Genomic DNA, 72,089 nt, shown 5'->3' on the forward strand with positions numbered 1-72,089 from the left:
CAGTCCAATGATAGGGGAGGTCCTCCTCCCCTTTCATCTGACCCTAGTCTGTCAGGTCAGGGTATCAAAACATATGCTGAGACTCGTAGCCAAACGTTGGGCAGAGTGCAGGGAACCTTATGATAGAAGTGGTAGATAGAAAGACCTGGAGGGAACAGGAGCTCCACAAGGAGAGCAACAGAACCAAAAAATCTGGGCACAGGGGTCTTTTGTGAGACTGATACTCCAAACAAGGACCATGCATGGGGGGCTGGAGTGATGGCTCAGTGGTTAAGAGCACGGGCTGCTCTTCCAAAGGACCTGGGTTCAATTCCCAGCACCCACATGGCAGCTCACAACTGTCTATACCTCCCAATTCTAAGGGATCTGACACCTTCACACTAATGCACATAAAATTAAATAAATTATATTAAAAAAAAAAGGACCATGCATGGAAGCCTAGCAGGATTCCAATTACTGGAGAGACAGATGAAGGCGACTTCTGAGACTGAATTGATGCAAATGCGAGAGGTTTATTCAAGCCATCGCTCCATGGGGCTGTCTCTGCACTCAGGGGACAGTCAGCCCCGAGGAATAAAAGCCTCAGGTTTTTAAAGGAAAAAGTGCGGGGAGGTCAGGGGGTTACAGGTCTGGCAACATTGGATTGGATAAAGGGTCTATTTTGGGCACTGTGGCAGCCTATTTAGAGTTAATGACAAATTGGAGTGTGCATCTGAGCAATGGAATTCGGCCTCTTGGCCCTAGCTATAATCTAAAGTTTGTAATCTAAACTGACCCTGGCGATTCTACAGTGATTCTCTGACCCTGAGAAACTCCATGCAACCATAGTAACCAGACAGCAGTTTCTGTGTAACCTTGAGTGAGCTCTCATATGTTTTGGCTAAGTAAAATTGTCTCTACCTTCATGAGAAGCTGCTTGTACTTTTCTGCTATGTTGATTACTTTTGATCAGTATAGGGGAATTCTATGTGACACTTTTCTGAAAAAGAGGGGAGACCAAGAAAATTAGTAAGTGTCCTCCTCACTCTCCTTGACTGCTGAGCACACTTGCTTGAACATACTTGGATGTTTTCATACATGTACATGTATGAATAAGACAGAATGAGCCCAGAAGGGCTTTTTACAAACAAAGTCTTATGAAATCAGCTTCTGGGGGGAAAAACAGTTGGCAAAGAGGAATGCAAGATGGACTAAATGTTCAGGTGACCCGCAGCTTATTACAATACTAGAATGCACACCCTTAACGACTTGAAACTGACTGTTTTTCTGCTTTTAACTGAGATACTATCACATCAAAGTTAGGGGAAAATGGTCATGATATACATAAACTTAAATAGTTTAGGGAAAAGATGCATATGTCTTATGGTGATCAATCTCGATTTAGTCAATCAAGATTGACTTTAAGGTGTTTAGAATTGCTTAGGAGACAAATGTCTGGGTATGTCTGTGAGGGGTTTGCTAGAAAAGCTTCACTGGAGAAGGGAGACCTATCCTGGAAGAGTGCAGCTCCATTTCATGGTCTGGGATCCTGATCTAAATCAGAAGGAAAAAGTGAATGCAGCTTTGATGTTCATTCCTCTCTGCTTCCTGACTGTGGATACCATCGAACCAGCTCCTTCATGCTTCAGCTTCCACAGCTGAGCCGTTCCTGCCACGGTGCCTTCCCCAGTATGATTGACTGTGCCTTCAAACTGCAAACCCAAATAAGTCCTTCTTCCTTTAAGTTGATTTTGTCAAGTATCTTATCAGAGTAAAGGAAAAAGTAACTAATATATATGTGTATGCTTATATATGTCTGTAAATATATAAGCACAAATGCATATCCACATACATGTATACTATATAACATATACACAGAGGAGAAAGAGAGAGAAAAAATTAAAATTAAATAAAGCATTAAAGAATGGGTATTCATGAGAGCAAACTCACAGATTTGAAGATAGGTTATAAAGGTGGATTTTTTGTTGTTGTTACTATTGTTTAGAACTGGCTGTTGAAGTAGCTCCAGCTTTGAATTTATGGAAGCTGAGGCAAGTCTTAAACTTCTGATCATCTTGGCTCCTCCTCCTCCTCCTAAGTGCTGAGATTACAGGTTCGTGTGCTACCATGCCTTGGTATAAGGGCTTTTCTGTATAATTTTCTTAATATTCTTAAAGTTTGACACTGTTTTTAACTCAAAACTTAGAAAGAGGAATTCATGAATGATCTGTCTTGGTTATTTCTCACTGATGAGCCTTTAAAATACTGAGTCCTTATTGACATGTACTGTCTCCTCTGCTTTACCCATATAGGACCCTCTTTTTATAGATTTTTTGGGCTTTCAGAACAAATAATCATCTAAAACTGTACACCCATTAGACTGTCAACCAGAAGAGGACAGATTAGGGTTTTTTGTTTGTTTGTTTGTTTGTTTCAATTTAGTCAAAGTTCAGGCATGGTGGCATGAGTCTGTGATCTCAGCTGTTCAAGAGGTGCAGGCAAAAGAACTATCTATGGACATGTGCCACTTGGATAACATGGGGAGATTCTTCCTCTGTAGACAGAGGAATCTGGGGGCTGGAACAAGAAAAGGAAAGAGGAGGAGGGAAATGAACAAAGTGTCCCAGAGTCATATACTAGCCGTGTTGTCTAATGGCCATAACATGAACTGGGTTGTTCAACAATGGCTATCCGCATGCTGGAAACAACCTATTAGATGCTCAGCCCAGGAGGCTGAACACCTCGGCAGTCCCAGTCTGTTCCTGAAGTCCTAGTCTACTCTTTCTGAAAGGCTGAAGAAGCCTGAGTCAGATATTAGTGGAGGGTGGAGGCAGCATCAAGGAGAATACACACTCACCAGCAAGGAACAATGACAGGCAAGTCAGCATGCACCAGGATTTTGTTGTTGTTGTTTGGACTTTTAAATACTTGGACCACCCACTGGAAGGTTCCAGCCACTCAAGGGAAAGGGTATTTTTATAAGGTTACAGATCTGAGGGGCAAGGTTTCCCCAAAGCAAGTGTTGCAGCTCTGAAGGAAAAGGTATCCTAGTACGTGGGAGCCAAAGAACACCACAGAGTCACGCTGCACAATAATCTTCATGTAAGAGCTTTATTGGGAAAGGCACAAGAAGGTGGCTGCCTCTGCTGCTTTGGGAGGCAGCAGGAAACTGAGCTGGAAGAAGGCTTTGTACAGGGCTTCTTAAGGGCAGTTTCCAAGGGAAGAAATTTCCAGGGTAGGGATTGGTGGGATTTCAAGTCCTGAGCTTGGGTTGAGCTCAATAATTGGTGGAATTTCAAGATCATAGGTTGGTTGGTTTTTGAGCTCAGGAATTGGTAGTTTGTTTGTTTGTTTGTTTCAGCTCAGGAATTGGTGAGTTAACAACTCAGAAGTGAGCTCAGACTTTTTACCCTACACTTTTTCTTTCAGTTTTGTGTTCCTGGAAATGTCCCAGGTATTGGCTCAGCGGGTTAGTTGATTGCAGATCTCATCAAGTTGACCATCAAGATTAACCACCACAAGAAACAAATAGACAAGGACTATAACTAGTTGTGTTGTGACTCTGCCCATCTCTTTCCCTTCTAAAAAGCAGGAGTTCCTCTCTTAGCCTTGCCACCTCTGGCCAAGAGCAGGAACATGGAACGGAAAGACCTTTCTAAAGCAGAAGTTTGCTGACCACACCATCATGCTGGAAACCTTGAGAGATGAACTCCTTAGAAAGCCTAAGCTTCTGATGGTGCTTTGCATGATTTGGTTTCTCTCTCACTTCTAGCTTAGATCCTCCTCTTTACCAAATGCTGCAAGTGTTCTGTACTTGCAATTCCTCAGAAATCACCCTGTGCCTTTTTAGAGCTTTAGTGATTCCTGGAAACCCCTCCTCATCATCACTGATCCAATAAGCTCTTACTCATTTGTTAAGACTCAAAGCAATTGTTCTCCAAATCCAAGATATGTTTCTTAGAAGAGATTCACTTTCCTTAAACATCAACTCTTTCTACCTACTGTGTGACAAAGATGTGCATTGCAGGGCAGGCTTGGATATGAAACAGGGAAGCCTACAATATTTACATTTCTCAATATTTTCTTCAATCTTGGAAAACCATGACAGAGAAGTGGCTTGCCCAAGGCCATTTGACTAGTTACCAGCAAAGCTGAGACTGTAGGTCAAGGATGATTCCTCCTTTTACTGACATCCACTGGGCATCCCCTATATCACAAGAATCTCCTATATTCTCTTAAATCCTAGAACTTTACAGGCCTTGCTGGGATGACAAGATTGGCAGGTTCACTGGCTTCTAGATAAAGTGCCTGAACAGGTACTTTGGTCTCCAGGTTTATACCTAATGCTTGGAATGGTACTAGAAACCCCTAGGAGATTGCATATCAAAGCTTCCATGGCATCAAAGATAAGGCATGAGCTCTGGAGTCAGACAATTCTGGGTTTACGTTCCAAAACTACCATTCATCAATTGTAGAACTCTAGGAAAAGTAAGCTTTTCTTGTGTGAAAAAAAAATGTAGATGCTTTTCTTTAATGGATATTCAGGGAGAAAATGTCACTAAATCCTGCAATACAAGGTCCATCATACAGTTAGGATTTCACTAGTATGTTGTCTTCTCTTGTCCCAGACTGCTACTTTCTTTCTTCCTGGTTCAGGACTTTAACTTGTCTGACTCAAGACAAGATCTCTTAGCTCAAGTCCCTCCAAGTGTGTAATAAGACAGAATTTTGATTACATGGTTTCTATGCCCAATTCCTTGCTTTTAATATTTTTGTTTCAATGGGTCATCCTGATCGTATCAGAGGATTTAGCACAAAACCTTCCCATGGTTGTGATCTGAACAGAGGTCTTGCTCTCAGAGGAAGTAGAGAGAGGTAAAATGCAAATCATGGTGGCTAACTTGGACTTCCCTGGGTCTGATGACTTCCAAGATGCCTCTAATATATAATTCCAGTCATGATGTTTATAGAAGGAGCCAACCTTACCTCCGAAGAATAGATATATTTAACAAACACATTTAGCAATATTCTATGTCAGACATTGTTATATTGGGAAGCATGAAGATAAATAGAAAAAAGGAGATAGAAAAAAAGGAACTTACTCAGGAGTTGGGTACACTGGCTTCAACCCAACAGATCTGGTTTCTGGTCACATCTTTGCAAAAACTGACTTCATGGTAAGTCCCTTAAAGGTGTTAGCCTCTAAGTGTAGCTTTTTTTTCCAGAATGAAGTAAAGAAAGCTAAAAAAGGTGAATTCTAAGATTGTTTTATTTTGGGATTTTGCCTCTAGATTATTCTTCTTCTCCTAAAATTAATCTATATATTCAAATATTTCCTGGAAACATCCTTCTAGATAAACTGTAAATACTTCAACTAAACATATCTCAAGCTAACAACTAACCCTATACTCCTTGCTCCCAATTTTGCTCCCAAGTTTTCCTTACATCTATGCTTCCTTTCCCAAAAGACTAAACTTTGGTGCTAAAGGTCATGGTATTCAGGCTGTTGTCCTTCATGTCCAGCATCCAAACAGACATCAAATCCCGCTGCCAGATCCAAAGGAATCTCCAATTCCCCAGACTTCAAGAGGCAGTTCAAATATACAGAAATCAGGAAGATTTCTGATGGTTAAATAAAAGCCAGAATTCCTCAGGAACTTGTGAAGCTGCTTCCCATCAAGCACAAAGAGTCATTTCCCTTATGCTGACAAAAAGGGCATATGTGGCTCTCCAATTAACATACACCTGTAGCACCTATCATGATATCAAGGTCCACGCTGTCTTCCAGGCTCCCCCATTCCCTACTCACAAGTACTTGCTATATATTTCAAAGCCCCATCACTAGTCCCCTGACCTTTCCCTACATGCAGCTACTAATTTTTATAACCCTGCCATTCACTCTCTGTTTTCTCTACGCCCTCCTGCTTCTCTCACTGTGCTCACTCTATTCTCTTTCCCATTCTCTTCTTCCCTTTCTTGTAGATAGCCTTGGCAATGTCCAGTCTGCTAGCCCTGCTCACTCCTTTTTGTCTCTTCTCTGAACTCTTTTGGATGCCTCTGGATATTTTCTCCCTCTTACATATAATAAAAAGCCTTCATCTTAACCATACCATGGAGTGTCATGTCTACAGTTTCTTTACTGTGCACCCTTGTATACACCTGCCTGTTAGGACTGTGCAGCAAAGTTACAGGAGAAGTTCACAAATCATGCCATGCAACTGGTTCCACGTGGAAGGGTTATTAAGAGAAGGGGGATGGGGTCACAGAGACCATCTCTGGGCACAGTGGGGGGGGGAGAGAGAGAGAGAGGGAGAGAGAGAGGAGATGACACGATTTCTCTTATAAGATGACCCAGAGCCTGTGCAGGTGATTTCAGGTGGTCTGCAGGTGGTCCATAGGTGGTCTCACAGATGCCTGATATCCAATTTGTCAGGTCCCTTGGGGCTGGCCATAGAGATGCCTGCTTACAGATCCCAACATTCTTCCATTTTTGTTTTATTAAAAAGTAAGGAGCTAGCATGGGGGTGATAGTAGGGAGGGCATAGGGGCAACCTGTGCTCTTCAAGCTACTTCCTGCTAATTAGGGGTGTTGTCATTCTCAGAGTACAGCTGGTCCCCACCATCAGAGTTGATTGAAAGGTCATTGTCATCTGGTTCTGTGATCAGAGGCTGATAATCCTGTAAGAGTAGCTGATTAATGTTTGGTTAAAGAATTTTTGCATTTGTTGTTGGAGGAATGCAGAGAAGTTAATAAAGCAGGGTGCAAAAAGCAAAAGCAGAAAGATGAGCAGAAGAGGTTGTGAGAAAGGGCAGAATCCATTTCCATATGAGGTTCTTGAAAGGCCCAAGAGCTAGAGGCCTCAAGCTGTTCCTTTCATTTTTGTAGATTTGTCTGGAGTTGTTGGATTTTGTCTTTTACTATACTCAACTGGTGGACATAAAAACAGCATTCCTCCTGGAGGAAGATGCAAAGGGCATCTTCTGTAGCCATGAGGAGATCTAATCCATGTCGGTTTTGAAGTACTACTGCTGCCAGTGAGTCGATCTATCCATGGAGAGTTAGTATTGTCTGAGCCACTTGCTGGAGATCCTGGATGAACTAAGAAGAAAGCTGGTAATACAAAGTTAGTGAAGTCCTGCTGTCCCAGTAGTGACAGCTGCCATGATTCCTGCAACAGCCAAGAGGGCCAAGACTTGAATTTCCCTCTTAACCTGCAGGGCAGCTAATGAGTCCATGACTGGGGTTGGTAGGGGCTACTTCTTATTTATCACCCCCAGCTTGGGGAAGAGGAGCACCAACATGCAAGCTGCTGAGCAACCAGCAGGCAGACGATGCAGACCTGAGTACCACAAAGAATCAAGATATTATTAGCAGTAGGGCATTGGGGTTGAGATGAGGTATCAAGGATTACAGTTTTATTACAGTCTAAGGAACTTAGCATTCCTACAGAGTGTGTCCCAGACATCTTGAAATAGCTTACCATGCCAAAGAGGGTGATGTGAAAAAGGTAGGGGGTTGTGCACCATCAGAGTCAGGGCAGTTAGTGAATGGTGAAGTAAGGTTACTTGACAGAGTCACTGGAGAAGCTGTCAGCGGTAGTTCTGAGTTGGTCCCAGGTGGGACACACAACCAGCAAGCTTTAAAATGATCCAGTTGGGTCACATTAAGGAACTTGTAGGCTGAGGTCAGAGTCTGAAGTAGGAGACGAAATGACAGGTTTGTATTATTTAAGAGGATGTCAGAGAGGCAATGACCTTAGAGAAGTGTTTAATTAACGTCTCTACTTCTCCCATTCCCAGGGATTGGGTAATATACCCGGTGGGATCCTGTAGCTGAATGACCACAGGAGAATGGTGCCTAGTAACAGAGGGGTTTTGGACATCTCAAACTTGGGAGTCCACTCAAGAGGCTGGTAAAGGAAGTGATATGTCACAACTGGTAGGTAGGGTAGCTAGGATAAGGAGGAGAGAGGACACTGGTGAGCTTAAGGTCAGGCGAATGGGTAGAGTAAAGGAGATAGAGGCTCCCACTTTGGCTAAAAAGTCCCTTCCCAGTAAGGGAACTGGTCAGGTTGGCATCATTTAAAGGAATGAGTCAAGGGAACACCCCTGAAATTGAGTGGTGGAGTCTGGTAAGGTTGGCAAGGATGGTCCCCTATGCTGACAATAGGGGAACTAGAAGGAGAGGTTGGTCCTTGATACTGTCAGGACTGAGTAAGTGGCTCCAGTGTCCAAAAGGAAAGAGTGGGCCACCCCGATACCATGATAATTACCTGTGGCTCCTTGCTACTGATGGCAGTGGTTGGGTCAAGGGAATCCAGGCACCTTCAGTCAACTGTAGTCAGGCCTAGGACATCAGCTGAGGGCAATCTGGGAGTGATGCTGCCATATCATGGGAGAAAAGGTGGCAGTCAACACCCCAATGTCTTTGCGGCATTTTGGACATGGCCCCTGTGCCTTGCAGAGGTTAGGTCAAAACTGAGCCCAGTGACCTCCTTCACCACATTTGAAACAGGAACCACGTGGTCTTTGTGCCTTAGGAGGCAAGGGAGCGTGGGTAGTCTCTGAGGCTGGTCAGATGGCCTTGGCCAGTATTAGGTATTTTTGCTTGCGGACTTTCTCATCTCTCCCACTGTATACCTTAAAAGACCTAACTAAGACTTCTGCCTGTGGAGTCAGAGGTCCTCTCTCCAAGAATTTAAGCTTAGCCCTGATGTTGGAATAACTGGGAGAAAAAATAGGTCATCAGGAGTTGTCTACTCTGTACTTTTGGGGTCTAGATTAATATGTTGTAAGAGGGCCTTTGTAAGGCACTCTAGGAATTGAGACAGGTTTTCATTCTTGTCCTGCATGACCTCCTAGAGCTTCTCACAATTAACTCGCTTAAGAGCAGCCTTGTGGAGACCAGCTAGGAGGCAGGTTGTGAATTGATCGCTAGATAAAATGCCTTCTGGGGTATTATAATCTCATTGTGGATCCTGGTCAGGCACAGCCTCATCTCCAACCAGGTGTGTTGTATTTGTTTGGTGAACCTCATCTGCAATCGTTCTAGCCTGTTCCCAAACTTGCCTGCTCTCCTCAGGTAATAGGTTATTGGTAAGAATCATATATATGTCATGGAAGGTAAGACTATGAGATTGAATGAGATATTGAAATTCTTTAATGAAAGAAGAATTAGAGGTATAGGATCCTAGTCTCTTTTCTACTTGAGAAAGTTCAGTTAATGAGAAGGGAGCATACACCCTAAATAAGCCATCCACACTGGCCACCTCCCACAAGGGAAGAATTGAGGCAGGTTTACACTGAGTAGAAGAAGACGAAGAAGAAGAAGAAGAAGAAGAAGAAGAAGAAGAAGAAGAAGAAGAAGAAGAAGAAGAAGCAGAAGGAGGCTTTGCTACAGAGCAAGAGCGGGTAGCAGGGGTGGCTAATAGCTCTTGGTGGGGTGAAAGTGGCTGTCAAAGTAGGATGACTAGGATGGCCTGTTGCTGGGGAGGGGATTGGAGAGATGGGTGAGGATGCTGGAGAATCCAAAGAAGAAGCAGAGGAGGAAGGAGCAACTGGAGGTCGAGAAGAAGTCGGAGGTTGAGAACAGTGAGTCAGAGGTTCATCCGCGGGGTCAAAGGTAGAGAACTCTTTAGGTTGAGACTTTATAGCTAGAAGAAGTAGCTATAAAGTAGGAGATAATATGAAGGACAGGAAGGAGAACAGGAAGAACAGAGAGAAGGTTTAGAGCAAGAGGAGAGAGAATGCTTGAACATAAGATCCCTCCTTCCATTTACCAGATGGCTGACAGTAATTAAAAAGATCCTGTAAAATTGTGGGATTTAATGTGCCATTAATCAGCCAATTTGAACCATTATCTAAGGAGTATGTAGGCCAAGTTTTATTACAGAGGTGTGTGAGCTTAGAGGTCTTTAACTCAGGCTCCATGAGTAGGGCTTTAAAATTCTCCAGAAGACATCCCAGTGGGGATGCTGGAGGAACGGACAAATGGGCAGTTCCCATTGGGAAGGTAGGAGTCGTCAGTGACCTGCCAGCAGTGTCCCAAAGGCAAGGTTTGGCTCAGTAGAGTAGTATGTCACTACCTGATCCAAGAGCTCATCAGCATTGGCCAGAGACCAAGGGCACAGCTTCCCGTAGCAGACATGGTTTACCTAGCACTAAGATTTTCGTAGACAAGTGAGAGAGACAGGGGGGAAACCATGCCAGTAGAAGGGGAAAAGAAAATCTCACTCAAGGGAAAAAGGAAGTCTTAAGTGGAGGTCAGCAAAAAGGGTCAACTGTGGCCAGTGAAGGCCGTGGTTGGGGGATCCTCCATCTCAAAAGTTTCCAGGATGTCGCCAGACACTCAGCAATCAATCTTCCCCTACCAAGTGAGATGGTCATGCTGACCAATGAGGGGAACTCACCAATCCAGCCAGTGTTGCGTATAAGAGGTAGCAATCTGGTTGCTGGAAAGTGGGTCGTAGGCAGATTTGAAATGAAATAGGTTTCCAGCAGCTCTGGTAGGGTGCTGGCACTGAAAGCAACAACCTCATGGTGTGGCTGCTGAAAGTGTCTGTTCCGGCCAAGTGAACCAATGTTAGGATCGTGCAGCAAAATTACACAGTGGGTTCACAAGTCATTCCATGTAACTGATTCCATGTGGGAGGTTTATTAAGGGAAGGGGGAGGGGGTCACAGAGACCGTCTCTGGGCAGGGTGGGAGTGGGAGAGGGGGGGGGGAGAGAGAGAGAGAGAGAGAAAAGAGGTGCTGCAAGTTCTCTTATAAGGTGACCCAGAGCATGTACAGGTGGTTTCATGTGGTCTGTGGGTGGTCCATAGGTGGCCTCACAGATGCCTGATATCTGGTTTGTCAGGTCCCTTGGGGCTGGCCATAGGGATGCCTGCTTACAGATCCCAACACTGCCAAGTCTACAGCTTTTTATGGACAGCTTCTTCCATCCAATGGCCACTTTTTGAGTAAGATCGTTAATTCTTATAGTGCAGATAATGGGAAAGCATTATTTTTTCCCAGATTTTAGTCTTATGTAAACCCCTTTATCACTGAGGTCCAAGCAATTTTTCTAAAGCAAAGTCAGGTCCAAAAGAAGTTCCACTCCCCCAAATTCAGTTGGTTAGACAAAAGCCAACATTCCTCAGAAATTTGTGAAACTCATTCCCATCTAACAAAGGAACCAGTTCCCTTCCCGCTGATATTGAGGGGATAAATGGCTGTCTGTGGTGCCTATCAGCATACCAAGCACAAGCTGGCCTCCATAAGTACCTAGCTCTTCCCACCTCCTCCCCTACTGTAACCTCTCCTGCTCAGGAACTTTCCTAGCCAACATCTACTCATTGCTTCTTATAAACCTGCTCTTTCAATTATCCTATCTCTTTTGCTCCTCTCTCTGGGTCCTCTTCTCTCTTTGTCTTTCTCTCTCTCTCTCTCTCTCTCAGAAGTAGGATTTTGGAGTCAGTCTCAGCAAAGGCATCAGTTCAGTTCCAGAGGTCTAACTTCTTCATGTCTGCTCCAAATTTAGAGGACTGTACTTCTAGAATGTTTACCCAACAAATGTCTACTTTCTAGATGTGGGTTGATATCAGTAAAGAACTACTTGTGCTGGGAGATAGTGGCACACACCTTTAATTCCAGCACTTGGAAGGCAGAGGACGGTGGATCTTTGTGAGTTCGAGGCCAGCCTGCTCTACAAAGTGAGTTCCAGGACAGCCAAAACTACACACATAAAAACCCTGTCTCAAAAAAATAAAAAATGAGAGAGACAAAAAGAAAGAGAGAGAGAACCACTTGAATGCATCCCTAGAGAAAGATTCATCTGAGAACTGCCAGCCACTAATACTTCAGCATTGAGGAATAATTGCTTTGGTCCTGAGTGGGGTTCTGAGCATCTACTACATGAGATAACATGTGCACCATTTTATCGATAAATAAACACTCTCTAGGGAGGCAGAGGCAGGTGGATCTCTGTGAGTTCGAGGCCAGCCTGGTCTTCAAAGCAAGTCCAGGATAGCCAAGGCTACACAGAGAAACCCTGTCTCCAAAAACAAAAACACACAAAAGAAAGCACTCTTACCATCACTATGACTCACACAAATCCCTGTGCTTCTAATGCATAGTTGTCTGCCTGGTTTATTGGCCACATTTATCTCTAAAATTGAGACTTTAGTAGTGTAAAATTTTCATTATATTGAGCACAAACTTGGACCTTCAGGTGTTTTGAGTAGCAGTGTACATTTTCATATAAATTAATCATCCAAGGAAGAATTAAAGCTATTTCAAAGATGCCAAGTTAGGACTTTGGAAAACAGACTGTGGAGGTGGCAGGGTCTGTGGGTCCTTGACACACAGCCCAAGGCAGAGAGAGCAGGCTTTGTGTATGTCTTAAAATGTCTTTATAAAAGACTGTCAACCGGGCATCAACCCCAAATTTTGGCCAATGGCAAAATATGGCCTAAGAGGTTTTTCAAAGGACTAGGTGAGGCAAAGGGAGAGGTGAGAGACAGCCTAAAGTCAATATTAGGTACTTCCTAAGAAGATAGGAAAGACTAAAAGGAGCCGAGAGTTAAAAGATCCTCAATGCTAAGTAGATTAGGACACGAGGCCCAGAGTTCAGAAAAGGCTATTCTAGAACAAGTGCACAGAGTTAAAGCTATTCTCTTACCCTGGACTCCTTATCAAGTCTTCTCATCCCTAGACATCAAAGACTCTGATAATGCTATTGCTAAGGAGCATGTAGCCTACGCCTCAATTTTCTCTGCTATGCGATGAAGGTGATACGAGTCAGACCTGGTTGCAAGGCTAGGGGAAAAGATAAGCTACGTGACTGCGGAGTTCTCGTTTTTTTTAACCCTATGTCCTGAAAGGATTTAATTCCAACTCACCAGCCAGTCCCAATCAGAGTCATGTAGCCTCCATGGGTATCAGCCAATCTCAACTGGAGTAATGTAACCTCCATGGACACTAGCCAATCCCAGTCAAGGTCACCTAGCCACAGTAGGAATTCCCCTTTCTGGCTTTAAAAGGAGCCTTCACACTCCCCTCGGGGTCATCACTATTTTATATGAGTGACCAAGCCCAACATTCTGGTTTTCTCTGCAGAATAAATACTCTTTGCTTTTGTATACTACTTGAGTCTGGGATCTTTCTTCAGTGATTCTCTGACCTAGCAGTCCTAACACACCCGTGTGAGCAAAGAGCCGGGATTCTTCAATATTCTTATATTTTCAGGACTCCATTAAGCAATGTATCTTAGTTAGGGTTGCCATTGCTGTGGAGAGACAACATGGCCACAGCATTTCTTATAAAGAAAAACATTTAATTGGGGCTGGCATACAGTGCCAGAGGTTTAGTCCATTATCATCATGGCAGAAAACATAGCAGCATATAGGCAGACATGGTGCTGGGGAAGGAGCTGAGAGTTCTATCTTTTGCTCTTTGGGCAGCAGAAGGAGACTGTCTGCCACACTGGGCATAGCTTGAGCATAGGAGACCTCAAAGTCCTCCCCAACAGTGACACACTTCCTCCAACAAGGCCACACCCACAACAAACAAGGCCATACTTCCTAATAGTGCCACTTCCTATCGGCAAAGCATTCAAGCACATGAGTCTTTGGGGGCCATTCCTATTCAAACCATTGCATTCAACTCTCTGGCCCCCAAAGGCTTGTCATACCACAACGCAGAAATACATTCAGTCCAACTTCAAAAGTCCCCATGGTCTTAAAAGTCTCAAGTTTAAAGTCTCTTCTGAGATTTATGCAATCTCTTAAGTCTATAATCAAAATGAAAAAACAAATCACATACTTCTAACATATAATGGCATAGGATACACATTACTGTTCCAATATGGAGCATAGAGAAGAAATACTAAACCAAAGCAAGACTGAAAATGAGCTGGGCAAACTCGAAATTCTGCATCTCCTTGTCTAATGTCAAAATGTTCTTTAGATCACCAACTGCTTTCAGCTTTGTTGACTGCAACATGATTCTTTCTCTTGGGCTGGTTCTATTCCCTGTTAACATCCCCCTTTGGCAGGTATCCCAGGGTGTCGGGAGCCATGACTCCAGCGGCCTGCTTTGATATTTAAATCTCGGTGGAGAGATGGCTTTTAGGAGGCCTTTACTAATGGCAGAGAACTTGCAAGTCCATCTCCTTTTGTTTGTGACAGCAGGTGGGATAGCTTGTGAGGGTCACACCTCTTCCTCAGGCTCCTTGTGCAAATTAACCATTGTTCTGAGATGCTTCTACTCTGGCTTAGAAACTCTACAATAAAAAGACAGGCGGACAGCTACTGCAGAAGAAGGCTGAAGATGATGCTCCAAGCATCCTGTCTCAGCTCTTATGTAAACAGGACACAAATAAAGCAACTAGATACAATGTTGTGCAATGGGAGGAGCTAGAGGACAGGAAAGAGGGGAGGAGCCAGAAGGCAGGAGATGAGTGGGAGGAGAAGGGGCGAGAGCAGAGCAGGAGAAGAGAAGTGAGGAGAGCAGAGCTGGAGGAGGGAGGTTGGGAGCTTGGAGGACGTGGAGCATGAACCAGACCTAAGATTTCACAAAAAGCAAGTATAATGTGGGAAATCTAAATGTTACGAAACAGAGGGCTGGAGGCAGATGAGGAGGCAGAGACTTGAGACTTGCTGCTTGCACTGCTTGCTGCAGCAGCCTGCCTTTTGCTGTGGCTGTGGAGTCTGGACCTTTAAAAATGTTTCCTGTGTGCTGTGTGTTTATTTAAATATTAATCCTCACTCCGACTCAAGAACCCTTCAACTCTGCTGGCTGGCTCCGGCACCAGGGATCAGGTATCTCCAACATTTTGGGGTCTCTAAGGCTTCACCTTCACAGCTTCACACAATGGTCTCTCTGGGTCTCCATGTAGGGACACTCCTGCCACACACCCGGCCTCAGCAGCTTTTACCATAAAGGGAGACTCCAGAACCCATTTCTTCTGTTCTTGACTCTAAAGCCAGAACCATGTGGCTAAAGCTGCCAAGTTCTGCTGCTTGCTCAGAGTGGAACATGAACAAGTTTAATTACATCTTCACCAGCTTTCTGTTTTCAATGATTACCTTCACTTTCTAAGCCTGGATATCCTGAAAATCACTTTGTAGACCAGGCTGTCCTCAAACTCAGAGATCTGCCAGCCTCTGACTTGTGAGTGGTGGGATTAAAGTTGTGCACCACCACACCTGGCCTTAAACTTTTCTTTAATTCCTTTTCACAAGTTGGAAGCTTAGTTGGGTGGGGTGTTGCCCTGAGGTCACCACTCCCTTTGTTCCATTTAATCTGTTTATCTTCTTGAACACAGGACTCAATTCCATTCCATTTTCAGGTGCCCCCTTCTCCTCCAACGTTTTGATTTTTCCTTGCTCAGCTTGCTCTTTTTCATTATGGGTTTGCATAAGAGTTAACACTAATAACCACATGATAGAATCTATACTAGGCTGTTTTGAGACTTCTCCTGTCAATGGAACTAATCTAAAACTCCTCACTTTACCTTTAGGCAGACTTTGGACAAGGAAAAAAGCAGCCACATTCTTCACCAAGATATCACAAAAACAGTTTATAGGCCACATGCTAAAATTATTATCCTCTGAAACCTTTTGAGCGAGGCGTCCACAGTTCAAATCACTCTCAGCACCACTGTCTTCCATGCTTCTACTAGTATGGCCCATTAAGCCATGCTTAAAGCATTCCACTGCTTTTCTAATCCAAAGTACCAAGGTCTACACTTCCCTAAACAAAAATATGATCAGGCTTATCACAGCAATACCTTATTCCCTGGAATACTTCTGTCTTAGGATTTCTATTGCTATGAGAAGACAACATGACCATGGCAATCCTTATAAAGGAAAACATTTAATTGGGGCTGATGCACAGTGTCAGAAGTTTAGTCCATTATCATCATGGCAGGAAACACAGCATATAGGCAGACGTGGTGTTGGAGGAGGAGATGAAACTTCTACATCTTGATCTGCAGGCATCAGAGACCATCTGCCACACTGTGTCAAAGTTATTTTTGTAAAACTGTGTTTGTTTCTCAGTTTCTCTCTTAACCCAGCTATCATACAAATAATTGAGACTCTTTTATATTTGTTTAATAATAAGCTTTACAACACAATGACTGAGCAGTTATTTCTCTATTATTAACCCTCCAAGATAATATGGTCTCCTCCCAGCATACATCCCACAGATAATTGCATTTTGTAGCTTCCTGTTCCAGCTCCTTTGCTGATGTCACCTGGACCTCTCTTCTGACTCAATCCCCTTCTTCCTCCTCTAACTCATCCTTCCCTGGCTGGCAGAAAGTCCAGCCTTATTCTCTCCCCTGCTCAGTTATTGGCTGTATGCTGCTTTATTGGCATATCAGGGGACAATTGGAGAGCAGAGTTTACATAACATTGAGACAGGAGATTCTCAGAACAAGGATTGCAACCAGATATGGGTACTACAGAAATAAGCATTTCAATTACACAACAACTTCATGCCTACAACACTGGGCATAGCTTGAGCATAGGAGACCTCAGTGTCCACCCCCTCAGTGACACACTTCCTCCAACAAGGTCACACCTTCTAATAGTGCCACTCTCTGTGGGTCAAGCATCCAAACGCCTGAGTCTATGGGGCCATTCCTATTCAAACCACCATACAGTGTGACTGCTTGTCTTGTCTTTTTCCCAGACCTCTGTCCCACAGTATGACTGCCCTAGGGTTTGACAGTACCTTCCAGGAGAAGTCAATGATCTGGGATATAGAATGAATATCTGTGCAGAAATCTCCAACTGGAGGGAAAGCCAAAAAGGACAGCTGGCTCCCAAGGTGCCACCTGAGCACATGGCATTTAATACCCCAGACAATGGGTGGGGGGGGGGGGTATGTATAATAGGGCTCAACATTCTAGTGGCCTTTATCTATATTCTATCATCAGACTTGGTGGCAATGAGTCATCCTTCCTAACGACAATAAAACAGAAAAGATTTTTTTTTTCTGACCTGGAAAGAAGGTAATGGTTGAAATGTCTCACTACGTAGCTCTAATCATCTGGAAACTCTCTATGTAGATCAGACTAGTCTAGAACTTGCAATGATTCTCCTGCCTCTGCCCTCCAAATGCTGAGATAGCAGGCATGTGTCATTGTTCTAGGCTTGAGACTTAATTGATTCACTTCTAGAAACACTTCTTGAGATAGGATCTATATCTGAAGACCTTGCTTTTATTATGTTTCTCAATAAGACAAGGCTTAGGAAAGCATTTGAGTATGATCTTTACTTTGTTTTTGACACATATACTGTCTTCTTAAACTTTGTATTTACACAATCTCATGATCTTCATCTACTTTTTCCAGAAAGAAAATGAATATATATATATTTTTCTGACACAGGGTCTCATTAACTCATAATGGCCTTGGTATTTATATATTGAAGAATGACCTTGCACTTTCCATTCTCCTGCCTCCACCTCCAGAGTGCTTAGGATTATAGATGTAGGTGAGCTCCATGGCCCCAAGTTTATATGCTGCTGAGGATCAAACCCAGGGTTTTGTGAATGCTCGGTAAGCATTCCAGTCCTGTGCGTAATACTCTTTTGAGACTTTTTATCATAAAACTAAGCAATGGTATGTAATACATAGTTTATGTGCTAAATAAATGAACATAAAAGTTTATGCATACAAGTTACAAATTGTATAAACTGGCAACATGACAACTCCATGGTATAATTAAGTGGAAGATTTTATTGTAGCTATGAGAGAGAGAATAGCCAGAGGCATTTGGAAGAGTCCAGAGAAGAGAGAGAAAGAAGTAGACTGAACATGGCCAGGGCTGTCTGCAAGAGAGGGGAAAATAGCAGGGGATAGAGAATAAAGAAAACATATACGAAAAGCAGGAGCAAAGCAGAGAGAGAACATAGTGAGAAATAGCAGGGTTATAAGGAGAATGAGTAGCTAGGAGGAGGGAAGCCTGTGAGCTTGAGGGAGTTTAGGACAGGGGAGGTTGGACTGCCTTTTGGAGTTTGGGGAATTGGAGTTTCCTTTGGACCTAACACAAATGTGTTTCTGGAATGAGTAGTACATTGAGGCACACAACCACCACCACCACTACCCCACACACATGCACACGAACACACACACCCATAACACTCCTTAATAAGGAGTAATTCTTGCAGAGCCTTTACTGTGGCACTTGCATCTTGACTACAAATACTATTTAAAGGTAAGCTAGCCACCAGACATCTCCTTATGGTGACACATGTCTTGTCGAGAAGGTACCCCATCCCTGCTCAAAAATAGGGGCCCACTGACTTGGTCCAAAGTTGAGTCTAGGCCCAGATCAACGCACACTGTAGGAGGATTTATGGTGGTTAGATAAAAGCCAGTATTCCTTGTGAAATGTACTTGTGAAATGAGTTTCCTTTTGCTGAAATGCGTCATCTCCCTTACCTCTGGCAAAAAGGAATATGGCTTCATTCACATATACCTGTGGCTGCATACCAAAGCCCACAATAGTCTTCAGGATTCCTTAGTCTACAGTATTTGTTATGTTTCAAAGTTCATACAAGCCTTCGGCCACCCTTCTCTCAGGTACCCCTTTGTTCTCTTGGTAACAATGTTTCCCCCCCCCTCTGTAGCTGCTATTTTCACCATTCTCTTTATTCCCCCATCTCCACCCCTATCCCCTGTCTCCTTCTCTCTGCTCTATTCCTGTATTCTCTTTCTCTTGCTATCTCATGTTTTCTGGCTATTCTCCAGTCTTTTGCAGACAGCCTTGGCTGTGTTCAGTCTGCTTTTTTAAAAATATCTTTGCTGTGGATATTTTCTCTTTCACATTCAATAAAAACCTCCCCTTTACCCATATCATGGAACAGCCATTTCCATTTCCTTAGTTTGCCCTCATATACAATACCCAGAGTGGTTCATTGACTTGAAAGTTCATGGTACTGCAACAGGACGAATTGAAGTGAACCATCCCATTCCACAAAAGAGAATCTTACAGGTGTTTTATAGTTACAATATCATTTCAGGTTTTATCCTTATAATTTTGGTGTTGACTCCATATCCCTCCCCAGGTGAATTTTGTGAAATTAAAGCAAGTATGATCAAAAATTAAGTTCGTATTTCACTGTGCTTTCAATTTTCATCTGTGATTTGTATTTTTCTGTTCCTGTTCTGTATTGATACTTTTCTTTAAGAAATAGGTAGTGTTTTAGATAAGTTTTAATTCTTTATAACAGGAATTTTAAGCACTTAATCCATAAAAAATTATCTCCTATATTCAAGTGTCTTGAGTGTCTTCAGTGTACTGTTGCTTTAGATTTTGCTGCAAATTTCCTGTGCCTTGTCATGGAGAAGCCCAGGAATCTATCTGAAATGTGCCTGAAGCCTTTTGCCACGTCCCTGAGATTGTCCTCTACCTTGATCTCAGGGACGTACTGTAAGACCTGGGGTCTCACAGCTCAGGAGTTCAATCGCGCCCTTCCCAGAAACTCCCCCAGACCAAGACTCGTTGCAAAAGCAAGAGGTTTATTAACCATTGTACAACGGGGTCACCCCTGCTGGTCAGCAAAGAGTGGCACCGGGAGATAAAGGCCTTTAGGTTTTTAAAAGAAAAATTGCGGGAAATTTGAAGTTTTAGTTTTGGCAATTTAGGATTGGATGAGGAAGCTATAAAGTAAGATAATTGGTTAGTCTTAGGTGCTCAAGCTTGGCCAGTCCTGCCAAGTGTGGATGCAGCTGCACTTTAAGGTGGGGGTGGTTAGCTCATCCTTGAAGATTAGGGCTGCGGGCTCTTGGCCAGAGGTCAAAAGCTACTCAGAAGAAGTCTAGGTTCGTTGCTAAGAAACGCTATCTCAAGGACAAGGGTCTGGTCCTTCTTTTGCTGAGTGAAGGTCATTGCTTGCTTGCCCTTTTTTTATATCTGTCCTCACAGATAGGGTCACATTCCTTCACTCTCTGGAAAGGTACTAAGAGGCTTTAGCTTAACCTGGACCTAAAACTCAAAACTATAGGCTTTAGAAGACATATAGGTTACTGAGTTAGTCTAACCCTTTCAGTACTTCCTGCACATTGCTGGTTGCTGCTACTTGGAATTTTCCTTTAATCTCTCATGCCGTCTTCTAGAGAATAACAAATTTAATGAACATCAATGTAAAATGGTTCCTACGTGTCCAACACTACTTCTGACATCTTACTTGCACCAGCATCCTTGGGTTTTCTTAACAGCTCTGTGATATGGGCCTGCACTCTAACCCTGTTGCTCAAGAGGACAGCATGCTTAGAATGATTACACAGTTTTGTAATCTTGGAAGCTGAAAACTCCTATGATCCCAGTCTACAAGATGGTGACACAGCAACACCAATGGTGTAGTTCAGTTCTGACCTAAGAATCAAAGAATCTGATGGTAGAAGTTCAGTCTGAGAGTTTGTAAGGAGAACAAGTATCCCAACTCAAGCAACAGTCAGGAAACCACAGGGCTAACTCCACACCCCTTCCACCTTTTGTCCTCTGTAGGCTTTCAAAGGATGATCGCGGTCACTCTGTGGGCTGACTCTGCAGATCCTAACGCTAATCTCATCCAGCCACACACACAACACAGTCAGGAAAAAAAAAATGTTTAATTCACGTTCCCCATCCCATCAAACTGAGATAAAAATGAAACATCACAGGATGAAACTCTAGTCTTGAAAGCCTTATCTATTGAGATGACTTAGCTTGTAAGAGAACCCAAAGTCAAGGCTGATTAGCTGAACTCGGTTCCTGAAGCCCACATTGTAAATGGAGAGAACCAACTACAGCAAGTTACCCTTTGACCTCCACATGCATGATAACATGTATATACACATACATGCTACCCCACACACACTGCACACCACACACACCATACATACCACACACACACACCATACATACCACACACACCACACACACACACACACATACCACACACACACACACACACATACACACACACACACGCGCACACACACACACACACACACATTTAATGCTGGAGCATGCCAATGATGGAAAGGAGGACGTTCTTGGATTTCTACCATTTCACTTTATCTGTAGTTACCTCCCACAGTTTGTCTTGCTCTCAACAGAGACCCCACTTAGAATTCCTCATCGAAACTTTGTAGACCACAGTTAACTACTGGGGTGCCTAAACTTTCTTCCTTGCCTGGACTCAGGTCAGGTCTGGTCGCCTCATCAGCATGCAGGAGTCCTACTCCAGACTATATCAATGACGTGCAGGCATCTCAGGGGGCCTCTGAATGACCCCACGGGTCATGTGACCACCAATTCCCCTGCTATCTCTCTCAGGAAGTAGCTGGGTGAGTTAAGACCTGAACTTTTCAGAGAGAAAGGAATGAGTTTGGCTCCTCACCGACGTTTGCTGAAAGAGCACTCAGCGAGTTTTGTCAAAGAAAAGGAAATGGAAGTTCGAACTCTGTGTAGAGGGAAGAAAAGGCTGGCAGTTGTCATCCAGGTTTCTAGAGTACTTTGCAGTTAACTCCATGTTCACCACTTGGGTCATAGCTATAGGACTCAGTTTTGGGTGCTCAGAAATGACTAAAGCTGGTGAGTCAGCATCCACTGTCCATGGTTCCTGAATGTCATCCTTTCCTAGAAGGAGTAACATGACAGGCATTTCCCTTTCTCTAAGGACTCTTGCCGGTAACAGGCTGTACTGAAAACTGTGTGGTAAGGAGCAGTAGGAAGCACCGCAACCCTAACAAGAATGATTTTAAAAGTGCCGTGGGGTCAGTCTGTGTGGTAGTGACTCTCAGCCAAGTACTCTTCAGTGAACATTGAGAGGCCAGTCAGTCCAGGCTGTCTCCCAGGGGAGGATCTAGGGGCCACATTGGCCATGGGGTCTCAGTGAAAATGAGAGCTGTCAAGAGAGGAAGTCCCCACATGTCCATGCTCAGAACTGATTCCGAAGCTCTGGGGAAGGCACTGCTGTGAGACACTTTGTGACAAGAAGCTTGGCGTGGGAAACCTCAGCCCTCATAGATGAGGTGAGGGCTGGGTCAAGCTGGGCCTGGATCTGAGCCAGAGCTCATGTCATCCAGTTTCTTACCAGCTCTTTCTTTATCATGACTGCCTCCTCTACACACACACACACACACACACAGAGAGAGAGAGAGAGAGAGAGAGAGAGAGAGAGAGAGCCTAACAAGAAGGCTTTCTGGTTGATTGATCTGCTCAGCCCCTGTATCAGATACCTGCCCCCTCTGCCTCCACCCCTCGAGGGCTTCCTCATCTTACCCAGCAGGGCAGACACGGGTATTTTTTTTCCCAGTGTTTTCCCCAGGCCAGTTTTAGACTCTGCAATTACGTCTCCTAGTTGATGCTCAGAATTTGGGGGAATTTTGTACTTTCATTTTGTTTCTGAGGGATTTTTTTTTTTTGTGTGTGTTCTTCTTATCCAGATAAATGTGCTCATTGTGAGTCCCATGTGACTAGGTGATCTGCCCCACCCCTCAGTGACTCCTTTCTGGCAAGATACCTTGCACAATAGAGGACTTTTAGTTAGAAGATGGTCATTGGCTGGGAAACCAAGATGGTCAGAGGCATCAGCCCCAGATACTGGCAACTTTGCTACTGGTAGCCATGAAGTCTCAAGAGAGAGAAAGGGCAGCACACCTTAGAAGACAGTATACCTTTGCTTTCGAGAGTTGGATATTGAGAAGGTGGCTCAGACAGTAATGTGTTTGCCTCACAAGCTTGAGGGTCTGTGTTAGGATCCCTGACACCCATATAAAAGCCAGGTACAGGGTGCCTGTGACCCCAGTATGGGAAACAGGGGGACAGAGACACGTAGATCCCAGGGGCTTGCCAACCAGCCAATCTAGCTGAAATGATTGGCTCCTGATTCAGTGAGAGATGCTGTCTAAAAATATAAAGCAGACTGCTATAAAGGAAGACACCTAACACCTTGATCTCTGGACTCCATGTGAATATGCATATGTGAGTGTGCCTACACACACATTTACAGCACACACACACACACACACACACACACACACACACATAATTAAAAATAAAGGATCAGAGATGGCCTTATTGCAAAGCCCATTTGAAGTTTGGGAGAGGCTATTCTCAATACAGTCCTTCTCACTCTCAGGGCGGGCACTATGTAGCCAAAGAGAAGGAAGTGGTGCCTTGTCACAGACGATAGAAGCTAGGAATGGGAAACCATACATATCCAGGATTCTCCTGCTGCTCATACTAGCAGGCACACTCTACAGATCATAAGTTATTGGCCATCATGAGCCCAAAGACTGGCAAACATTCTTTCCTTGAAATGCTATGGTGAATAGAGAAAGCATAGATGTAAAGTCAGAAAATCCAGGATCTCTCTCTCTCTTTCTCTCTCTCTGTGTGTGTGTGTGTGTGAGAGAGAGAGAGAGAGAGAGAGAGAGAGAGAGAGAGAGAATTTGTGTGGCAACTCTTATATACCTCCATCTGTTAAATAGGGAAATCATACCAGCTCCTTATTGTTTCAAAGAGTTATAAAATAATGTATATGGAACCCCTGGACCTGCAGGGACTTCAATGAGTGGCATTCCTTCCTTTCCACTTTATGGAGATTTCAAGGAATAATAAATGCCCTCCAGAAAAGGCAAAACACTCTTTATCTAGAGTCTGGATTCCCCGGGTTGGCCTAGACCCATCTTTATACCTCCACTAGCTCCGTCTGCTGCCGAGGCTGCCGTGGGAATAAAATGACATAGTAAATGTGTTGGCTCCAGAAAAATGGCGTTGTGAATACAGGCTTTCTCAACTGTGTGTCTTTCCACATTGGGCTGCTCTGTCAACACCTGCTCTCTGCAAATGAAGAGAGCAGCTCCGCACAGAGCTGTATAAATTCCGAAAACTGAATTAACCACATCACCTGTCTTAGTTTGGATTTCTATTGCTGTGAAGAGACATCCTGATCATGGCAACTCCCTTAAAGGAAAACTCTGAGTTGGTGCTGGTCATAGGTTCAGAGGGTTAGTCCATTGTTGTCATGGCTGGAGACATGGTGGCATGCAGGCAGAGATGGTGCTAGAGAAGGAGCTGAAAGTTCTACATTCAGATTGGCAGAGAGCAGAAAGAGACTGTGAGCCACTGAGCCTGACTTGAGCTCCTGAAACCTCAAAGCCCAAATAATGCCACTCCCTATGAACCTGTGGGGCCCGTTCCATTCCAAACCACCACATTCCACTCTCTGGCCTCCATGGGCTTGTAGCCATATCAGAATGAAAAATGCACATAGTCTCCATAGTTTATCACAGTCTCAACACCATTTAAAGGTCCACAGTTCAAAGTCTGTGAGACTCGTGGGCAATCTTTTAACTATATCCCCAGTAAAATCAAAATGAAAAGCAGATCTCACAAAATACAGTGGCCCAGGATGTACATTACCATTCCAAAAGGGAGAAGCGGGAGCACAGTGAGGAAACACTAGACTGATATTCGATTCACCTATATCTAAACCATCTCTGATTTTAATAATCACCCTGAACAACCAACCCCTTCAGACTAACACCTTAAGTTACCGTGGTATTTGTCTGAAGAGAGGATGATGGGGCAAGACTGAAAACCAGCTGGGCAAACTCCAAATTCTGCATCTCTGATGTCAAAATGCTTCTCAGATCTCCAACTCCTTTCAGCTTTGTTGACTGCACCATCTCTCTCTCTCTGTGTGTGTCTCTTTCTCCCCACTTTCTCTTAGCAGTTTTTCTAATGGCTCTGGCATCTCCAAGGCAATCCAGACTTCACCTTCACAGCTTCACACAATGGCTCTCTAAGCCTCTATGCAGGTAGACCCTGACATACACCTGGCCTCAACAGCTTTTCTTAGCCATAGAGGGAGATTCCATAACCCCTTTCTTTTATCCTCAACTCTAAATCTAGAACTACATGGCTGAAGCTGCCAAGTCCTCAAGTCCTGATGCTTGCTCTGGAGCTGGAATATGGCCCTTATTCAATTATATCTGCCGCAGCTTTTGTTTTTGATGTTTTCCTCCAGCCTAAGTTTGGCTGTCCTGGAACTCAATCTGTAGACCAGGCTGGCCTTGAACTCAGATATCCACCTGCCTCTGCCTCTGAAGTGCTGGAATTAAAGGTCTGTACCACCACCAGGCCCTAAGCTTTACTTTAATTTCTTTTCACTTTCTTTTAAATTCCTCTTTACAAGTAGGAAGCATAGCTGAGTGGGGTCTTGTCCTGAGGTCATTACTCCCTTTACTTTATTTAGCATTAAGCTCTTCCTTAAATTTTTTTTATCTCCATGAGCAGTGGACTTGAGTCCCTTACAATTTCTGTTGCTTCTTTTTTCCTCCAATACATTTTTTTTTATTTTTCCTTTGCTCAGCTTCTTCCTTTTCATTATAGATCTGCAAAAGTATGGCCACTAGTAACCAAGTGACACAGTAAACACTGGGCTATCTGAAAATCTTCTTTGCCAAAGCTGTTAATCTATACTTCTTCAATTTAGCTTTAGGCAGATATTTTGGGCAAGAGTAATAAACAGCCACATTCTCAGCCAAAATATCTCAAGAAAAGTCTCTAGGCCACATATATTGTTCTCCTCTGAAACATCTTGATCTGGAACTCCACAGTTCAAATCACCTTCAGCATCTGTCTCCTATGCTTCTACTATTTGGGCCCATTAAGCCCCACTTAGAACATTCAGCTGCTTTCCTAATCCAAAGTCCCAAAGTCCACTTTCCTCCAAACAAATGCATAATCAGGCCTATAACAACAATACCTCAGTTCCTGGTGCCTTCTATTTTAGTTAAGGTTTCTATTGTTGTGAAGAGATACCATGACCACATCAATTCTTATAAAGAAAAGCATTTAATTGGGGCTGGTTCAGAGGTTTGGTCTCTTATCATGTTGGTAGGGAGGAAGCATGGCAACATTCAATCAGACATCATGCTGGGAAAAGAGCCAAGAGTTCTACTTCCAGATAGGCAAGCAGCAAGAAGACAGAGTGAGCCATTGGGCTTGGCTTGAACTTCTGAAACCTCAAAGCCCACCCCCAATGACTCACTTTCTGCAACAAGGCCACATGTTCTAAATTCTTTCAAATCATGACACTCCCTGTGAGCCTATGGGAGCCATTTTCACTTAAACTACCACATTGCCCAAGACCACATTATCCCTATGGCTGTTGTAACTTATCACAAGATCACAAGTTGAAACAACAGAAACCCATTCTGTCACAATTCTGGAAGACAAAAAAAAAAAGTATGAAACTATAGCATCAAGAAGACCAGGCTCCTCTTAAAAGTTCTCCAAGAGACCCTGTCTTATCTCTTCCAGGTTCCACTGTTCTCATGTGTTCCTAGATGTAGTTACATAAATCCAATTTCTGTTACGTCTTGGCTGGACTTTCCTGGTATATATTATTTTCTTTCTTCTGAAGATGCTCTCATTAAATTTAGAGACCACTTTAACCAAGTTTGTGAGATTTTATATTTTACTCAAAGTCCTTATTGCAAAGAAGACCATATTCTGATATTCTGAGGAGACAAGAATTTGACTTAGGACACTATTCAATTCACCTACATCTAAAGCATCGCTGATTTTAATAATCGCCCTGAACAACTAACCCCTTCACACTAACACCATAAATTACCTTGATATCTGTCTGAAGAGACTCCAGATCTTAGCAGTCTCCCAGATTTCAGCACAATTGACTTTATAATGGAAGTACCAGTCAGGCCACAAAACTCAGCCCATAGTAACACCTGCCAAAAATCAAAACAAAGGCCTAATCCATCACAGTCCACAGTTCTGGAAAAGTCTCTTTTTGGCTTATGTAGTTCCACTTCTGGATGTTTTTGTTAACTGAAGTATGTCAACACAGAACTTGGTTTTTGTGCTTGAAAGCTCACCCTGAGAGAGGCTCAGTGCTACACTGGGATCCTGAATACTTGGTAGAGTCACCGGCCAGCTAATAAAGACTTATTGGCTTAAGCCCATATCTGAGAAGCCCCACAAAAGGGCATGAAGTAAAAAGGCCTCAAGATGAGGCTAGAAATAAAGGAAACATGAATGGAAGTCTTTGGAAGAGAGGGAGGGACTGACATAAGTACACTGGATGGAACATGAAGTTCAATAGTTGTGTGACTCGAGGACATAAATCATTCTTGAAAATTCTGATTTAATGGCCAGATGTGGTGGTGTACACATAGGAAGCACATAGGAAGGAGAGCCAGGTGAGTTTGGGACCACGCTGGTCTACATAGTGAGTTCCAGGCCAGCCAGAACTACATAGTAAGACATTGTCTCGGAAAACAAAAATAAAACAAAAAGGAAAAAGAAAAAAAGAGAAAACTCCGATTTATGCCATTTACCAATTTCTATGATGTTAATTCCATATATGACATATTTCTAGCTCCTACAGTGATCATACTGAGTGCAGAACAGGGAACATACCCTATCAACTCACCATTATGAAGTTGGATACCAGAAGAAGAAGAAGGGAAAACAGGGAGGACAAAGGACCAGCTCTATAACCAGCTCTTTCTACCCTAAGGCCTTCGGGGAGGCCAAGAGTAGAGAGTACCAGTGATTGCAACAATAGGTTCTAAAAGCACTAGCCTGGAGACTGGCAAGATGGCTCCATGGTTAGGGTAATTGCTATACAGGTCTGGCAACTTGAGTTTAATAACTGGATCACCCGTGATGAAAGGAGAGAACTGATTCCCAAGAGTTGTTCTTTGACCTCCACATGCACAACTGTGGCAAGCACACGGCTTCCTCCACACAGAGAAAGAAACCTAGCCACACTTCCCAAAGTCTCCTTGTGAGTCCTGATCATAGCATTTTCTAGTTTTCTGTTGATATAATAAGTTCTTTCTTCCATTCCTTCTCCACCAAAACAAACAAACAAAAATCTTACACACAACCTCTAAATTGAAGGCAGCAGTGAGCTAGTTTGGTTCGGCCATACAATGCCTTTCGGGAAATGTCTGTTGGTCAGTGGTCCACTCTAGCCCACCCCATCAGTCTGTGACTAGCTCCAGGTCTTACTTGCAGAGGTTGTTCAGTGAAATTATGAAACGAATCCCAAGTAAAGCTCCTATCATCTCATTGAAAGGTAGTTATGAACAAATCCTGAGCCCTGAATTCCCTAATTTGTAGGTTTCCTCAGGACCCAAGAAGAGTTACCAGGCAGATCTACTCAGAGAACATGTGACACCCATTTCCTGGAAACCGCTTAGAAAAAGGAGCGTGGGGAATCACGTTTCTTCCCCAAGCCAGATTTGACTGAAGTGACTACACAGTCCTTTCCCGGCTCCCATGGGTCTAAACACCTGACTTAGGCAGATTCTTAAGAACGAGTGCCGAAGTGATTTAAGTCTGATCAGATATGAGCAATCCTTGAGACTCAAGTAGAGAAAAAAAAATACAGAAAAAAAAAAAAAAAAAACCAAAACAGCACCCAGTTGAGACAGGAAGCTGGTTCAGGAACTCAGAAGTTTAGTTGACAGCAAAGGCAGCACTGTGATCAGAGCTTCTGCCGGGGCATCTGCAAGCAGCTGCGGAACTCCTTGTGGTTAATGGATCCCAACAGGTTCTTTTCATGGAGCATGCTTCTGTTTCTGTCCCTGGCTTGTGAGTTGAGCTACGGATCAGGTGAGTGCTCATTTCTTTAAGGGTTTGAGTTCTGTGTTTAGATTTGCAATCAGCGAAGTCTTGGGGATAGAGAAGACAAGGGCTGGGGTGTGTGGTTGAAGTACCTCTTCCTTAAGGACAGTGCCTCTGTGTTTCTCCTGTGTCTTTCAAAAAGAAAGAACTCAAGGAGTTCCTTGAGCCTCAGGGTCCAGGTATTAGCCCCACCAACTGGAGTTTCAGTGGAAACCACAACCCGAAGGCAACTGCTACATCCATAACCAGCCTCTTGGAATAAGGGACTCAGGCTGAAGTTCTGAGTAGCTGGTTTTCTGTGGGTACCCTTCTGGCAAAGATCCAGGCTATGGAACAGGGCCCTGGGAGACTTGTCCTACATCCCTGCTGTGGAAAGTGACTCTCACACAAACACCGGCAGACAAAGAACATGGTCCAGTGAAAAGTGAGGATGGTAGAGTGAAGCAGGTAGAAGTGAAAAACCTCAGACCTTTGGCTGACAACAGACAGCGGCTGCGATGTGGTCATGCTTTCTTCTAAGAGATGATTCCAAAGCAGCAAAGGGAGGGGAGGTTGGGATTTTTGGAGCCCGGGGTTGGTTATAGAATGTGGGAAATGCAAATCAGGAAATTTCAAGGTCAACAAAGCTCCCACGGTGGGCTTTATTGGTAGCAAAGTGTTGAAGGAGCGAGCGGGGACTTCTTTCCTATTCCGTGGTTCTTTCCTTTTCCAAGGCAAGCTATTGTTTTCTGCTTAGTGGGTCAGAGCTATAAGGAAAGGTATTTGAGAGCAACAGTGCTGAGCCATGGATCCAGGGATGATCATGTGGGTGGAATGGTCAACTCTATTTTAGGATTTAATTAGACTGTGGGAGACAGCCTGGCAGGGAGATGGCTTTAAGAAGGGGATGGGGGAAATCCTGAGGGCTAGAGCATTTTAGTCTTGGGGTTTTCATGACTGCAAATCCATCATGGACTTTTTTTTTTCTCCATAATTTTATTTTTCTCATTAGTTACATTTTGTTAATTCTGTATCCCAGCTGTATCCCTCATTCCCTCCCCAATCCCACCCTCCCTCCCTCATCTCCTCCCTGCCCCTCCATCATGGACTTTTCTTTAAAAAAAAAAAAAAGCCCTGAAATGTGCCAGGGATGAGAAGCCGCTTGTCTAGCCCCACTTTGAGAGCTTTAGATGGTCAAACAGAGCGTCTTCAAAGGTAGAGCTGAGCCCTTCTCGTTGTATCCTGTTTGAACCCCACCGTTTCTGGCTTACTTGGTGACTATAACTGTGGGATGAATTTCTGTTCTTCTCTTTGGCTAGCTTTGTCTGGGGCAGCTTGGGTAGAGCTAACAGATGTTCTGCTTAAGGGTGGGAGGTCACTGGTTGGTGAGTGACAGCTCAGCCCCAGAGCACACACGTGCCTCCCCAATTGGTAGCTCTTCTTCCCTCGCATCCCATCTTCTAAAATAGGTTCAATTTTTGTCAATGTGTCTATTTTTAAACGTGTACTCTTTTGTGAAACCCCAATAAAACCCAAATAGAAGTGCCTTGCAAATGAGACTGATCAGTCATGTCACAGCAGTGCAGCAAAGATGCTCTGAAAATCAGCCCTTTCCCATTTCAGCTCAGTTTTCAGTTCCCAGTCAGAACTCTAAAACACAAAAAGTCCACGTGTTCCTTCCCAAGTAAAACAAATTCTCCTAAATGACAGTTGACCTACTTAGTTACAATGACCATCACACATAAGCATGTGATGTTCAAGAAGTTATACAACTTCTAGATGGTATCTTGACTTAAATCCAAGAGCCTAGTGAAGAGTTGCTACCTTTGGGTAAATAACTGCAAGGTAAACTTCTTTCATGTCTTTTTTTTTTTATATATACATATTTACAAAGAATACAGCCCAGGCTGGGGTTTCTGCAAAGCCAGCCTCAGGTTTCTTCAGTTTATTGTGTGCGTTAATTTGCATAACAATATCATTTTTGTTGGCCTCTGGTATTCCTCGCCCCCCTCATCATTCCTGCCATTATGGTCTTCACCTACATAGACCATTAACTCCAATTCACAGATATTTTCATAACGTGTGCTTAACGTTTCCATGAATTCTTGAATTAGATATACAATGCCAAGTTGACTTCTGAAGAATCCTCAGGGAAGACCAAATATGTTGTCACATCTTGTCCAGAAATCAGCTGGTTCAGATTCTTCAATTTATTGAGAATCTTCTAAACTAGACTTTATTTTTAGAGCAATTGTGGGGTCATAGCCATGTGGAGTAGAGATTTCTCACGTTCTCTTACTCCTGTAAGAGAAGCCTCAGTGTCAGTATTGACCACTACAGGGATATCAATGTTCTGACTGATGACTCTCCCCAGTTGAGGTGCTTTATTCCTCCATGTAGGTCCTTCACATCTCCTTCATCCATGTTGAGTAAGAGATGAGGGACAAATGCCTGGGCTCTAGGTTTGGTCCAAACTGATGCAGCTATTGGCTTATTCTACACCAATATATTGATCTAGATACTTCTTTAAAAAAAAATGAATCCCATGATACAAAAACCTCACCTTTCTCTATCTACTGCATTGGAATCGAGTTCAAAGCATCAGAGATTTGGATATGTATAGACTGACTTTCAAAGATTCCAGTCAGCACTGATGTACTCAGTGTATTTGATATGGCTAGGCAAGGTGAAAGAGTAGGGAACGAAATGAGCAAAATCATAGGCCCTGACAAGCATCGGATATAATGTCTGGTATGTGAGAGCCCACCTGAAAATTATTATTGCATAAATAATGGTAGATAATACTATATATTTGCCTTATATGAGACATTATGCAAAGTGTTTTATCATTTAATTTCCACACCAACGCTATGAAATTGTCGTCACCATCTTTAGTAGTATTATAACTTTGTAACTGAGAAAAGCTGAGCAGAGTAGGTTAACAGTTTCTCTGCACTCACATGCCTGGACTCTTGACATTCCAGTGAGTGAAGCTGGACAAGCTTCTGTCTGAGGAGTGGGAAGAATGATACTCTGTGTTTCTAGGTCCCAGGAGAAAAACTAGAGTAGATTATCTACAATTGAAGTACATACGTTGAATTAAATTGAAACTAAGGAAAGTCTAGAATTTTTCAAAAGGTGATAGGCATTGATAAATTAAAGGGGAATCTAGAATGCACATATGAAGTATTTGGTGTGGAATTTATAAAGCAGATAGAAACTTTTTTCATTACACAGGTTTTTGTTTAACCTTTTTGTTTATTAGAAGAGAGCTGCATATGTTTCTAAACAACAGAAGAAAATAGATTAGCATGAAGACTCGCCTTCTTTCTGTAATCCTTGCTGTAGATAACACAGGAAGGATTGTCAGTTTTTTTGTGTATCTTTCAAATACGTAGGTTGAATTCTACTAGAGTTGGAAAAGAGATGGAGATACACATACAGAGTGTAAGTGATGTAAAGTGCTTGGGCGGAAGGGAAAGGGATCTATTGCAACCAAAAGCCTAGGGTTTGTGGCTGAGGAACTTCTCTGTCCTCACCTGGAAAATGAGGAGAAACACTGCTACAGAGATAAAATGGAAATCATTTTAATTTTGGAGAAAGGAAGAACTTAGACTCATGCTGTCATCTGCTCATTCACTCAATCCATTTCATTTTATTCATTCACTTTGATAACAAGGATTTCCTGGACTACCACTGTGTCCCAGGTACATGTTAGAACAGCCGTTCTCAACCTGTGGGTCACGATCCCTCCGGGCGTCGCATATCAAATATCCTGCATATCAGATATCTACATTACGATTCAGAATGATAGCAAAGTTACAGCTATGAAGTAGCAACGAAATAATTTTATGGTTGGGAGGTGGGTCGCCACAACAGGAGGAACCGTATTAAAGGGTTGCGGCATTAGGAAGGTTGAGAACGACTGTGTTAGAATATCACAGTAAATAAAGATACAACAAGTGCTAACCCAGTTACGACTGTGATGAGAGGCGTGAAGGAGTGAGTGATGCAAAGTACCGTGGATGCATGCAGCAGGAAACCTAACCTAACCCTGAACCTAGGGAAGTCTTCCCTCATCAAAAGACTTGAAGGGTGGAGGGAACTGGCCAGACAAAGGGGGGCGGGGAGGGTCCAGGCTTTCAGGCTGTGAAATGATGAGTGCAAATAGTCCAAACAACGAAGATCCAGCGTTCTCAGCCCCAGGGAATAGGGATCTCAATAGAATATCTAGGTTTAAAAACAAACCTTACACCAGTTTTTTTTTTCTTCCTGAGTCTGCATTTACCACTAGAACTGTGACCAAGAAAGAAAAAAGGAAAGAAGAGAAAAGAATAAATAATGAAGCAAGATGCTAAAAGCATATGTAAAATATCAGCATGAAGCCAAAAATAATGTTCTGAGGTAGAATCCCACCTTGTGAAAGGGTTAGCTAAATCCTGAAAACTTCAGGCTGCTGCTCACCTGCCTGTGTGAATCACTCCACCATCAAAGTAGAATTACCCGTGAAGGAAAGTGAGTTGGTGTGAAGAGCACAAATGTTTCCTCCCAGTCTCTTCTAGTAAACAGGGCTGACTGAATCACAGGCTCACTGGAAAACCCTCAACAGGCAGTAGGATGTTTCAGGAACAGAGACTCCACTTGAAGGGTTTTACAGCCTCACTTATGTTTCCACTTGTGCTTGGGTGGAGATGACCTCAAGCGCCTCTCTGGACTCGGTAGTCATGGGAACAGTTACATCATCATTCTCCACGTGTGTTTGGGTGTTAGGGTCTCTTTCTGGTGAAGTTTTAATTCCACTCCTTGTGTGTGCAAACCATGAAGTCTCATTCTGCCTCATTTATTTTCTTTCATCCTTTCTCTTTTTACCTTCTATCACTTATTTATTTATTTAGCCTACTTCTTACTATAGCTGTACCCAACTTTTCTCTTTCTTCTACCAAATCTGTACTCTGAAAGTTCAGAAAACACCGAAGGATCATGTGATGGGAAAGGCTGTATGGGAGACATTTGGGAAAGAAAAAAGTTAACAGACCTAGAATGGGTAAATTTCCCCATGCCCCACTTCTTCTCCGAATCAAAATTAGTTTAAAATGTCAGCAGTAGGATAGCAATTCTGTTTTTAAAATCTTAGATCTCTTTCGGAAATGACATTTTAGAAGTGTTCTTCAAAATGTACATGCGTTCACAGGTCCATGTATGTCTCTCCGTCTTCCCTCTTTCCTTTATACATGGAAACTTGGGTTTGGGTCCCAAGAGACGAAAACATATCGTGGGTACATTTTTACAATTAGAGTGTGAAACCATCAGAGGAGGCATGCCATCTGGAAATGATAGGCATCCCTGAGTGTGGCTGGAAGTGTGCTTCCCAATGTAAAACATGCCTCCCGTGTGAAAACAGCACCAAACAACTGCAGTGAAATTAAGTCTCCGCCTTACCCGGGAAAAAGGGTGAGCACTCTGCTTTTAGGGGAAATATTAGCAGTGCCCCAAAGACCAAGTTCCTTATCACCTACCCCACTTTCCTGTAAAAACATGCCCCAACCACACTCATCCTGACTTTAGCCAACATAGACTGCATTTTTTTGTTTTGTTTTTTTTTTGTTTTTCTCCAAGTCACTAGTATTTAATAAATTTGGGCTGGGTCATTTAGTAGACAGTGTGGGGATTTCAGGGCGCATTGATATCAAGAATATTTTGCCCATTTTACTTAATTTTCCAGTAGCTTGTCTTTACCACAATTGAGAAGGGGTCTTCTCTAGATAGGTCTGTTGCAGAGGCAGGTGGTTTTATTTTACTCTTTTGAATCTCTTATCAGTTAGAACAATCTGTGCTCATTGAGTCATGTGCCCCTACCATGAACATTAACTTATGGTTAAATTCAGTTATACACATGTTAGACTAAGGTAAATAAGAGTTTTTGCTAAGGTGATATGGCTTTCAGCACTTCTCAATTGAACAGATATTTGTGTCAGAGCCTGCCCGTGTGAGACACTGAATCAAGTCATCAGACAAAAACAGTGGCTTGAAGCTCTTGCTCTGGAGAAGGACTGTATCCAAGTGGGACAGACAGCAACAAAATGAGTAAATATGAACTCTAACACCAGGCTGTGACAGCAAGAGCAATGGTCAGGGGGAGCTATCGTGGATACTCAATCAAAGGAGGCCTGTCAGAAGAGAGAATTCTCTGAGCAGGCACCTAAAATAAAGAGCGGGACTGAGCTGTTCAGGTCCAGACGGAAAGAGCTCTCCAGAGAGAAACAGCCAAGGCAAAGGCCCAGAGGCAGGCATGTTCGCCTTGAGGTTAAGGAGCAGGAAGCTACAAAGCTAATTGCTGTGAAAGCCAGAGAGTGAGGCAGGGCATGGATCTGGAACAGTGCTAGGTTTGCACTAGGTTTGCAGACTCAAGGACCGTGAACTTTGTGAGTGCTAGAAAGCCCTGGAAGATTAAAAGCAAAAATAAGTAGGCCTGGCTTTAAAGGGTCGCTCTGTCCTTGCTACAAATGCTGGGAGATTATCGGAAGACAGTGGTGTCGGCTCGCCCTGTGGTGACAGCAGTAAGAAGGAATGGCATGGAAAGTGCTTCTATGCCAGACCTACTTAGAAATTAGAGCCAATAGGATTTTCTGTCAAGACTAAATGTGAAGTGTGAGAAAGCGCAGACCCAAGGATCCTCCAATGTTTTTGGCCCAAGAAACTGGACAAATGGTCACATTTGCATAGAGTTCTTTGCTAAAATTGGAGACCGTTTAAACTTCCAAATGCCCATCTGTGTAGGCAATGGAGTCTACAGTGAAAGGGTTAGCCATAATATATAACTGTAAATGCTGCAGAGATATGTCAAACTGTGCAGCCAAATGAGAAACTGGATAGGTGTAGATAGTGAAGAGAAGGAAGCCTGTGCCGGGGCGAAGTCCCATATTTAGAGATCTGAAAGAACAGATGTTTCCTCCAAGGAAAGTAAGAATGATAAAAGAACAAAATAATAGCAAGTCAGGAAAGCGTAGTATCTTGGGGACCAAATGCAGTGTTTAAAGGATGGGTGATGAACTGCGTCATGTGTTCCTGAGAAACATGCTAGACAGTGACTTGGCTTTGTGTAACAAACAAGTGTGATCCAGTGAGAATTTGGGAAGAAAACTTGTTTGGAGAGGGATAGATAGGGTCAGGAAGACCTGCAAGAACCTTCCAAAAAGAAAATGAAAATAGCCAAGTGGCTGAGGATAGAGTTTTTTTTCTTTTAAAGATGAAGACAATTAACTGTTTGTATGTGTGTTCTGGTGAAAGGGTTCTAGAAGGCAACTGAGAATGCAGTGGGTGGGTTACAAAGGCAAAACCGGAGAGCATGTGAGTGCCCTTCAAGGAGAGACGCCAGCCTCGGCTGCAACACAGGCTGTCCTCCAGGTAGAGGGGTTGATTGGGATTTCCATCCATCGAAATCTGCTTTTTGTTTCTTCCATATATATATTTTTTTTTTTTTCAGTGAAACAAAAAAGGAGATCACCCCTGAGAGAGGGAGGGTACAGAAAAGGCAGGCTGTGGGTTTGAGCGAAGTGGAGGTATTAAATAGTTAACACAAAATCCCTTATAAGTGGTTTGAAAGGTTTTTGGGTTTTCGTGGCTTTTTTTTTTAGCTTGTTCTTGTGAGTTCAGCATTTCTTTTTTTTTTTTTTTTTGAAAAAAAGGGAAACAAAATAATCTGTTATCCTTACCACTATTAATTATCTCAGGGATGTTTGTTTGTTTTTTTGGACAAGTAGAATTGTAGTTTGGTCACAAAGTGCACCTCCTCCTTAATCCTCACAGCCTTCAGACCCTTCTCTGCTTCTTATCACCCAACTTGATGCTCCTAGAGCCATGGTCCCTGGGCGTCTTCTCACTGTTGTCCACTCTTCATCTTGCATATGGAGCGGTGGCAAGAACCTTGGCAGAGAAATTACAGGCTGAGATTCTAGTCCTGTGGTTTTAAGGAAGTCTTTTCCGTTAGTGACTTCTGCCTTCCGTGCCTCCACTGTTAAGTCTGAGTTGAGAGAATCCTGGTGTTAAGTAATTCTAGGATTTCCATGGGAGGGTTTGAAACACTTAAGCTATGACTGGGATTCTGGCAGTAGTCCTTGTAGACCATCACCTGGCGATTTGAGATAGTTCAGGGGAGAGGAGAGTCTCCGCTTGTCATCCTCTGCCCTCGCCACAGCGTATTCCCCAGGTCTTCCATCGTAAGGCATTCTCTTTCCCTCCTTCCCGCAGGTGGAGGAGGCATGATGGACTGCCCGGTGATTCTCCGGCAGCTGGGAAGTGACACATGGCTGTCCCTCACAAATGAGCACCAGATAAATAAGAACAGTAACAAAAGCGTCCGCATCCTCGTCACAATGGCAACGTCTCCAGGGAGCAAAACCAACAAGAAAATAGTGTCTTTTGATCTCTCTAGAGGAGGCTCTCCAGACCACCTGGAGAACGGCTACCAGTTTCTGTCAGAAAACCTGAGCCTCGGGATCCTGGGAAACAGGAGGGAGAGTGAAGGATGGTACTTTGTGAGCGTGGAGGAGAATGTATCAGTTCAGCAGTTCTGCATGCAGCTGAAGCTTTATGGTAAAAATGGGAGTTTTTGCACTTCCGCAGGAGGGCCTCCATGGTTCTCAGCCCAAGAGTTCAGGTCCTCCTCAGCAGCAGAGCGTCTGAAATTGGAAGCAACGTGAAAGAGCTGGTCCAAGGAGTATTTAAGCTAAAGGGAAGCGCTTTGACAGGCTGACTTTTTGTTTGTTTGTTTGTTTGTTTTTCTTCGAAACTGCGCATTGGTGGAGGCAGATTTGATTCCTGTTTTGAAAGGGAGGGACCCCACTGTGTGGGGCCCAAGGGGCTAATTTACACTCCTAATATGCTTAGTTTGCATATCAATTTAAACAAACAAACAAAAAAAAACCAAAACCCCAAAACCTTTTTTTTTTCCTGTCAAGCTCAGCTTTTACAAAGTTTGAATATAACCGAACAAACCTGATTTCTCCTACTTTTCCAGGGACCCCAGCTCCAAGGGCAAGCAGTTTTGAACATGCTTACGCACACTACTGTAGAGTGTTTGCCACAGCAGAGGCTCTGGGTAAAGAGAGCTGACATTCCACCCACAGGCAGTTCACCAAGCCCAGAGCCCTGGGGGAGGCGTCCACCTACACTGTGAAAGAAACACCTTTTTTTTTTTTTCTTTTTCTTCTCATTTGAAACAGAATCTGGTTATGTAGTTATTTCGTTGTACTCTACTGTAGAATCTACGCCTGCCTGAATCCAGCACTTTTCTGAGCCCCTTTAGCCTCTGCTCCTGTCCTCGTAGGCACCCAGAATGCTGACTCTTTAGGTCCGGAGGCTCATCTGCTTTACAAGGCTTCCTCACGGTTGTGTGGGGTTTCCTTGCTCTTCCAAAGGGGTCTCTTACACCACCAAGGATGGGATAGGAAGCCCACAGCCACCATTTCTTTGAAACCCTCAGCTATCTAGGAGAGAAACAGAAACATCTTGGCTCTCTCCTGTTCCAGCATTTTCCTCCTACAAACAGAGAATGCAGAATTCCCATAGCCCTCTGCTGAGTGTGTGTGGAGGCCACTTTTTAAAAAAATAACGTAAATATCATATAATCTGTCCTTTTGTTCTTATAAATTTACTGATGTCATCACAGCTTATATAATCAGCAAGGGGGAAATGACATTTGGCTAGACTTTGTTTTGACAAATAAGTCAGTCAATAGTTCCGGAAGTCTTGTTTCAGTGATGGTTTCCTTGCTCCTCCTCCTGACAGAGCAGGTCTCCACTCCAGAGATTAAAGTGCTAAACAAAACCCAGGAGAAAGAGAACGGGAGCTGCAGCTTGATGTTAGCCTGCACGGTGAAGAAGGGGGATCATGTGGCTTACAGCTGGAGGGATGAGGCTGGCACCCAGCTGCTGAGCCCGGCCAACCATTCCCACCTCCTGTACATCACCCTTAGCAACCAGCATCGTGACAGCATCTACAACTGCACGGCAAGCAACCCCGTCAGCAGTCGCTCTCGGGCCTTCAACCTGTGGCAGGAATGCAAGCAAGAATCCTCAGGTGAGACTCCTCAGCTGCCGCTCTGGTGGCAGCTAGGGTACTTCATCAATGGCGAATCCGATACCAACTAGTCCAATAGCTCTGCTTCAACAGCCCGAGGTACTTTACGTTTTCTTTATATTGTCGAAGTCGCCAGGCACGTTCAACAAAGGGTGCCTTCAAGTTGGCCCCAGGCGACATTATAGTATATTTGATTCACAGCTGAGGAATAAACAGGGGAGTCGGGGAGAAAACAGAATCTGAGCCAGAACTCAGGTCTCCGAGGGCAAGGGCAAGCCTTTCTCTGTGTCTTGTGCCATGGATCCAATGTACAAGGATATCCGGGAAAGGAAATGCAGAATGCAGGTCCTGAGTCCTAAATCCTTGCTCCACTATGGTGAGACAGTTCTATGCCATCAATAAATACTTCCCTGCTGATGCTCTACGCCGTCAGTAAGTATATGCTGCAAGAGAAGGGAGAAGATATGACATGTGATCTCTGCGCCTCAACAGAGCATTGTGGATATGAGAAATGAGACATACGAGGACGGGGCTGTGCTGTGAATGGATTGTGACTCTTAGGGCCAGTTAGGGAGTGTGAGACCAGAGAAAGATGAGATAATAGCACTCCTTTATTGGCAAGGCACTTTTAACTGTATCGTCTCTTTGGTTCAAAATAAATTTGCCACACAGGTGCTACCACCAGCTTCATTTTACATACGAGGAACCTGAAGTTCGTAGAATTTAAGTATCTCTCTCAAGTTTTTTCAACTTCAAATAGTGAAATTTATGCCTAGACCTAAATCTTTTGAGTAGGTTTTCTCTTTTCTTAGGTAGAAAGTATCATTGTTCTGTTGGAAGAGAATGCTGGTTAAGTAAGCCCATCTAACCACTAAGAAACAGAATAGACCACTGTGCTTTCACGCAAACCTGTGTGTCTCTATCACAGGAAGGTTCGGGAAGAGCCCTAAAAGGCATTTCTTACAACTGACATGGTCCTTTGTCAGGAAGGGAGCAAGAGTCATTTCAAGGAGACTCCCATCCACGTAGACTTCGTGTCCGTGTGACACACCAGATGGGCGGGCACAGAGGAAAGGGGACTGTAGATACGTTACGCCCTCAGCATGGCACTTCCTGTCACAGAGACCTACTACCCCCCCCCGAAGATTCTCAGATAGGAAACACCCCTGCTGTACCCCAACTTATTCCTTTGAGTTCTTTCATGCAACTAGTGCAGCCGTGTCATGGAAACAGTCAATCATCTCTCTACTTTCTAAATGTGGCCCACACACCATGGCAGCCTCTTCTTCTGGCCGAGGTCTCCCTGCCCACAGTCTTTCAGAGCATCCTGGCAAAACCAAGAAAACAGTGTATATCATGGGAACCTCCCAGAATATGGTTGGGGGGAGGAGGGCTCTTCCTAGTTACAGGAGTAAAGAGCTCAGCTTTCTCTGAGACTTTTATTCTGTTTATTACTGACCGCTGACAGGCATTGATTGTTCACCATACACCAGCCACATGGCATGTCATTAATGACATTTGCTTGCTCACAGCAAGCAAATAATGCACGTGGTGTTAGGATCTTAACGCTATGAATATGAATGAAGTGAAGAGAACAAGAAAACCTGAAAGGTTTGAGTAAGATCATACAGAGCCAGTGAGAGAACCGAGCTGTCTGGTATCGAATCCTCGTAGGTAGTCATGGATGAGTGACTGCATTTAAAATAGGTTAAAAAAATAATGGAAGAAACTAGTTGTTTTCCTTGGAGACGAGGGAGAAATAGCCACTGTGCCAGTCCAGCTTTCTTCCATTGTAAAAGCCAGCTTAGGGGCAGGGCAGCAAACTTTTAGCCTAACCTCTCTAAACATGGGGAGCAGGGAGGGGTACCTCTTTCGCCTCTCAAGATAGTTTGACAAGAATCTAACTGACATAGTAAAATCTTGATAAGTCATAAAACTTACACTAAGGGCATTTGGCTCAGGGCATTCTAAATGAGCACTGAAGATGGTTTTACTCATTTAAGCCATCCTGAGGGTGAAGCATACATTAGTGTGACTAAGCATGAAGCAGGCCTCTGGAAGGTATGGAGGGCCACGAAGCACGGTGCTCTGAGTAGAATCCTATCGAGATCTCATCCAGCCAGTAAAGCTACTAGACATGAGGCAGGCGCTTGCCCCTCTCCAGCCTCTGTTTCACCATCTAGAGGACGAAAACGACAAATTATTGATGTTTCTTCTAAAGGTGACATTTATGATTCAGTTCATGAATAGGTCAACAAGAACTGTTAATAGGGGCTGCTAGGGAATGTTAGTTTGCTGGGGGAGGCAGTATTAATGTCATGAACTGGATGCTTTGCACTATAGGAAATTATTGTCTTAATGATTTAGAGGCTGGAAGTTCAAGATCAAGGTGTGGTCAGGTCTGCTTTCTCTTAAGACCTCTCCTTGAGTTGCAGATGGCTTTTCTCCTCTGTCTTTGCATGCCTGGTATGCCTCTACCTTCCCTCGTTTGATACAAACACCAGTCAAGTCAGATAAGGGCCACACCAGCCGTCTTGTTTGAACTTAATTACCTTCATAACAACTTGCTCGCAAATATCACTCTGGTGAGGCTTAGCACTTCAACATATGGGCCCGTAGGTGCAGCAGTTACGACACAGCACTACACTAAAATCCTAGTTTTAATTAGATTGTTTTTGTAAATCTCCCATCTCTAATTGAAGTCACATCCTAAGGACTTCCAAATATGGATTTTAAGAGAATGCAGTTTAACTCGTAGTTCAAGTAAAGGTTCTCCTACCTCCAAAGATGGAGGAAGTCATTACCATACCCAAGTCAGACAAACGGGCATTTTGCAGTATGACCTTTCCTCTACACAGGGCTATGGAGGAAATTACCTAAATTACTGAAGCCCTACTTTTATTAGTCTATCACAGTATTTCTCAACCTTTCTGATACTGAGACCCTTTAATATAGTTCCTCATGTTGTGGTGACCCCAAACCGTAAAATTATTTTTGTTGATAATTCCTAATGTAATTTTGCTCCTGTTATGAATCGTAGTGTAAATATCTGTGTTTTCCAATGGTCTTAGACAACTCCCATGACGGGGTTGCTACCCACAGGTTGAGAACTGCTCGTCTATGACTTTGTGTTTGCAGCTATACGTTGCTGATTTTCAAAGTGCCATGTTTACTTTGATAAAACATCTATTGCAGTTCTACCATGTTCCAGCACCATACAAGGTCCTGGTCACACAAAGATGCAACCTTTGTTCTTAAGAAGATAATTCTGTAAATAGACAGTTATCCTCCGTGGTCTATCCTATACTTACATGGTCTATTCTACATGGTCTAAGAGGTTATAAGACCAAAGTGTGTGTAAGGTAATAAAGAGGGGGAATGAACAGCCCTGGTTCCCAGAGATTATCATAGATGAAGCTTTGAGGAATGAGTAGCTGTTACCCACACTTACTGACAAAATGCTTCCCACGCAGAGGGAGAAGTAGAGAAGGCCAGTGCCGCATTCTACATCATCCTGCAGGTGATAGGAGCTGGCACTTTAAGACAGAAAACGAGGGCCATTGTATTTGCATTTCAACAAGGAAATGCAATGATGTAGAGAATAGACTGGCATCAGCAAAAGGCAGAAGGAAAAGAGGAACAGCAATCCATCCAAATGTGCTGAGGACCGGGTCAAAGTAGGGACGGCTAGTAAACAAAGATTTCTTATGTAGTGTGCACCAAGAGAAACCTCAGCCCCTAGGTGAAACTGTATGCCAGGCTGAAGGTTGGTAAGACACTGCCTTCACTAAGTCAGAAGAGTTATTTTGAAGACAACGTTTCGCTTTAATTAGCGGAAACCTCAAAGTCATTCCTGGTACTTTGAGACCAAATGTAGCATGATGTCTGCACGTCCTTTTGATGTCGGGACTTAGCTAAAGTGAACTGCGCGTGAACACATGTTCCTTGAAAAGAAGTTTTAATGACACTTGTCTAAGCTATCAGTCATGTAATCATCCGCGCTTCAGTTGTCAGTTAGGAATTTCTTACATTTTCAGTGCCCATCATAATGAAGTCTCTTATGGGAAGGCCTAAATTCTGGGTCCTACAATATCCTTTATCTAGGTCATGTGAAGCACGTTAATGTGGTTTGCCAGTGGATCCTGTGTGGGACTTGCTGCTGTTCTTAATCAGTATGTTTTGAACGTATTATGTCTGTGTGCAAGGATGATTGATTCAAAATCTTAAAAATTCAGCTAGAAGGGAATGCCCCTGGAAACCCACACTAAAAGGAAGAACTTTTTTCAAGAAATTAACAAAGTTGCTGGCTCAGTGGAAGGAAAGGCTGACACTTGGGTTCCACAGTGTCCCCCACCCCAGTCTAGCAGAGCCTCGCTTTCATAGTCAGAGAGATGTTCTATGCCCATGGTCACGCCCTCTCCAACATCATCTCCATCTAGCAAACCTGACACCAATGGTGAAAGGGAAGCGGTCAGATACTTCTCGTCAGCTACAGCCTCATTCTGTGACCATACATGTTACAAGGAAAGCTAGGAAGTACAGTTACCAGTTGGGCAGCTGTGTGTCCAGAGCAGACTTGTACTGCCATGAAACAATGAAAGAAATGACCCCAGGGACATGGCTGGTACCCTTTGCAACACTACCTAGGTGGAACAAGCTGGTGCGAGGGGTGTTTCCAGAAGGTGTGGGTTCCATAAAATAGTTTTCTTAGATGCTCCCAGATTATAACTTAGTATCCTCTCCCCACCCCCAATTCTCACTGGAAACTACCACTAAGAAGGCATCACTTGACTGTCAACTTCTTCAAGGAGCTGTGCTCCAGGCCAGCAACCTTGCTGACAAAACCACATGAAAGGCAGGAAAGAGATCCGGTACTCTCAGACCGTTATATGAGCGTCTCAGAGGCTCCTGGGATGAACTACATTTGTTTCTTGGGTTCTGTTTTGTTTTCTTTTTATCTTCCTTAAGTAACATGATTTAAGGACTTAAAGGGAGAGAAGCATTTGTGTCGCTGTGACAACCAATTTTCAGAGACAAAAAGGGAAAGAAGCTGGCTAGCATTTTTCTTGGAGGTGTGGCTCTGCGCAGGTTTTCTGGTTTAACTCACCGATAATAGTGGAGAAGAACTACAGGGCGGAGACTCAGTCAGCCCACTTACCTACCGCTAAGGGCTTTCTGCAGGTGAAAAGCATTATACCTCTGGCTCAAAAAAAAAAAAAAAAAGGAAGGAAGGAAAGGAAGAAAGAAAGAAAGAAAGAAAGAAAGAGAGAGAGAGAAAAAGAAAGAAAGGGAAGAAAGAAAGAAAGAAAGAAAGAAAGAAAGAAAGAAAGAAAGAAGAGAAGAGAAAACAATAAAAGAAAGGAAAACAGAAAGAAAAAAGAAGGAAGGATGAAGTAATGTTTCTTTGTGAATGAAGGGCTTGTGGAGTCAAGGACAATTTTTGTCTATTTCTGAGAACCACAATCCCGAGAGGCATCACTACATGAATGACCAAAAGAGGGAGACTCGGATCTTCTGATTTGGAATCACAGGCCATGTTGTGGGCGCCTCAGAAGGCCAAACTTTCTGGCTTCTTGTTGTTATTACAAAGCAATGTACTTCTCAGGGCATTCAGAAAGTGACCCAGCATGCCTTCTGAAGCCTTCATATATTTAGCACTTTGATAATTTTAACAAAAGAATACGTAACAGTTCTCTAAGATCCATTCATATTCAGTAATTTAAGTTCATCAAATGTATATGGAGTGTCTTCATGTCCTATATACAATGGAATGAGAGGGTGTAAAAAGAAAAAAAAAGAATAGCTTCAGAGAATACATTTAGAGAGTTTTGATCTAAGTGGGACTTCTGTGTCAAAGTCTTTTGCACTTTACTGGATGAAAAAGCATTATTTTAAAAGAGACTACTGCTAAAATGTCTCTCTGGAGGATCCATAGTACTTAAGACATGCTTTAATGGATGCTAAAACACCCTCCCCCAAGGGATATAGATGTGGTCCAGACACTCCAAGAAATGAGATGATATTGCTCAGACAGACCAGAGCAGCAGAGGGAACAGGCACATGCCACTAATACCCGCACTGGGTAGGCTGACCCTGGAGGGTCACACAGCATGTTCTGGACCAGCCTAGAGCGGGAGGGGCAGTCTGAGCTTATCACATGACGTGTGAAGCTTCCTCCCGGCTCACAGCAAAGTCCTGCTCCCTCAAATCTCCTGTAGGAGACTGAGACACACGGATTCTCGATACAGAGTTCTACCATCTCGCTTTCTTTTTGGAATTGAAATTGATGAAGGGATCAGTCCTTGCACAAGAACAGTACACAACAATAGGAACAAAGCCTCAGAGGACCACAAGGAAAACATTTCCAGAAACTTCAGAAACTGTGGCCAGCCTGACCCCAACAAGCTACATAAGCAGCATTCTGTCCATATTAGTCTAAATCCTCTGGGTTTCAAGTCCTTGATAGTCAGTTGCTATATAAATATAGTGAGTAGTGATTAGCACCAACTGGATGAACACAGGCACCTTGGAGCCTGCTATCCAGATGGGCAGACTGAGCTGTAACCAAATGATGGGATGCAACAGCAGCACCTCTAGGCTTCATTGAGGAGAACAGTTTTGCACTTGAGAGCAAATTCCTCTTCTTATTCCAATAAAATATTAAGAATTAACAAAGGATGTATGTGCCAAGTACTGAATGGACTGAAAAAGAATCGCTGTTAATAACAGAGATGATCTCTGGCCTCCTAGCAGGTCATGGGGAACTGAGACTAGTGAAAGCAGGTGACAGTCACTGATCATGTGATGGATTCTAGACTTTCCTCTGAACATTTTATGTACATTGTTGCTGTGGTTCTTCAGAACAACTCCAAGGACTAAATATTTTTATGCTCACTTTATTGATGATGAAACGGGCCTTGGAGGGTATGAAAGATTCTCTGGGATACACAGTTGTTAATTAGTACATATGGAGTTGAATCCATCTGTCTGGCTTCTAATACCGTCAGTTAAAACACTTCACATTGCAAAGATAATGGTGGGAAAACACAGGTTATGACAAATGGCATGTGATGCTGAAGTCTTGAGGAGAGGGCAGAATGAGACTGAAATGTTCAGGAAAGTTGACACTGAGGAAGAAAGAGTGGCCTGAGCATCAGGCCTGAGCAGATGTGGTGGACAGCTGAATCATCATCAGGAAAGGGAGTATAGTACTGAAGAAGATGGTGAAGAAATGGGTTGGCCACCTAAAGGGCCTTCACTCCCCCAGGCATCAGTGGCTGCTTTCCTAGTGGGACTCCCATCTCCAGACTCTGTCACAAACCTCAAAATCTACAGTTCTCATTTTCCCAGCTGTGCCACTGACATCTTCTACAACACACTACCTACTTGTTTGCTCTACGTGAAATTAGTGGATTGTGTAAACTAAACACTATATATAGTTCCTTCGAGATTTTTTTTTTTAAAGCCAATGGTTCTATAAAAATATTCACCGATATAGTCATACATACCTTAAAAGATAAAAGGAAAAATTAGAGTTGATAAAGTATTTTTCAAGATGATGGCTGGATTGCCTCTCACATCTGGCAGAAGCTGGTCATTTTTGTCCCAGGATACAAGCAGCGATTGATTTCATCCTCCTGAGGACCTGAAAAGAATACAGGCCTGGTGTTAGCACACTGGGAGCCTCAATCATGTGCCTGTAGTTGTTGGCTTGGTGAGTAGGTGGGCATCATGGCTGCCAGCAGAAGGCCCGGGGAGGTGAGAAAGGTGGATTTGGCAGACACGTCCCCATGAGGGTCTGTCATCTGTTATTTTCCAGTTTCAGAGGCATCACCTTGGATTTTGGTCTTTTTGTAAATCTCATGTGAAATTTAGATGAAATATAATCTTTGAAAATGATATAAACGGTTGAGGTGTTTGTTCCTAAATTAGCTTTTGTTATAGACTTTCTCGAAATGCCTATGTTAGAGGAAAGAAAGGAACTCGCTCAAAATAGTAAGTGCTACTATCATGGTTTGCTGGACCAATACCAATACATTTGTGAAAGAAGCTTAGGCCATTGCTTCTGCTTCTTGCCTTGTACTGGGAAGTTTTCTCTGTGTGTCCCTGGTACTGACAGCAAAAAATCTGACCCAATTAGACTCCTTGTCCTCAGACATCATGTACCATTCAGAATGTCATGCAGGTTGAGTAACTCTTGCTTCCTTCCTCATTTCATGCATTATGCAAAAGCCAGCTCTCTGTTTATCCATGTTTGTTTATTCATTCATTTATTCATTTCTAAGGCAGGGGGTCTCACTCCATAACCCTTGAACTTTCAACCCTCCTGTTTCAGCCTTTTGAGTAGTGGGACTAGAGGCATGAGCTGCCACACCTAGCTTTTCTCCTTTCTTGATCAAGACTGTTGAGTTTGGCATTTGGCAGGGTGAAACCATGGTTTACTTGAGGAAGAGTATCTGTTGTTGTAGAGAGATTCCTTATGACTAGCCTATGTGAAGAGCCTGGGAAGAAAAGAACTCTTTCAAGTCCAGAAGAGCTGAGTAGCTTTTGGGCTGGAGCCTTCTATCTGTTCCGTGGTATTTCTGTCTATGTTCTCATCAGTTTTATAAACATCCAAATTGTGCCTGCAATTAATCTGCTCCTCTGGAACTCACTTAGTCCTTCCTTTCAACTTCTGATGTATCCCTCAAACATTCAACCACCAGGAAATTTATATTTATATATATTTATACTTCTGGGCAGGATGTTTTTAAACCCACTTTTCCTTCACAATCATTTTAATACAGTGTCCCTACACGTTAGTGTTAACCCCTGGTATTGTTATTTGTTTCATCAGCAACACTACAATTTAGTGCCATTACTTAGAAACCTAATGCTTCAAGTGGGACCCCACTCCTTGCTGACTCCCAGGTAGTCTGTCTTTAGTGTTCAGCCATGTCTCCTCTCTATTGCTAGCTCTAGGCCTTGGTTCTCTTCAGGATGTTTCCTTGCTTATAAAATGGAAATAATACAAGTACCCCACCTCTTAGGATTGTTTAATTAAATACATTACTGTACAAAACTTCCTATCAAAAGTACTTAGCAACCGCATTACTGTGTTACTGAGCCAAATATCCCGTTGATTGACACAAAGGTCTTACTATTTTTCAAAGTGGTGTTTTTGGTTCAAAAGGATTTAGCACAGTGGCTGAAGAAAGCTGCAAAATTTGGCTCTGTGATTTCAAGCCTCAGTTAGATTTGCTAATTTAAAATATTGCAACAATTGAAAGGAAAAGCTACATGAGTTTCTTTTAGTTCAGGTCTGGTGGCTTCAACATAGTTATTTGCATTGAAAGGCAATAATAGCACTATTGTTTTTATTTTTTAAGAAGAAAAGCAGATTTCTTCCTCCCGGTTGTCTCATGGGAGTAGTTTGGGGGCATGGGGACAAGCACATGAGACCATCACATCTCTTTTACCAAAAATGGACACATAATACTTTAGAAATGTTTAAAAGGAGAAGCAGGGCAAGAGCTTGGCTTAGAAGAGATGGAGATAAGTTGATTTTAAACAAGTGATGGTTAAAGGGAAAATAAAGCATCTTATTTAGAAACAACTTTATGAAATTAGAAGTGTGAAAGCCAAAGACAGTAAGTAAAGTGAGGGTAAGAAGGCAGACATGAAAATCTTGTTCTAAAGCTAAACTCTAAAGCCATGCAAACCAGCATCTCCCTGGGGAGACAGATACAGAAACAGAGCATGAGGCTCAGTCTTCTCACTTCTGGGCAGGGTGGGGTTTTTTGATTTTTTTTTTTTAGGTTTAAAAATATATATACATATATTTTATAAATTATAGTTTATTCGCTTTGTATCCCAGCTTTAGCTCCCTCCCTCATCCCCTCCCAATCCTACCCTTCCTCCCTCATCTCTTCCCATGTCCCTCCCCCAAGCCACCTGGTAGGGGAGGTCCTCCTCCCCTTCCATCTGACCCTAGCCTATCAGCTCTCATCAAGACTGGCTGCATTGTCTTCCTCTGTGGCCCAGTAAGGCTGTTCTTCACTCAGGGGGAGGTGATCAAAGAGCCAGCCACTGAGTTCATATCAGAGACAGTCCCTGTTCCCATTACTAGGGAGACTGAGATGCCATGGGCTACATTGGTACAGGGGGTCTAGGTTATCTCCATGCATGGTCCTTGGTTAGAGTATCAGTCTCAGAAAAAAACCCTGTGCTCAGCTTTTTTTGTTCTGTTGCTCTCCTTGTAGAACTCCTGTCCCCTCCAGGTCTTTCTCTCTCCCCCTTCATTCATAAAATTCCCTGCACTCTGCCCAAAGTTTGGCTATGAGTCTCAGCATTTGCTTTGATACCTTGTCGGATAGAGTCTTTCAAAGGCCTTCTGTGGTAGGATCCCATTCTATTCCCTGTTTTCTTCCTCTTCCGACGTCCATCCCGTTTGCCTTTCTGAGTGAGAATTGATCATCTTACCTGGGGTCCTCCTTCTTGCTTAGCTTCTTTAGATGTACAGATTTTAGTATGTTTATCCTATATTAGGACTTTTGCTCAACCATGTTCATAGCAGCTTTATTCGTAATAGCCAGAAGCTGGAAACAACCCAGATGTCCCTCAACTGAGGAATAGATACAGAAATTGTGGTACATTTACACAGTGGAATATTACTCAGCAATTAAAAACAAGGAAATCATAAAATTTGCAGGCTAATGGTAGGAACTAGAAAAGATCATCCCGAGTGAGGTGTTCCAGAAGCAGGAAGACACACATGGTATATAGTCACTTACAAGTGGGCGGGATGTTTTTAAACCCACGGTGCCTTTGAAATTGTCCTTTTGACTTTTCTTTCAGAATCAAGCTCTCGGATACCATATGTTGCTGTATCGATAGGGGTCATTATAATCATCATCCTGGTTTCCACTGTAATAATGCTAAAAAGACAAGGTAGGATATGTTACAAGAGGGGAATTCTTACCAGCCTCCCAGTGATACATGGAATAGATTTTCCACAAGCACAGACTCTTGTATACATACAGATCTTTTATGCTCTCACTATAAGCATGGACTCAGTCTCATCACCTTAGCTTTCTGGTTGGGGGCCCCTGTGAAAAATACTAAATAAATGCATCTTGAGATCTTGCCCAGGTCACCTCAGTTCTAGTCTGTTGAGCCTCTATGTGAAGGGGATCAGTAGAGGAAAGCCACAAGTGCCTAATATAGAAGACATTGTGCAGATAATTTAAACTCAGCACTGAAGTTTGGCTTGTCCAGAGGCTAAAGGAATCAAAACGGGAGGCATACCACACTGATATTTACTAGAGAAGAGAATTCAGAGAACTCTTGGATCCATGAAACATGACCCAGGGTAAATTGAAAGCAGTAAGACTGTGATTCTAAGTTTAAATACTCGCTATTTCTTCTAAACTGCCCTGTGATTCACTATCTCAGGGCAATGTGCTCCCTCAGCCTTACTGGTTACCATTCACCTGTCTGGATCACAGCATCCTGGACACAGATGTCCTGGCTGGCCTTCCCTTAGTGAGGGCAGCATGCGATGGCTCTTGTCCTTCCCAAGCAGATCAACATCATCCGAGTACGGTCTTCTTAGAAAAGCCTTACCTCAGCACGTTCATGTTGCTTATAAGCTGTCGATCGCAGCACACATGCCTGCCTCTGTCTCATTTCCTCCATCGAAGAGCTCACTGACATGGTGGGGGAGGGGTGTGCTATTCAGCTAAAACTTCAATTGAGAGCTAAGGGTCTGAGAATGGATCCACTTAGCTTTCACTGTAGGAAAACAGGGACAGGCTTGGGAGCTAAGAGAGCAGATGGAGTTCCCCATCTAGCTGAGCAAAGGTGTGCTAGCCTTTCACACATATCCCTCATTGCGTTCTGCTCAGCACATGGCTGAGCCCTGGGGGAGCAGTGCTTTCCTTCCTCCCAAAGCCCACTCCCACCACCCTCAAAACACATACCCAGCTTTTCCAGGCACCATTTATGCCTTGTAATCCAGTGCGATACAAACCTGTGCCAAAATCTACATTTAGTTGCTACCTCCTCCCCAAAACATTGCTCAAGAGATTCTGTTGGCAATGTCTAGTAGTGTCTTCTCCAAAATGCTGCCTGACTCTGAACAGTTTTAAGTTGGTTCTGGCAAGCTCATCTCCAGGAGGATACACCAGTTAAGAGTGTGGGCATTGGGCAGGGTGAAGTGAGGCTAGCTGTAGTAACTGCTGCTTGCAAGTCTGAGGCAGGAGGACCATCCCAGCCCGTGGATTCTGAAGCAGCCCTGAGCTACAGAGTGAGACCCTATCCCAAAATAAACAAATGAAAACATGGGGGTTTGGCCTTAGACAAAACTCAAATGCAGACTTTGCCACCAGGGAGGGAGCTGTGTAATCAAGCAAAGTGCTTATCATCTGCAAAGCAAGGATATTATGCCCTTTGTGGTATTGCTGTGGCAATTGGCAAACCAATACACAGAAAGCACCACTCAGTGGTTTTCCTGGATGATGCAGAAGTATACACACACACATCTATACACAGATATATCTCCTGATGTCAGCAGATAAAGCTTTGAGTCTTAAGGCCAGCAGAGGACTACACTGGAAGATTTTAGAAATGGTACTTACAGCAGGTGTAAAGTACTTGAAGTTAAGGTCACATGAGGCAAATTCTTAGGCCAGGCAGTGATGCTGTACATCTTTAATCCCAGCACTCCAGAGGCAGAGGCAGGCAGTTTGAGGCCTGCTTGATCTACAGAGTCAGTTCTATAACAGCCTGGGCTACACAGAGAAACCCTGTCCCAAAAAACAAAAATAAACAAACAAGCAAAAAAGACAACTTCTCCCTTCATGTGAGAGCTGAAGAAAACAATAATGGCTTATGTTCTGTTTTCACAAGCACAGCATGTAAAGAGCTCCACTGAGATGATGTAAGCTGTTCAGGTCCACGTCACAGATGCTCCTGCTAGTTTTAAGGCTGTGCTCTAGGGCTTGGATCTTTTCCCTTACATCCTAAGGCCTGGCTAACTTGGAGCCAAGCCAAACTGGCTCCTGAAAATCTGCTTCTGTACTGAAAGAGAGAAATAAGGGAGTGAGGGAGGAAGGAGAGGAGAGAGAGAGAGATGGAGGGAGGGAGGGAGCAGAGAGAAGAATCTAAATCTTCTGGAACTAGTGGTCTTTTTTATTATTTGGGACTGTCCTAACAATTCTAAATTTCATCCTGATCTGGCCTGTAAATTGAGAGCCCCTAAAGACTTGAGTCCATTCTAAATTTGTATCTCTGACCACACCTAGAAGGGGGCTGGACAAGCAGGTCTCTCTTTGCAAACTCTAGAGGATTTGAAATGAAAGAATATCTCATAGAACTACTTTGCATCCTTCTCCTACTCCCAACCATTTCTGAGAATCTATGATCCCTACCCTCCAATTCTTTCTCTTCCTCTCTCTCTCTCTGCTATCTCTGACTCTGTTTCTCTGTGTCTCTCTATCTCTGTCTCTATCTCTCTCTGCCTATCTGTCTGTCTCTGCCTCTTTCTGTATCTGTGTTTCTATGACTCTGTATCTGTCTCTCTCTTTCTCTCTCTGACACACACACACACACACACACACACACACACACACCAGTGAGATTAGAACCCTCAGGCATGCTATGCCTGAGAAGAATCACCTACTGATTTCGTTAGAATTCCTTGAACTTCCCTGTGTCTGCCCATCATTTCCTCCCAAAGAACCACACCCTCAGTAGCATTTCCCATTGCAGTCACATCACAGACTAGGTATTTCTCCTCCAGACCAAAGTGTGCCTCTTGGAGATGGTCTTTCAGTGAGGTACTCTCAGCTTCTGAAGAGGATAAATTAATTGACATTAATAAGTTTACCCAAAAGACTCTGGTTTCTTCTGGGCTCAGCTTCCATGCTCGGCCTAGATCTTGCAACAGCAGCCCCCTGTGAGCCCTCTACAGGTCAGGCTCCTGCCTTTCCACATGCTCACTGGTGCATGGTGCATGCAAGGGGAGCAGTTCAGTGTTAGAAAAAGCGCATGTTTGATGAAAAGCCTCTGAACACATTTTAAGTGAAAAGGTCAGTTTATAGGGATGTGTGAGTAGAATGGCACCATTTGTATAAAAAGAGAGAAAAGCCTATGAACTATAATCCATATCTAGAACTGCACCATCCAGTAGTTTATTGAAGTACTACTAAGTAAGCAGTTTCTCAGTTTCACTAGTCACACAGTTCAAGTACTCGCTTGCCACTTGTGGCTGCTAGTCTATGCAGAGGGAATAGTTATGTCTTCACAGAAAGTATGATATTGCCCAAAGATAGACATGCAGGAAACTTTTTAAATTGGTTACTTCTGAGAATGAAATAGTGTTGGTTAATGAGGGAGAGGGAGTTATAGGTTATAGTCTGGTACATTTCTAGCCAACTTGAATTTTTATGATGAGGAGTTTCTTTATAATTAAAAAAAAAAACTTGAATGTCAGCTAAAAATTAAAATGTTTTACAACTCATGAGTTTACAGGGACCCCAGGCCCTGAGCTAGTTTTCTAGATTGTGAGCAGAAGAATGACGCTGCTGAATTGTTTTTCAGGCACTTCCAAGAGGAGCTTCCCACCTATGGCACCATCCCACACACACACAGCAAGCCCTCCAGAAACAGGCCGACGAGAAAGCTGTGAGTGAAGCAACATGCTGCCAGCTGGAGAGTAAAAGACACACTATAAATAACGAGCTGTGACCTCAGAAAACCTAGAACCCTATTAGCAGAGCAGAGCCACACAAAAGTAAAGATGAAAGTAACTGAGTGGCACGGCGAAGAAATAGCACCTGTGCATAACTCAGAGTCGCCTCCAAGCCTGCCACTTGGGAGGTGGAGGCGAGGAGAATTTTGAGTTTGAAGCCAGCTTGGGCTATAGAGTGAGGTCCTGTTTTGTTGGGGGTGCAGTGGGGGTGGGGGGAGAAGAAAGAGGGAAGGGGAGAGGGAAGAGAGATACAGAGGTGTTGAGGGGAAAATGCTCAGCACCTTTTAGACATTGGCTATCCGCTGGCGTGACTGGTGAAGATGCTTCACAGGCATCGTCTCATTTAATCTCTACAGTAATCCTATGAGATGGGCATTTCAAATCCCATCCGATAGGGAGAGACACGGGCCTAGACAGATCAAGTAGCCAATCCAGTGCTATAAACGAACAAGCAGAGGCTGGGAACTAGTGCCTTGTTCCTGTGGCAGTGCTGGGCAAGGTGACTATGGTGTGGACAGGACTCATGCGGAGGGCCAGAGGCAGATAACCACGGTGTTTCTTTCTTTCCAGGTAAAACAAAGCCCTGCCAACCACCAGTGGAAGAAAAGGGCCTTACTATTTATGCCCAGGTGCAGAAATCAGGGGTACGTTCTATGCTGTCCTTGCGGCGTGTCTGTCATATTTCCACACGATTCCTGACTAGAGGTCCCCACACACATCCACATCCATGGTTGTGCGAGGTTCTAGAGTAGATGAAGTTAGGAAAGCAGAAAAGTCAAGAACAGGAGCTCCCCCTAAAAGTCGTTAAGCCAGCGTCAGTGGGTCTCTGTCTGGTTTGAAATAGGAGTAAACACTGGGCGATCTAGTCACCTGCTTCTCCCTAATAATGAGGTGGAGGTGTACACACAAGACCTTGGATGCTTTGTGGCGTTCTAGGAGTCTCCACTGCATGTCCACAGGCTTCCTTCTTGAAGCATGCAGGTTTGGGGAAAGAGGGAGAGGCGTGGAAAAGCTATTGTGTGGCACACTGGCCTGATCCTGATAACGGCATCTGCCAAGTACAGGCGGGGCTGGAATAGGGAGGATCTTGGCAATTCTAGTCAGAGGGGGTTCTGACGTGTTAAATGAGGAGGAAGGAAAACAAAACCGAGGTAACATGGCCACTGAGCTAAGAGAGGAGTGATGGGAAGACATGGGACATGACGGAGTCAGGGAACAGATATGTTAGCAATAACAGGAGTCTATAGGATCCTTGTCAGATAGACACTGGTTTTCCAGGCAGAGTTAGTTCTAGGCAGTTAGTCCAGAATCTGGCCATTCAGGAGGTGGCAGAGGTATATCCTTGAGTAAAGGTGATGAAGATAAAGATAATTACATAATAATACAATAAATTCCTTTCTGAAGACCAGGAGGTTAGTCCGGGGCAAATTTCTTTCGGCTGCCTGCTGATGGCCTGCTGGGTGGAGTACAGCACCCAAAGACCCCTATTGAGGACAAACCTCCATTTAAAACTGTGAGGGCCCCAGAAGTACCCTCTCACCAAAATGTGTGCTTAGCTGAGGCTGAATGTATCCTTTAGAATCGGCGTCTCACGTATTACCAAAAAAAGAAAAAAAGAAAAAGGATTGCATCAAGCCCACTGACCTACTTGAGAAGACAGTGCATCTTTCAGTTTGAGTCCTCCACCTAAAACCCCACCCACACGCCAGGTCCTCCAGAACACCTCTGCACCGCAGCTCCGTCTCCTCCCCAAAGATAACCACTATCCTGCCTTCTAGAAACATGAATCACATTTTTTTCTTTCTTTGGCCTTCACAAAAAAAGAGTCCAACGGTATTTCTTTTTCCTTGCATCTGGTTATAAATTCATGCATGTCTTTGAACTCAGGATGCACACATTCTCACTGGTGGATCGGCTCTCAGTGTGTGGATGTGCTATCTGAGAACATGTTTATCTAGTTGGCTATTAATGGGCATCTGCGTTATATCCTGTTTGAGGTCATTATGAAAATTACAGTTAGGAAATTTATATGAATATGTCTACATATTTTGGAAGGCACACACCTAGAAGTAGATTTGCTGAATGATAGATCATTTGAACTCTCCAATTGACTGGTTAAGACCAAATTGTTCTTCAAACTGGGTGTCAGTTTACTTCTCCAATAAATGAGTTTTAAAAGTTGTACACGCTAGCCAGAATTTGTTACTTTTAGCCCTTTTATCCATACCAGTAGGGGGGTCTTACTATAGCTTTGTTTTCTTAATAAGTAACAACTTTTCATATGTTTATTGCCATGTTAAAATCATCTGACTTTCAAATCTCTTACCCATTTACCTTTGAATTTTAGGCCTTTTAAAAAATTAGTGTAAACCAAAAGGCCATTTTAGAGATGAGCCCTTTAGAGGTTAAATCCATGTCTTCTCCAGTAGGTCTTTCTGAGAATTACAAAGATGAGCCACACATGATATGTTTTTTTTCCCAGTTGGTTTCTGGGTCAAATTGGTCTGTCGTCCTTCTTCACCCGCAGTGACTTTGTGAGGTTTTGATTATCACGATTACGCTAACCTTAGAAACGGTTGGAGGCTTGTATTCTTTTTCCCTCAAGCTGCCCAAGCAAATCATTACAAACTTGGTGGTTTAAACAATCAGAATTTAGTTTACATCAGTTCTGGAGACTACAGGTCTAAAATGAAACTGATATATGGCAGGACCACCAGCCCTCTGGAATCTGTTGAGAGAACCCTTTGCCTCAGTGTGTGTGATCTGATGCTTCCACTTCTGCTGCTCCGTGACTGCACCATAATTTCTGCCTCCATCTCCAGGAAACTTTCCCGTATGTGCCTCTGCCTTATCCTTCCCACTCTGAGGACATCCCCCACTGGGTGCAGGGCCCACTCTGATCCAGTGACCTCACCTTGATGGTCTGGCCTCATCGGGGGAGGCCTTAATTCCACGCAGTGATACACCCTGACTCTGGTGGTGCATATCTTTGGGAGCCACGATTCAGCATTTTCTTTCTGTAATTCTGTGGGAATGTTTGGGTAGAACCGATCATATTTCACCCTCTATATATTTGGCAGAACTTATTGGTGAGAGTCTCTGAGACTGTAGTTTCTTTGATGGAGACTTTTTTAAATTATATTTTTATTATTCCACTTTATTCTCTGTTGCATTAGTAATTAAATAAGTATTTTCTCTATTTTTAATGATACCCCAGAAAGTATAAAATATATCCCTGACTTCTTAAAACACATTTGTTTCTTTTATTTTATTGTACTCCAGTACAATACTTTAACTACACTATAATTTTGCATTTTGATTTATGTTCTATTTCATTGTTTCCTAATTTATATGTGTTTTAAATATAAAACATTATCATCGTTTTATATATCAATATGTACAAACTTACCCACATGCTTACAATTTCCTTCATTTGTTTATCATGCTTATATTATTACATCATTATAAAAATAATAACAGAAATTTATTCAAAAATTAGCATTTCTTTTATTTTCACCATAATTGCTGTGCAATATCTTTATAAAGAAGATAATAACAGCCTGGCGCCATGGTGAATGCCTTTAATCCCATGAGGCTAAGCTGGTGCCATGGTGAATGCCTTTAATCCCATGAGGCTAAGGCTGGTGGATCTCTATGAGTTGGAGGCCAGTTTGGTCTATATATCAAGTTCCAGCCCAGCCAAGGCTACACAGTGAAGCCCTGTCTCAAAAAAGCAAGACATAATAACATAGAAAACTGAACAACTTTCGGTTACCCGGTAGGATAACCACTCCAGAGCTCCTCACGGCTCCTGCCTTCCACAGTTTTCTCAAGGGCTCCCATCCACATACACAGAAATACATCATACACATGATGTTGCTTCAGGGTGCTATCCCTGAGGCTAGACCAGGCTGGCCTCCAACTCACATGAAAGTCAGTGACCCTAACTGAAGACTCAGGAAACAAAAATGTGCGGCATTGTTAAAACTGTGTTTGAAGTGACTCCTTATACCTAGATAAGAATCCTAAAGAGAAATTCAACAACATAGTCCCAATACAACTCTGGCTGATTTTTAGTACAGTCTCTTTTTGTAAAATTTCCCATTTGAATACAGAGAGCTTAAGTTATTCAATCTACCCTTTATCCCTTCATTTAGGCCAAGTCACACTAAAATGCCCCCAACCAACAAGAGAAGCAAGGAGTGCATCTGTGAATAAAAGTTGATTAATAAACTGTTTTCACCTGCTTCTCACCCATCTCATCCCTAGTCAGAAATTCTTCCTTAAATTAATTTTTTTTTTCTCCAAACTGTGGTATCTAAGAAATGTATGGCAAATTTTGACAACCTTTTTGTTGTTGTTGTTTTGTTTTGTTTTGTTTTGAGATAGCCTTAGCTGTCCTGGAATTGCTTTGTAGACCAGGCTGGCCTCCAACTCACAGAGATCCCCCTGCCTCTGCCTCCCAGTGTTGGGATTACAGGCACTCGCCACCACACCTGGCTGACAAACTTTTTCCTTTTTTTTTTTTTTTTTTTTTTTTTTTTTAAGCACTAATGAGGGACAAAGTTGCCTTGGGAGATTGTAAGCTCTAAGATATAACTCAGGTTGTTGCTAAAGTGAACTCCAGGAAAGACTGGGAGAATTCTCACCAGGGAGGAAGTTAGAGGAAGTGGCTAATGAGGTTTTTGAACTTGGACTGCTTTTCTGTGGGGCCAAGCTGGATGTGCCCCAGCTTTCTGCTCAGCTAATCTGTTTTCTTTGCTTCTCCTGTAGCCTCCAAAGAAGAACCTCGCTGATGCCCTGACAGATTGGGAACCCTGCACGACCATCTATGTGGATGCCACAGAGCCTGCTCCAGAGTCTATTCAGGTGAGGTATCTCTGCCCCTCCTCGATGAATATCTGATAAGAGGCAGAGAAGAGGCGGAGGGGGATGTTTGCTGCTGTTTATTTTATTTTTGAGTAAAGGTGAAGTGAAACATGTCGGTGAGCTGTGGAGGAGAGAGTGGTCCAGCTGACACAAGTAGCAAGGAGATCTGTAGCCATGATTAGTTAGGACTTACACAAAACCCTTCACTCCAGCTCACAAGCTGAGAGCCACTATCTACTGGCTGTTTTGGCTATTCCTTCTTTTACTGTTTCCTATCTACCATGATGTGAGCTCTCTTGTCTTTTTTTTTTTTCTTTGACTCTCCTCACCTCATAGGAAGTCTATTAACTATTTTTTTCTTACTGTGACCGAAATACCTAAGAGAGCAACTTGAAGGGAGATTTATGTTGGCTTTGTTTCAGAGGATAATGTCTTTCAGCACAGAGCATGACATGGCAGATGCCCTGATTTAAATGAATTTCTTCCAAAGGAGAAGTGTTAGTGGAGGAGAGGAAAGAGGAGGACAGAGGAGAAGGCCAGTCTTTAGATAACAGGGACAAATCTCTCATTTCCCTGATGGTACACTCACACTTAGAAGAGAGCTATACCCCTATTTGCAGGTAGGTCCTTGGAGACCTGTCCAGACAGTGACAGATTCTGAGCATAATGCTATGTATGCCACATGATTTCTAAGCCTTTCCTTTCCCCCAGAGAATGCCATTTTGTTCACTGTCTGTGAAACGTCTCCCCTTCGTTCCGTCACTCATGAACTTCTTTGCCCACAGGAAACAAATCCAACCACAGTTTATGCCAGTGTGACACTACCAGAGAGCTGACCCATAGACCCCATGAAAGGACTTTTTTGAAGAAAAACAGACGAAGCAAAACTTCTGAACTTGGCCCCATGTCCCAAGTTCTCTGTGACAGAAACTGCACGTCTGTACCTTCCTCCAATCAGTTTCCTGGAGATAGATATGCACGGGAGTACCTCCATGGAAGTGAGGCTTCCCACGCGTGTAACCTGCTCTGCAGCTGATGCCAACATAGAGCAGAGATCCATTGGTTCAGCGTTCCATGTTTGCTGCAGCAGATAAAATGCATAATGTGAGTTCAGACAGCTCAGTCTTTGCAGGGTTGGATAACAGAACCCAAAGACAAAAAAAAAGGGGGGGGGCTCTGTGCCTCAGTTTCACTCTCTGGATAAAGAGGGAATGAAGCATAAAGAATGAATTCTTTGTTGTCTGAGATCATTCTATAAAGGAACTAGTATTTTATTTGCAGAACTTAAGCTAGTAAATCAATAGACTGAAGATGACTTTGAAGTCTCTAAGCTTTCAGAGATACAATGGAAACCATCCCAAGTTCTTCAATGGATAGTTCTGGCAAGCAGTGTTCTGGTTAAATCCAAGTAGCAAGTGTTTGGTAACGCTGTTACAAAGTAACCTGGGATACTGAGAGGAACTTGTTCCAGGGAGGTTTTTCACTTCTCCAAGGGACTTTTGAATCTAAGTTCTCTATTTACTGCCTTGAGCAAAACCCTGGATTCTCAAGATTCTCCCTTTGTTGGTTCTGAGGCCATTTTTTTAAGCCTAGGCCTTCTGTGGAATTGTAAGTTTATTTACCAGGAACTTCTTGTCAAACTGATACCTCTGTGTACTAAATTTAATTCAAATAGAAAATTAAATTATTTTGATCAAACAGTTTCAAATGATTGGATGTTCAATCACACAGATAACAGAATGCAGGCAGAAAAATTCTCCGTACACAAAGTCCTAAAGACTTTACATAAGCTCATATGTAAAGTCTTCATGTTGTCTGCCCTCAGAGAGCTGTCTTTCAACTTACCGCCATTCTTGCACAACTTTGTCAACTACTTTAAAAAATAAATAACCATTTTGGAGCTGGGGAGAGGTCTCAGTGGATAATAGTACTTGCTTTGCAAACATAAGGATCTGAATTCAAACTCCTAGTATCTATGTAGAGAGATGGGCTTGGCTGAGCATGCCTGTAACACAGACACAGACCAGTCCTGTGATCCTGATGGCTAGTCAGCCAGCCTGACAGAAAGGTCTGAGAGTGACAGAGGATCACACTGACATCCTTCTCTGGTGTCTTTAAGCACACCCAGCTACACACACACACACACACACACACACACACACACACACACATACACTCACACTCACACACTACGTACCCCTACATATACATACAAAAACCCTGTTGTATCCTTGCATAACAAAGAACACCATCTACCCAGCTAAAAACTCTGATTTCCCATTGCCCTGTACCTTTCTGTATTTAAACAATTTACAGTGTAAGTCCTGTTCTTCTGTGTATCCTATTTTGTGGTACTAAATTCTGTAAAAGGGATTCCTAATTATAATCCACAAAGCTAACTTTGGATTTTTTTAAATTTTATTTTATTAATTACACTTTATTCACTTTACATCTCCCCGTAAGCTCCTCCCTCCTCTCCTCCCGATCCCATCCTCCCTCCCCCTTCTTCACACTTGCCCCTCCCCAAGTCCACTGATAAGGGAGGTCCTCCTCTCCTTCCTTCTGACCTTAGTCTATCAGATCACATCAGGAGTGGCTGCATTGTCATCTTCTGTGGCCTGGTAAGGCTGCTCCCCCCTCAGGGGGAGGTGATCAAAGAGCAGGCCAATCAGATTAAGTCAGAGGCAGTCCCTCTTCCCATTACTATGGAACCCACTTGGAGACTGAGCTGCCATGGGCTACATCTGTGCAGGTGTTCTAGGTTATCTCCATGCCTGGTACTTGGTTGGAGTATGAGTCTCTGGGAAGACCCCTGTGTTCAAATTTTCTGGTTCTGTTGCTCTCCTTGTGGGGTCCCTGTCCTCTCCAGATCTTACTATTGCCCACTTCTTACATAAGATTCCATGTACTCTGCCCAACAGTTGGCCATAAGTCTCAGCATCTGCTTTGATTTTATGTAAGATAGAAACCTATTGAAAATATGTCAGTTGGGTCAAATAACTACTAGGATATTCTGAAAAACTTTATTAGAGTTCTCTAGAGTAACAGAACTTATAGAATGAATATGACTACATACATACATAAATACATACATACCTGGGGATTTATTAAAATAACTTGCAGGCTTCAGTCAAGCTAATCTAACAATGGCTGGCTATGAACAGTTCAAGAATCCAGTAGTTGCTCAGTCCACAAACTTGGGTGTCTCAGCTGGTCTTCCATAGATTCTGGAATACCAAAGAAGTATGAGATAATGCCAGTGAAAGAATGGATGGGCTAGCAAGGCGAGGTAACCAGGCAAAGAGAAAAAGCTTCCTTCTGCCATGTTTTTATATAGGTTTCCAGCAGAAGCTGTGGACCAGATTAAACTTGTATCTTCCCACCTCAAGGTCTGGATCAAAGGTGTGAGTCTTCCTACCTCAAAGGTCTGGAATAGAATAGATTCATCCAAGTAAAAACAATCTCTCACTAGTGTGCCCTCCAGTTCTGGATTGTAATTCATCCCAGATGAATGCCATCAAGTTGACAACTAAAAATAGCCATCACACTTTCTTTGAAAGCGAGGAGAATAAAGGAAGTACAGGCTGTAGCTAGGACCATAGTCAAACTTGTAAAGCTACTCTAGGGATAATGATGCTGGGTGCCACTATTTTGTGACCATTGTCTTCAACCTAGGCATAGACTCCATCCCTGCCTGCTGCTGCTTCTGCACTTAGTAACATGATAATAGCAGTCGCTACTGTTGCATTTTCCATGACAAAAATAACTGCACCCTCCTTCATCTTTTCATATCTAGCTTCTAGTGAAACATTTGATACTCTAGAATGGCCAACCCTAGGTCATATGTGCACATCATACACCTCCAAGGGAGACTACAAATTTTCTATCTGGAAGCTTCTACTTTTGAAGTGGCTGGTGGACTCCACCTGTTAGAAATTGGAAAGTTCCCCAAACAGAAGCGAGACTTAGGTGCTGGGCAGATCAAAAAATGTTCACTACATTCTCTTGTTTAATCTCAGATCAAAGATTTTTTTTTAATTCTTTGAAGAGGTAATGTAACAACATATTTTGATCTTATTCACCCTAACTGCCTTCCTACAATTCCTCAAAGAACCCACCAACCCATTTCCCTTCTGACTCCATGCCCTCTTTACTATTATTATTATTATTGTTATCAGTAGCCCTCTGAGTCCAGTTAGTGCTTACCAGATGAGAATGGGTATGAGGTTATCCAGATGGGCAAGGGCAGTCTGCCAGTGGTCACATGCTCTAAAGAAAAGTAACTCATCTCCCAGCAGCCATCAAATGTGTACAACTCATCAGCTAAAGTTAGGGCTCCTGCTCTCCATGATGGAATTTTGACTGGCCCGGTCTTGTGCACATGTTATATAGAAAACAAGAGCTGCTATGATGTATGCATCAACCATGTCATGTCTGGAAGACTAGCTGTCTATTCTGAGAACCATAGAGCTGCTTACAACACAGAGCTACTTACAGGCATGTATAGAGCATGGAGTTACAAGCTCTCATTTATTTACTGCAATTCAGAGGGCTCTAGAAGATCAGCTCCTAACCCTTGGGTTTTTCCTGTGGTTGAACTTGATGGAGATGTAGAAACCAAAGAGAATGAGATTCTATCCCCAAACTTCCCTGAATCCCTAGGCTCCACACCTCACTGAGGATGGGGACTATTAGAGGCAGTCTTTCTAGCTGCCTATCCGACAGTGGTTGGTCTTTTATTTTTTTTCTTCTGTTAGTCCCATGCCTGGAAGAGAACCCTTTCCAGTACTACACTTGTGTACTTTAGTCTTCCCCGAATGGTCCCGAGTGAGTCAAGCTCACCTTTCCCTCAGGCTGACAGTATTAAAGAAAAGACTACAGTGTCAGAATTCCCCTTGTTGTTCTTCCAGTGTTGTTTTCTTTTGACTGGGCATATCTGAATTCTACAGAAGTCAGGAGGAACAGATCCATTCTCGGTTTTAAGAGACTATAGCTGTGATGCCTGGGTGGAGTCTGCAGCTTCTTTAGGAGTCACACAGCCTGTGTGGGGTGGTGACAGGATGCACATGCTTTCAGAGAAGACGCTGGATCCTCATTTCCCTCCTCCTACAATTTATCGTTCTCCTACTTTCTATGCAGCCCAGGTCACCTTTGAACTCCCAATCCCCTAATTCAGCCATTCGATTGCTAGGATTACTAGTGTGTTTGTACTTTTACTTTTGTGAATTTAATAAAACATAGTCAAGCCACCAGGAAAGGCTTCTGTCTTGCATTTCTTAGTACAGTGGTGGGGCTAGACATGTCTCACAGCCCACATCTCCACAGCCTTCTCTGTGAACTGTCAAGGAAGCTGCTTTAGTGGGGTGAGCTACGAGGTTTTTGCTTTCCTAAGAGAGTGGACAAGAGTGAACCCAGGACCTCTCCCTCCACTAAAACCTGGGATCCACCTTCCTTACAGAGGATAGAACTGTGTCTAAAGAGGGTTTGATTTTTGTCACTACCACAGTAATCCCCTTCTCTGAATTTCCCCCAAATTCCCATCATAGAGAAATCTGGAGCCAGACTTCTTGACTGACATTTGGCCTAGGCAAATTTTTGTCATGATGTATTTAACAACATAGTTGCTTTCTACCCACTAGTTGCCACTAGCACACTCTCTGGCCTCCCTCTCTATGACTGAAGATACTATTCAAACATCAGGCAGAGATGGTGTGAGACTCTGAATTTGAACCCCAGCAATTAAAAACATCAGTGTCCCCAGATATTACTAGGTTTTGACAAATGGGCAAAATATCCGGTTGAGAACCACTGGCCCCCAGACACTTAGTAAACCACTAAACACAATGTATTAATCAGGGTTCTCTCCAACAATGGCTGGCTGTGAACAGAAAGTCCAAGAATCCCGCAGTTGGTCAGTCCACAAAGTTGGATGTCTCAGCTGGTCTTCAGGACATGCTGGAATCCTGAAGGTGTGTATATGTGTCTGTGTGTCTGTGTATGTGTGTGCCTAGCTCAAAAATCCAGATTAGAAGTATATTTTCCTACTTCAAATTAAGAAAAAAATAAATAAAAAGCCCTCACAGGTGCTCTCTCCATCTGGAGTTTTAGTTCTAGATGTGGTAGAGCTGATGACAAGCAATCAAGTTGTCTAGAAGACAACCAAGAATAGTCATCCCAAGTCCATGCCTTGTCAGCTTGACAAACAATTGTATCTCCTTGTCACGATTAATTTTCAAATGAAGACAATAACCAGGTCATAATTATGCCTAAACATGCGCTAACTGTCACACATACAATCCCAAACACATTACATATTTAACCAGATCATAGTTATGCCTAACATGATATAACTATGCCTCATACAACCACAAACACATAAATTTAGAATAGATGGCAATGTCCCTTGACATTGTATTGTCTTTTGGTAACTCAAACTTAAATATGTTAATTGTTGGTAGTCTCTTAATTGATTTAGAGCGTGTAACAAAGAAAGTGAGAAAAGAAAAACAAATATCTATACAAACACATTCTTAACAAAATAGAGCAGAAACACCAGTATGACTATAAATCCTTGTTTCTGCAACTGGTCACATGGCCTTAGCTGGTATTTATAACTATCTTCCTCTACTACTCATTCTGTATTTCCTCCACTCTTGGCAAACACCTCAGAAGGCCTTGGCTCTTTTCCTGAAAGTGGCCCAGACCTTCATTCATGAAGGGTCTGTGCCCTTCATCATCCTGCATGATCAGGCTGCTGAAGTTTCCTAGTGACTGTAGTCACAGCACAGCATGGCACCAAGAGATTCCCTAAAACATCCCCTGCACTCCAGACACAATCTTTCTTACCTCCATTGTGGAGAAGCAATCCAATTTCCCCTTGATACTCTGGATCAGTCACCACCCCTAACATTGTTATTCTGTTCTTAGCCTAATGGTTTAAGCACATTAGAAACCCAAAGTGGCCAGAGGGAAGTCTGAGCTTCCAGTTCAAGGGAATGTTTACTGTGGCTCCTGACAGGAGCCAGGAACCAAAACTTCTAGGCCAGCAAAACTTAAGATCAAGGTTAAGGAAGGAGGACCTCCTCTATCAGTGGACTAGGGAAGAGACATAGGGGAGGAAGAGGGAGGGAGAGTGGGACCAGAGGAGATGAGGGAGGGGTGCACAGCTGGGATACAAAGCAAATAAATTGTAAATAATAATAATGGGTGCTTTCTCAGACAATTTGGATTGGTGCTACCTCAAGATCTAGCTATATCACTCCTAAGCATATGTCCAAAAGATGCTCAAGTATACAACAAGGACATTTGCTCAACCATGTTTGTAGCAGCTTTATTCGTAATAGCCAGAATCTGGAAACAACCCAGATGTCCCTCAATTGAGGAATGGATACAGAAATTGTGGTTCACTTACACATGGTATACTACTCAGCAATTAAAAACAAGAAAATGGTGAAATTTATAGGCAAATGGTGGGAACTAGAAAAGATCATCCTGAGTGAGGTATCCCAGAAGCAGAAAGACACACATGGTATATACTCACTTATAAGTGGATATTCGACATACAATATAGGATAAACATACTAAAATCTGTACACCTAAAGAAGCTAAGCAAGGAGGAGGACCCTGGGTAAGATGATCAGTCCTCACTCAGAAAGGCAAACGGGATGGACATCAGAAGAGGGAGAAAACATGGAACAGGACAGGAGCCTACCACAGAGGACTTCTGAAAGACTCTGCCCAGCAGGGTATCAAAGCAAATGCTGAAACTCATAGCCAAACTTTGGGCAGAGTGCAGGGAATCTTATGAAAGAAGGGGGAGATAGAAAGACCTGGAGGGGACAGGAACTCCACAAGGAGAGTAACAGAACCAAAATATCTGGGCTGAGGGGTCTTTTGTGAAACTGATACTCCAACCAAGAACTGACCATGCATGGAGATAACCTAGAACCCCTGCACAGATGTATCCCATGGCAGCTCAGTCTCCAAATGGGCTTCCTAGTAAGGGGAACAGGAACTGTCTCTGACGTGAACACAGTGGCTGGCTTTTTGATCACCTCCCTCTGAATGAGGAGCAGCCTTATCAGGCCACAGAGGAAGATAATGCAGCCAGTCCTGATGAGACCTGATAGGCTAGGGTCAGATGGAAGGGGAAGGGGACCTCCCCTATCAGTGGACTTGGGGAGGGGCATGGGAGGAGATAAGGGAGGTAGGGTAGGATTGGGAGAGGATGAGATAGGAGGCTACAGCTGGGATACAGACTGAATAAACTGTAATGAATAAAAAATAAATAAATTTAAAAAATAATAATGAAAAAAAAAACAGAATAAAAAAGACCAAGGTCGCAGAAACAGAAAGCAAAAATTTGCTCACTAGGGGTGATAGTGACTGGAACTATTCCATTTTACACCTCGTGACTCGGGACCCATGGATTGTGGCTATGGCAGAAATTGTACCATATATTTGACATTTATGCAAAGCATATACTGCCTTCTGCAGAACTCTGCCCTAGCTGTTGATGTTGTAACTATGTCTTCAAAAGGCCTTTGCATCTTTCTATCCGGCCATCTGCTTCAGGATGCTAGAGCACATATAATGACCAGCGGATTCCATGACCATGGGCCCATTGTCGCATTTCTCTGACTGCGAAGGGTTCCTTGCTCAGAAGCAGTACTGTGTGGAATACCATGACAGTGGATAAGGCGTTCTATAAGTCCACAGATGGTGGGTTTTGCAGAAGCATTATGTTAAAGAAAGGCAAATCCATAACCAGAACAAGTATCTACTCCTGTAAGGACGAAGTGTCCTTTCCATGGAAGAAGTAGTCAGATGTAGTCAATCTGCCACCAGGTCACTGGCTGGTCACCCCAAGGAATGGTGCCATATCTGGGATTCAGTGTTGGTCTCTGATGTTGGCATATCTGGCACTCAACAGTAGCTCTAACCAGGTTGGTCTTGGTAAAAGGAAGTCCCTGTTGTCAGGCCCATGCATGTAGCCATGGGCCATTGTTCATGGGTCCTTTGGGCAATGACAGGAATGGCTGGGGAAAGAGGCTGACTGTCCACAGAAAGGGTCACTCTATCTACTTGATTACTGAACCGCTCCTCAGCTGAAGTCATCTTTTGCTAAGTCTTTACGTAGGACAAAATTATTTTCACATCCTTAGACCATTTGGGGAGATCTATCTGCATACTTCCTCCCCAGATGTTTTTCTCACCAATTTTCCAATCATGCTCTTTCCAAGACCCTGACCATCCAGCCAATCCGTTGGCTACAGCCCATGAAAAGGTTTACAATTGCACATCTGGCCATTTCTTTTTCCAAACAAAATGTAGTATCGTGTGTCCTTCCTAAAGTTATGCCTACTGTGAAGATTTCCCTTCACCAGTGTCTCTTAGAGTTATACCAGAAAGGGGCTATAATGCTACAGCTGTCCACTTCTGGGTGGTACTGGCATAATGTACAGAACCATTAGTAAACCAGGCTCTTGTCTTCTTTTCCTCAGTCAACTGATTAAGGGAAAACACCATTAGGTTATAGATGCTTATTTGACACATAACTACCTCTGGAGCCCAGTTGCCTTTAATTCATCCAACTGAGCAGCAGCATCTTAACCCTAAGGTCTGGTACAAAGAAAAGGGTGACAACAAAACTCTTCAGATGTGCTGGCACCCCTCTCGCCATTTGGCATCTGACAGGATTAGTGAAGGGCATGTCTTCTGGGCCTTCCCATTGTGCAGTTTTACATAGCATATCCACCCTAAAGTTGAAAAATTCTCTGAGCCTTAAAATCCCTTCATCAGTACTAATAAGACAAGGAATATCAGGCATCTCCAACTCCTTTTCAGTAGGCCATCTTTTGACAAATGCTTCAGCCAACCATTCAAACACACTTTTGACAGTTTTTTTTTAACTGTGAGAACTTCCATATTAAACCTAGAATCTCTAGCCTGAAGGCCCATTTCCATAAACTCATCCTGATCCAGTTTAATGTTCCTTCCCACCATGATCCCACATCCTTAAAATCCATTCCCACACATTCCCCAAACTTCTCTTTGAATGAATTAGAGAACTCATTAAGCTCTTTAGTGGTGTAGCATCCCTCCCCATCAACTATGCTTTCTCCCTTCCTTCTAGGAGCCTGCTTTGCCTTGAGTCTGGCTGTATGTCTAAAGACAACTATTGGTGGACCCTAAAGGACATCGGTGTTGTCTTGCCTAGCATTTCCTTCAGAGAAAGTCGCTGCTGGTTTAGCAGACTTTGAAGTTTTAATTTCTTCAGGTGAAGGGCAATACTTCAAGGGGTGGGGTCCAGGGTACTGCTTCCTCGGGTAAGATAAACCCTGGGCAATCTGAGGGTTCAAAGTTCTCACCTTCAATGGGTTCCTCCCCACACAACCATCCCAGGTTACAGGATCCTATTCTTTATCAATTGGTGTTCTTACTTTAACCGCTGACACACTCCCAGGCTGGAACTTGAACTTTCACTTTAATTCAATCAAGCTTATGGTTTTAATTGTCTGTAACCTGAGCTCTATGGCTGGTGGAGCACAATTAGAAGCCTTTACATCAGTGGTTCTCAACCTATGGATTATGACCCCAAAAAGAGCATGGGAAAACATGGATATTTATGTTACCACTCACAACGGTAGCAAAATTGCAGTTACAAAGTTAGCAACAAAAATAATTTATGGGTGGGGGTCACCACACCATGAGGAACTGAAGTAAAGGATCAGAGCTTTAGGAATCATGAGAACTGCTGCTTTAGACAGTTTATATACATCTAGAGCTGGTCAATTTTATCATTAAGTTCACTGTTGTCTTTCACAATTTTCTTAGATGCTAAAAGTTGGTTAATTTTATCACAGAACTCATCTCTATTCTTTGTAAATTTATCCAGAGAAGGTAAGAGCAACCAACCAGCATCATCATTTTCTTCATTTTTCCCTAAACTGTCAAAAGTTTCATATAAAGGGTCAACAAATCCATTGTCAGTCACAACTGATAAATCAAGACAATCAAATGCATTCATCTCAAGTTTGTAAAATAGATCACACCATGGGCTTTCAGTACTCTCTGACATCCCAAGAGAGGCACTGGAGAGACTTCAGCAGCTGTAGGTGTTGGCAAATTGGAAAGCCTATTCCTGATACTTCCATTGTTCTAGAGCCACTTCTTGTACCAATATTTGCATTAGTCAGGGTTCTCTAGACTAACAGAACTTACATAATGAAAATATATGTGGGGTTTATTAGAATGACTTACAGGATGTGGTCCAGCTAATCTAACAATGGCTGGCTCTGACTGTAAAGTCCCAGAATCCAGTAGATGCTCTGTTCACAAAGCTGGATGTCTCAGCCGGTCTTCAGTAGATGCTGGAATCCTGAAGAAGTATGTTCTAAAGCCATTTAAGGAATGGATGTGCTAGCAAGGTGAAGGCAAAACAACCAAAGAGCAGCAGTTTCCTTCTGCCATATCTTTTACAGGCTTCCAGCAGAAGGTATACCCCAAATTAAAGGTATGTCCTCTGTCCTGTGTGTGTGTGTGTGTGTGTGTGTGTGTGTGTGTGTGTTCCTAACTCAAAGATCCAGACTAGAAAGAAATATTCCTATTTCAAATTAAGCAAAACAATTTTTCACACATGAGCCCTCCATCTGGAGGTTTTTAGTTCCAAATGTGGTCAAGCTGACATCAAGAACAGCCATAACACACACTTTCAATATCACCAAGGTTCTCGATGTACTAAAAGTACCCAGGTACCATTTACAAAGGAACGAAAGAAAACTCAATGCTCAAAACAAGTTCTACAGATTGTCCACACGAGGGTAGTGTGACAACACCATCTAAATGACCCCAGTGGCTTCGCTATTGCCTCTCCCTGACATCTGCAGGATGTGGGCTTAGTCATGTACTTGCTGAAACTGCAACTAGGCTCGCTTTAGCTCAAGATGCTTACAGGAGAGAGGGAGCTGCCCTGTCTCTTCACAGATGAGAAGGCCTAATATGGGTTGGGGACAGGGTCTAAGCATGCAATTAACTACAGTAAGCTCTCACTAAAGAATCCTGGTTGCACTCAATGATGCGCTCTCTTGACATATAGTTTCTAGGTTCTTACTATATACAGATTAGAGCTTGTCTTGGTGGGTTATTTTGTTCATGTAACAGCATTCTTGTGTTAGTAGCACATCCTCTAGCCTCCCTTTTTATGACTGAAGGAACTGTTCAAAGGCAGGGCACTGCTTGTGGTGTGAGGCCCTGAATTTGAACCTCAGCTATAGAGTTACACTGAACACAGAGAGTAAAATAGGCACAAGTTACTTAACAATCAGGATAATTTCTCAGAAATGTACAATTGGGCAATTTCACCATTGTTCAACATCCTTAAAAACGTGCTTTTACAAGCCTAAATAGTATAGTTGGCTACATGTCTATGTCATGTGTGTATGTGTGTCTACAATGTGTGTGTGTTAGCTTATCGTTCCTCAGTCCACAATGAACAATATAATGGGTTAGATCTAACACAAGAGAAGAACAATGTACTCAAGAAACTTGACCCAAGAGATGAGTGGCTGTTGCTGCACTCTGCATACTGCTTGGCTGTTGATAGCAGAACTGCTTAACAAGTGTAACAAAAATACTAAAACAATGGCCAAAAACTATAGCGCAGTAAATACATTAGCTAGCATCACAGTTATTATTAACTATTGTCTGCTGTATAAGCATATGGTCTATAGGACTGACAGTGTGGTAGGTTTAACTGCACCAAGGTCACTGCAAATGTGTGAGTAATACATTGTGCTATTTACAGGAGTGATAGGAATTTTTTAGTCCTACTGTAATCTTATGTATCTACAGCTGCTTGACCAAAACCTTGCTATGAAACACGTAAGTGGATTATAACAAGGAGGTTATTACATTGTCTACTGGGCCTACTGGAAAATAAAATCACATGTCAATAATGCTCACACAAAGACCATATCTACAACGTGCTGTCACTTTAATGCTAGTCAAAGTGTGGGGTCCTACGTAAACAAATAGGAGGTACACCAACTCAGACCTTAGAAGTCAAGAAGGTAAGATTATTTTATGTGAGAAGTTAGGTCTGATTGTGGAAATAAAAATATGGGATTATGTGACTTAGAATAAGAAATAGAACCATGACATTCTTTTCATTATAAAGATCACTTGAAATCACAGAAAATAGGGAAAATTCTATAGAGAACAAGATAGTCACCTGGCTGCCCTTTACCAGCTGGAGAACTCAGGTGAGTTGTCTGCGTCTTGTCTGGGAAGCACAGTAGAGCTCACCCTGGTGGGGGTGGGGCATAGGCGAGCTGGCATGAGAGCTGAAGAGATGGCCTTGGTGGCTCTGTCACAGGACAGCTGGCAGGCTGACCAACTTAGCTTCCACCCACCCAGGCCCACATATTGGGCTCTGATTTGGCCCACCCTATTATCTACCCCATCTATGAACTGCTGGAGCTCATCATGATGGGACTGGTCCCTGCAGATCCAGAGCTGCAGGATCTCCATGACACACAGCAACAACAGGATATCTGAGAGGAGTCCCAGTGAGGATCCAGTATTTATAGTGTAGCAGAAGCCAGAGGCCTCAAACTGGACCAATGACCCATTGCAATGAACACTTGGAAGTAACGCTGTTTGGGAAGAAAAGTGTGACACATTGTGACACACTCCAGCTTTCATGGCAAGATTTTTTGTTTGTTTGTTTGATTTTTATTCTTTGTTTTCTTTTGGGGAGGAGGCTGCAAGGGCAGATGGTGGATATAAAGAGATGGGGAGCTGAG

The 72,089-nt window shown here is 43.2% G+C and overlaps 1 protein-coding gene across 2 annotated transcripts; it reads left to right on the forward strand.

Annotated features, from left to right (window-relative positions):
- Window positions 1-28,246: 28,246 nt before the first annotated feature.
- On the forward strand, window positions 28,247-60,184 carry Slamf1 (signaling lymphocytic activation molecule family member 1). Of its 2 annotated transcripts, XM_060364688.1 has the most exons (8): window positions 28,247-28,616; window positions 36,855-37,199; window positions 38,394-38,684; window positions 49,521-49,613; window positions 53,265-53,348; window positions 53,986-54,059; window positions 58,189-58,284; window positions 59,070-60,184. In XM_060364688.1, the coding sequence occupies exons 1-8, from the start codon at window positions 28,541-28,543 to the stop codon at window positions 59,118-59,120; spliced, it is 1,110 nt and encodes a 369-aa protein (XP_060220671.1). In that variant the 5' UTR covers window positions 28,247-28,540; the 3' UTR covers window positions 59,121-60,184. The 2 variants fall into 2 exon arrangements, with proteins under 2 accessions (XP_060220671.1, XP_060220672.1); XM_060364689.1 differs by lacking the exon at window positions 49,521-49,613.
- The last annotated feature ends 11,905 nt before the right edge of the window (window positions 60,185-72,089 follow it).

The sequence above is a fragment of the Meriones unguiculatus genome, chromosome 11 (genome assembly GCF_030254825.1).
Source record: "Meriones unguiculatus strain TT.TT164.6M chromosome 11, Bangor_MerUng_6.1, whole genome shotgun sequence".
NCBI classification, from domain to species: Eukaryota; Metazoa; Chordata; class Mammalia; order Rodentia; family Muridae; genus Meriones; species Meriones unguiculatus.

What these genes read in the sequence shown, in the direction of transcription:
- Slamf1 (XM_060364688.1), top strand. Translation starts at nt 28,541, where the DNA reads ATGGATCCCAACAGGTTCTTTTCATGGAGCATGCTTCTGTTTCTGTCC. An exon ending in CATGCAGCTGAAGCTTTATG is followed by an intron (nt 37,200 to 38,393) that starts GTAAAAATGGGA and finishes TCCTCCTGACAG; the next exon opens with AGCAGGTCTCCACTCCAGAG. An exon ending in AATAATGCTAAAAAGACAAG is followed by an intron (nt 49,614 to 53,264) that starts GTAGGATATGTT and finishes ATTGTTTTTCAG; the next exon opens with GCACTTCCAAGAGGAGCTTC.